At 39.1% G+C, this 72,089-nt stretch overlaps 2 protein-coding genes across 2 annotated transcripts; both read left to right on the top strand.

Annotated features, from left to right (window-relative positions):
• Nucleotides 1-23,599: 23,599 nt before the first annotated feature.
• MS4A12 (membrane spanning 4-domains A12) lies at nucleotides 23,600-34,832 on the top strand. Its single transcript, XM_059400152.1, has 6 exons — nucleotides 23,600-23,863; nucleotides 27,341-27,478; nucleotides 28,082-28,138; nucleotides 29,667-29,783; nucleotides 34,433-34,543; nucleotides 34,731-34,832. Exons 1-6 carry the CDS (start codon nucleotides 23,600-23,602, stop codon nucleotides 34,830-34,832), a joined length of 789 nt encoding a protein of 262 aa, XP_059256135.1.
• Nucleotides 34,833-43,974: 9,142 nt separating this feature from the next.
• Nucleotides 43,975-69,109, top strand: MS4A13 (membrane spanning 4-domains A13). Its single transcript, XM_059389194.1, has 6 exons — nucleotides 43,975-44,028; nucleotides 46,379-46,519; nucleotides 50,005-50,061; nucleotides 50,964-51,083; nucleotides 55,735-55,830; nucleotides 68,927-69,109. Exons 1-6 carry the CDS (start codon nucleotides 43,975-43,977, stop codon nucleotides 69,107-69,109), a joined length of 651 nt encoding a protein of 216 aa, XP_059245177.1.
• The last annotated feature ends 2,980 nt before the right edge of the window (nucleotides 69,110-72,089 follow it).

The following is a 72,089-nucleotide window of genomic DNA, read 5'->3' as shown; positions in this document are numbered from 1 at the left end:
GTTAAGTACAAAACATGTTTACCAACAGATTTAAATATTCTTAGTTTCTTTGCAGTAAGAAGTCAAAAGCACAAACCTACATAAAGTAATTAATGACTTAGCATTTTATCCTATTTGAAAAGACCTAGAAGTCCAACAAATTTAATTCCATTTGTCATCCAAGCAAAACTTTAAACTTTCAGGTTACCAGAGACTCTGTAAAAGGTTAACAATTACCCATGAAAACTTTGAAACAATTAACCATCAGTTTAGTCATCTTTTTGCTAACAAATTGCAACAGAGATAATATGAGCATATTTGACCATCAGTAAACCTTGACAGAATAAAAGTTTCATGTCTACTGCTGATAAATTAAAAGACATGTCCGTCTTAATTAAACCAACAAACTTAACTTAGTTCAAATACTGATTCACACTCCACCTGGGCCCACCCTACTTTCAATGTTTCCCTGAGACACAGGTGGGGAAATTTGGAATGGGAGGTGTTAGGTCCAGGGGTGCTCTTTTTGCTCCTTGACAGTGAAGAGAGAAGGATCCGTAGTGCAGGAGACACCAAGGATGGTATGCAGGCCAGTTGCCCAGGCCTCACCCAAGTTGGTGCAGAAATAGGAGAAGGGGGAGATAGAAGAAACAAAGTGCTGCCAGAATGCAGAGAAAGGATTTGAAGTTTTAGAGGTCATCAGCTCCAGATCCCATGCTCTCCCTCCAACAAGGGTGGGAGGGGTTAGACAGTCCACATTGGGCCAGAGAAGACAGGGAATTTTCCCAAAACAAAGGGAGTTGCAGCAGCTGCTTGGGAATATTCCTTAAAGTCTCCGTCTCAAGTTAGACGAACCCCAGTTGGCTCCAGTTATAGCCATTAATATGAGAGGTAAGTGAGGGAGAAGCCCCCACATCTATTAGGAGAAACAGAGATAAAGTCAGAGTCCCCTTTGCTAGTGATGACCTGTATAACCTCCAGCAACCTGTGTTTACTAGGAGACAGCTTATTTAGCTCATTATCATCCAGTATGTCAGGAGGGAGTTAATGAGCTGACCCATTTGGGCAAACACATTCTGCAAGAGGCCCTTAGGTCGGGGTCCTGGTGTAGAGCAATGAAGGCCTAGGTATGAGCAATGAAGGTATCCTAGGTTCATTTGCCCTGTTTCCTGCAGAGGAGGAAACAGATCCTGACAGATCCTGACAGATCCCACTGAGGCCATGCAGTGTTCCAGGAGTTCAGTCCTTTCCTAAGTTTTGCAATCTGAATTATTTCCAGTGGGTTAAAAGGCACTCCAAAGTAGAGTCCTTGGGAACTGAAGGAGCCATGCTCCCAGAAAAGTAAAGAACGTCCATTATCAAATCCCCCCCAACTCCTGAGTGGTATCCCATGCAGAGGTTGCTATGTGCAAAAGTGACCAAAGGCGTCCCTCAACAAGACATCACTATTGATCATGATCCTGCCTCCCCATAAAGGCATACCTGCTGTAAAAGGCCCTGGAGGGGTGCCGGCTCCCCTACCCTACCCCATCACATCCTAAGCTGCCAATGGGTGCCTGGTGAATGGACTAAAATACCATGCCTTGCCATCGTCTGTCGTGAAGGTTGCATACTTCTTTGCCATTTTAACCCATGAAAATACTAGACAAACTTGGCAAGGGGGAATTACCCAATTTCGTAGCTCTAAGTAGTTAGTAGAGGACACTAACCAGAAACAATAAAGACTGAAATCCATCACGGTCTGAGCAACATTCCAACACATGTGGTCCTTACAGCCAACTTCCCTAGAAAACGATCACCAGTTAGGTTTTAATTCAATTGGGTACTGGTTTCAGCCGGCTCCCTGCAGAGGTCCTATAGCCAGAAGTGGCTAGACCAGGGATGTGGAGGGGATCACAATAGATCAATCAGGAGGAAACCTCACACAGGAGTCTTACGATTGGCAGCTGTCCTGGTGACTTAGGTGGCTGTCTCATGCCCAAGACAGGCAATTCCGTATAAGAACAGGAACAGAGAGAGGGCATCAAGTTTCTGGGTCTTATTGCAATTCTGGCCAGGGTACTAACAACCAAAAGGCAGATGTTCTCCTCCCTGTAGAGTAGCCACAGGCTAGAGGATTACAGCCTGAGAAATCAACATGCAAGTGTTCCAGTAAGACCATACTCCTTGAAAAGCCCCTGAAATGAGACTAAAAAAAGACGAGACAAAGTACTCACCAATTTTGCACTGAAGCTTAGAGTCTAAATGTAAAGACTCAGCCCCACATTGGGCGCCAAATGATGAAGTTTTAGAATAGAAGTGAGGTTGGGTGGGGTGAGGTCCAGAGCTGATGATCAAGAAGGAATTCTTGAGACATCTTTGGTGCAAAATGGTGGTTTAGTAAAGCATGAGGACAGGACCCATGGACAGAAAGAGCTGCTGGGTCAGCGTTGTGAGGGGTGGCAGGTTATATACCATGGGGGTGGGGGAAGGAAAAGGGAGGTTTCAACAGAACTTTCATATGCTAAAGAGGACCTACAAGATACCAGATACCAGAGGCCTTGCCATTGTCAAAATTGTTTTTCCCTTTTTAACAAGCTATTAAGATAGTTGGGAGATTCCTAAAGAATGTCGCATTTGTCCCACCCAGGAGGGGGGTGGGGGAAGATTGCAGGGTGTCAGCTTTTGCTTTGTCCTCAGCCAGCCTTCTGTTCCCTCATCAGAATTACACAGTATATAACCTTCTGAGATTGGCTTTTTTCACTCAACATAAAACCCCAGAGATTCGTCAGTTGTATGCACCAACAGTTTATTATTCTTTATTACTAAATAGTATTCACGGAATGAAAACTATTTACTTTGCTTACCTGATGCTATAGCTTTTTCTAGTTTTCTGTGCTTCTTCTTCTATAATAATCCAGTGATTCTCAAAATATGGTGGTTCCCTTCAACTGGAATGGTTATTAAAAAATTCTGAACCCCAGGGCGCCTGGATAGCTCAGTCGTTAAATGTCTGCCTTCGGCCCAGGTCATAATCCCAGGGTCCTGGGATCCAGTCCTGCATTGGGCTCTTTGCTTGGCAGGAAACCTGCTTCTCCCTCTCCCACTCCCCCTGCTTGTGTTTCCTCTCTTGCTGTCTTTCTGTCAAATAAATAAATAAAATCTTAAAAAAAGTAAGAAATAAATAATAAAATAAAAATTCTGAACCCCATTTCAGATCCATTCAATCTGAGTGTCTGTGGGTAAGGTCTAGGATTACATTATCCATAACTCAAACACTACAGTGCGATGTAATAATGGTTACTTTTTAGCTGCATTAAGCTAGAAACCAACGTAGCTACCATTTAAATTAGAAATGGTGATAGCTAAAGGGCATTTATAATTATGAAATCCATTCTTCAGAGGCAATTAGTTGTAGTGATTGACATTAGACACTATGCTAATTACAGCAATAAATGTCATAATTTTTCTTGAAAATCATAGCACTGGTGTTGAGGGAGCAGAAGGCAAGCTGGGGACAAAGCACGGGCTGACAAAGCTGCAAGCTCCTAGCACAACTCCCTGGTGGGATCTGTATGACATTCCTCCAGGAAACTTCTAATTACCTTAATGTTAATGCTTTGCTAGAGGAAAAAACAACCTTAGCTTGATAATAGTCAGGCCTCCAGTAACTAGAAGGGGCTTTTTAGCATAAGAAAGTCTTTTGGACACCTCACTTTTTCCTTACCTCCTCCAACTCCCAAGTATCTAATCAGCCATTCCTCACAAGCCAGAGCCCCAGCTTTCATTCCTATGCTTCAATAAAATCACCTTTTTGCACCAAAGAGATCTCAGGAATTCTTTCTCAGCAACATCCACAAACTATGTCAGTGGCATGTTAGAAATCAGTGTCCACTGGTGAAATGGAAGGTACTAATATTTCAGAAACATCCTCCACCCTTACATGAACAGGATATAAGTATCTGATAATGTGTGTAGCCTTTGCCCTTACTTATGCCATGAACCAGAAGGTTCTGATGAGAAGATACTCTCCTAGGAAACTTGGGCCTGCCAGCTCAGTTGAAGATTTCATGCAGAACAGGAGAAAGAGGAGCCCCTAAAAGACGCAGCCCCTAAGGGTGTGAAAGTACTGTCTGTCCTGTTCTCTCAGAACATGAGGCAGTATCTGGTGCTGAATTGGCCCTCAGTGAACCCCTAGTGTATTCTAAAACATGCTCTGTTCTTCAGTACTTTCCTAGTTGACTAGCATCACAAAAGCAATTAATCCATTCCTAGTAGAAATCAAGGCCTTTAGTAGACAAATACTTTCTTTAGGATCAAGAAATTTGACCCAAGGAGACATACAGAGCAAGCACTGCTATAAGACTCCCAAGTGTTCATCACTTTGTAGGATCACACAATGTCAGGGGAGAAGCACAAGTGATGAGTGAACAGAAAACAAGCTGAGGACAAAGCAGAAGCTGAACCCCTACGACCCCCTCTCCCAGATGGGACATATGTGGCATTCCCCCTTGTACTCCTGGCTGTCCTAAAGCTAAGGAAAGGAAAAACAAATAGTTAAACTTATAGAGAACACAATCCTGCAAAATAAGAGTCTCCTTCAATTTACAAATGTCTTAGTAATCTACAAGAACAAAGCATTTCTATCAATAACCTAGCTTCCAGAAGGAAATGTAGGTACAATTAAATGTCCTTATACTCTGCAGCCCATTGACAGATACTTGAAGGGGCAGAGTGTAAAGTTCCTCCAGGAAGTTCCCAACTATCTTAATGTTAATGCCAGAGGGGTAAACAACCTTAACTTGACAATGACAAGGCCTCTAGTATCCTGTAAGTCTTTGTTAGCATATGAAGGTTCTTTTAGAAACCTCCCTTTTTCATTAGTCCCCCAACCCCATAGTATATAATTAACCACCACTCCCGCCCACCGGTCTTTTCCCTGCACTTTAATAAACCACCATTTTGCACCAAAGACATCTCAAGAGTTTTCTTGATCTTTGGCTCCCGACTCCACCTCACTGAACCTCAACTATACTCCAAAACTGCATGACAAAGAGATTTTTTTCTTGCCTCCCAAGGTTCCAAGCTAACTAATTTCCTGATATTCCAGAAAGAATTAAAAGTGAAATGAAAAAAAATAATAATAATAACCACGAAGGATATCTGATGGTGAAATCTGTCACTGAAAGACCCGCGGATCCCCTTACCCAAGAATCCAACACTGCCACTGGATGCAAACAGCAAGAGGTTTATTGTCACGCAGGTACCGGCGGGTGGTCGGCAGCTCCAGCTAACCGAGCACACCAGGCTGGGGTAGTGCAGGATTTTTATGGACAAACAAGTTTCGGGAGGGGCTGAGCTGACTGATTGATAGTTTGAACAGGCATACTTGGCGTCAGTGGAGTGGATCAGGGGACCCACGTGCGAAAGCAGACAAAGCAATCTTACAGAAGCAGAACTGGCCGATTAGCCCACTCATGCGAATGAAAGCACTATCAGGATATTGAAGGCCTGGTCACTATCAAGCCAAGGCCACTTTCCCTCTAATGAGGCACTAACATAAAGACAATTGGGAGTCTCCTGGTGGAATGTTACATTCCTGCTATCAAACGTCCTTGTTAGTGAGATTTAGGTCTTAAAAGAAATTTAACTTTATTTACTTTTCCTTCTACCTCCATCTCCTTCGGTTTTTTATGGAGGGGAGGGTGACGTTAGGGCTTGAGAAACTGAGTTATGTGTCTTTGGAAATTGAGCTATTGATAAGGCTACTTCTTTGTTGTAAATCTCAAGGACATTTGTAAACCAAGAGAGACTCCTGCCTTGCAGGACTGTGATCTCTGCAAGATAACCATTTGCTCTTCTTGTAGGGCAGTCAGGGGTGCCTGTGAAATGTCACACATGTTACCAAGGGGAGTGGGTGAAGGGGGGGGTGCAAGGCGCCAGCTTTTGCTTTGTCCTCAGCCAGCCTCTTGCTCCTTAGAGTTGAGGGTTTAAGCAATTTTTCATTTCTTAGCAAAGCCTTAGAAGCATTATTATACAGAAGCCAGAAACAGCCGGGTTAAACACAGATTTTCGCTATTCGTTATCCTGTTATGCTGCTTGCTGACTCCCTTATCTATGGTCAGCTGGCCACAGTTTCTCAGTTAGCATAAGCTGGTTATAAAAAGAATGTTAAAACTTATAGGCTATAGTATAATTCTGACCTGGGGTCCTTCATCACCATTATGTCAAATTACTTCATACTGCACTTGTCCCTTGAGGCCACGCTTGGGCTCAGAAACCACCCTAACCCAGCTTCTAAGCCTTATAATAAGCTGCAGCCCTGGAAGCCCCATGCCTCCATTCAAGAACACACTCTGCCTCTGACTAACTGCCCTCATCCTGGTTGGCTCCTAAGGACCTGAGACTCAGACAAACACAGGGTATAATCTGAGTATTTCTATGCCAAAAGGGCTGCAAGGTGTTTTTCAATAAAAAGATGAAAGGGCAAAAGGAAATGTCAGAAAGTTAGAAAAACAAAGAGATCACAAACAGTGATGGCAGGTAATCTAATTTAACAACAGCTAGCAAGGAAATGGTGGATGATTTTGATATTAACATATCTGCAAAAAGCCACAACCAGTCACCTTCTGATCCTATCTATATCCCACCAGGGGCACCTGGATGGCATAGTGGGTTGAGCATCCAACCCTTGGCTACAATTTTGAAAAGACACAAAGTTATGTACAATGTAATATTAATTGTCTATGAATCAAAGCTTTCAAGTTTGTGACTGTTTTTTATTTTCCTATGTTTAGACTAAATTTATTATAATTTTATGCCAACTGACTCTAACAAAAGAACTGTGCTTGAATTGAATTGTTCCTTTTTCTGTTTTTTCCTAGTAAATCATTTTTTTCATATTTTCCAAAATTGTTAGCTCTCAATGGATTGAAAGAAAAAAATTTTAATGGTTTTTTTTTCAGAGCTAGTTTGTGAAGCACTGAGGTAGAGGGCTGTGTCCCTGGCCAGTGGTCCTGTTACTCCACCCCACCCGCGGAACCCAGGGGAGCCTCATACCCACACAAAATCAACTTCAGTCCACGCCTCTCTGGATCTTATCTAAAACTGGACTGTTGATTCCTTTCTTAGGAATCCAGCTTCACAATTTCCCCAGACTTGATATTTTCTAAAGTAATAGAAAAGCTAACTAGAGAAGTGTTTTCATTGTACTTAAATTATAGTAACAGGTCTCTGGGTATACAGTTGAGTTCTCGAGGAGGATAGACATCCCAGGGCCCCAGCCCCTTCCTGCCTCCTGCTCTCCATTACTCCTGTTGAGGCGGAATAAAAGACCAAATGACCATCCTGTTTGGTTAAGAAAAGAAAAAAAACAAGGCCCCAGGGATGATTTAGCACTCTCTTGAGACGCCTCTGCATAGATTATACTTCCACATAAAGGGGGCCAATCAGCCCTGAGAGACCTTGAAAACATCCCATTACTATCCCCCATCATCCATAACCATAAAAACTCACCCCTAGCCCTGTCCAGTGCTCAGCCTTTGGGAACCATACCGCTGAGCCCACCAGCAATAATAAAGCTGAGTTCTCCCAAATTTCCATGTGCACTTGAGTTTCCTCAGTTGCTTCAGATTTTCTGCAACATTAAGTCCCCGACCAGGAAACCCAACTGCACTGGCCCATCGTGCCACTGGTGTGGGACTAGAGACGGGTCTCGGAGGACAATGGCGTACTACCCTAGGGTTTAGGCGTGCCCTGCTGATTTTGGTGGACCCAAAGCTGGGTTCTCCTGGACAGCCATCGCTTACCTCTGCCCTGCTGGACCAACAATAGGAACCCGGGGCCCCCTAGCCCTGTTGAGGACAGCCTCAACAAGGTAGAACCCTCAAAAAGGACCAGTGCACACATTGCAATGAAATGAGGCACTGGAAGAACGAATGCCCAAATTAAAGGCCAAAACCATGCAAATCCTCCACCCGACCTGAAACCTAGGCAGACCGGGATCCAGACTTTACTGGACTAGCCAACGAAGACTCTGACTGATGGGGACTGGGCTCATTAACATTAGGCCCCCAAGAGCCCATGGTTGATGTAAATGTGGGGGGCCAGAAAATCACTTTCATGGTGAACATCAGGGCAGAACACTCGGTAGTAACTACACCAGTGGCACCCCTTACAGAACGAACTGTAACCATCATGGTGCCACAGGGGATCGAGCCACAAGCCAATCCTTTTGCCAATCCCGAACTTGTAAGCTAGGCAGACACATTGTGTCCCATGAATTTCTATATGTTCCAGACTGCCCACTCCCTTTACTGGGATGAGATCAGCTTTCAAAATTAGGAGCACAAATCTCCTTTGAATCTTCTGGACAGGACACCAGGAGTCTAAACCCCGCCGGACCTTGACTCATCTTGTCCCTCAATACACCCCAAGACAAAAAATGGAGACTGTTCGAACAAGAATACCTAGAGACAAACCCCAAGACCTACCAGACTGCAGTCCCCAATGTATGGGCAGATGATAACCTTCCCAAGACTTGCCATCTGGCGAGATCCACTCATTATAGAACTAAAGGCTGGAACATAGCCGCAACAGCAAAGGCAGTATCCAATCTCACAGAAAGCCCAAAATAGGCATATAGGCCCACCTAGAGCGACTAAAAGAAGCAGGCATTCTAGTCAAATGCCAGTCTCCCTGGAACACTCCCTTGCTCCCAGTCAAAAAGCCCGACGGTGACTACCAATCCATCTAGGATTTGTGTGCCATACACCAGGTTGCTCAGACTCTACAACCCAGTGGTGCCAAACCACTATACCCTCGTAAGTCAGATCCCGCCGGACATTGCCTGGTTTACCTGCCTCAAACTAAAGGATCGAGGCTTTTTCTGTATTCGCCTAGCCCCCTTAAGTCAACCTCTCTTTGCCTTTGAATGGACTGATGTCAGCTTGGGATGCCAGATGCAACTCACCTGGACCAGACATCCACAGGGGTTTAAAAACTCACCAACAATATTTAGTGAAGCCCTGGCCTCTGACTTGGCTGACTTCCCCAGGGAATGAACTAGCTGCACAGTACTCCAATATGTTGACGACCTTCTCATCGCCAGCCCAACTAAGGAAACCTGCCACCGAGCAACACTCAACATCCTACATCACTTATCAAAAAGAGGATATCAAGCATCCTGGGAGAAGGCTCAATTATGTAGACAAGAGGTCAAATACTTAGGATGCATGATAACTCAAGAAGACGGGCCCTCAGCACTGAACAAAAGGCTGTGATAACTAACCTTCCACGGCCCACCACCAAACGAGCTTTGTGTGAGTTCCTGGGGGCTGCAGGATTCTGTAGAATCTGGATACCAGGGTTCTCAGTCATAGCCAGGCCCCTGTATGATTCACTAATGGGACCAGATAATCAGTCTCTACAATGGGAAGATAGACAAGAAAAGGCTTTCAAGGAACTCAAGGACTTACTTGGAAGGGCCCCAGCCCTAGGCCTACCTGATACTGGGAAACCCTCCTGCCTGAGCGTTCATGAAAAGAACAAAATTGCCTTAAGACTTCTAACCTAACCAATAGGCCTTTGTGAAAAGCCCACTGCATATCTTTCAAAGAAATTAGACCCTGTTGCCTCCATAAGGCCCCTTGCCTACGGGCCTTGGCAGCCGCCACACTTCTCATCAAGGAGGCTGACAAGCTCACTTTAGGACAACAGCTCACAGTAAAATTTCCCCACTCAGTGATCACTCTTCTGAGCAGTCAGAGTCAGAAATGGGTATCAAATGCCAGGCTCACTCAATATCAAGGGCTACTTCTAGAAAACCCTCACATAAACCTACAGACTGTGCAGGCCCTCAACCCAGCCACTTACCTCCCAACAGCAGAAGGGGAACCAGAACATAACTGTCTGGAAATCATAACTGAAGTCTACACCACCCAGCTGGACCTGCAGGACTCACCTCTGACAAACGCTGACCTTACCCTGTACACTGATGGTAGCAGCTTCCTAAGCAATGGCCTAAGAAAAGTGAGTTACATCATTACCATGGCTACAGAAGTCCTAGAAGCTAAAGCACTCCCTGCGGGATGGTCAGCTCAGAGAGCTGAACTCTGGGCCCTCATCCAAGCACTCTTACTAAGGACAAAAATGTCAACATATATACTGACTCAAGATATGCCTCCGTCACTCTTCATATACAAGGGCAATCTACAAAGAGGACTCCTCGCATCCGATGGAAAAACCATCAAGAACAAAAATGAGATCCTTCAGTTGTCAGAAGCCATATGGGTGCCCCGGAGCTTAGTCATCATCCACTGTTGGGACACCAAAAAGGAGATGCCATGCCAGCTATAGGGAACCACTTATCTGACCAGGCAGCCAAGGAAGCTGCCCAAGATGGACAACCTGCTATTATAGCATCTGTTACCCCCTTCTTACGAAAACCTACTTGTACAGCAGCTGAAGATGACTGGGCCAAAACCGAGGGAGCCATTCACCATCCCCAAGGGTGGTGAATCCTCCCAGATGGGCGCTTATTCATTCCAGCAAACTTCACCCCCTATGCTGTCACTGAACAACATTCAACTTCACATTTGGGAAAAACAGGGCTTGAAAAACTGCTGGCAGAACATTTCTACATCACCAGACTTGCAACCTTATGCAAGTTGGTCACAGATCGGTGTGCCACTTGTGCTAGACCCAACCCAAAACTGGACTTTCCCGGCCCCCTGGAGTACAGCACACAACGACAGCTCCCTTCGAAGACCTGAAAGTGGACTTCAGAAAGATGACTCCTTACTGAGGTATAAAATATCTGCCAGTTCTGGTCTGCACCTTCTCAGGATAGGTGGAGGCATATCCAACCCATACTGAGAAGGCCAGAGAAGTCACCACAGTACTCCTCTGGCAGATCGTGCCTTGGTGCAGGATCTGCTTATCCTACATAGTGACAATGGCCCAGCCTTTATCTTTGAAGTTCTATGAGAGCTAACTTCAGCCCTCAACATCTGGAAACTCCACACAGCCTACCAGCCTCAGAGCTCAGGGAAAGCAGAGCATATGAACCATACCCTCAAGGAAACCCTATCCAAATTACATGCTGAGACCTCCTTAGGGTGGACAGATCTACTTTCCTTAGCAGTACTCTGCTCCTGCTATACCCCTCAGGGCCATTTGAAATATTCTATGGCAGGCCACCCCTGCCTATTGTCTTCTTTTCCAGGCACTCTTAACATCTTAGGAGACATGTGCCTCCAAGACCAACTGTTATCCCTAGGAAAAATCATCGCAGAATTACACACCCACATATTAGAGAGGGCCCCTATATCCCTAGGACTCCATGTCCATTCCTTCCACCCTGGAGATGAGGCCTGGGTAAAAGACAGGAACCCCCTCACCAAATCTGGACTGGCCCACATACAGTAATTCTCGTAACTCCCACTGTCCTCAAGGTTACCAATATCACACCATGGATCCACCATTCATGAGTGAAAATGGCAAACCCAGACCAAGCTACCTGGATCCCACATCTGTCGCCATCAAACCCTCTGAAGATCACTCTAAAGAAGGGCCCCTAAACTCTAAAGTACATCCTTTCCTTTCTCAACCCAGCTGGAGCCTCATGTTATGGCTACTAAGTTTCCTCTGCCTCCGCCAACCAGGGACCCCCACTAACCCAACAACATACAACTGAAAATTAACCCAGACTTTGGAAGGCCAGGACAAAGTCCTTCATAACCAAACCACTGGCGAGTGTACCACCTTCCAGATATCTCTATGTCAATTCCATACAAGGAACTAGTGCTTGAAGGGAGGCCATGTAAAGAACAGGGACACCAGATATACCTTTGCCCAGACCAGGGGTTAGAAAAATGCGGGAAAATCTTTTGTGACCAATGGGGTGGTGAGACCATAGCCCCATGGGTGACATCAGGCAAGCTTCGAGTCTCCCCGGTTTACATGTCCCAGGCCAACCAAACACTCACAATTACCCTCACAGAACTGTGGAGGCTCCTAGTGGGACTGGCCATGACGCCAGGGACTGCATCTGTATGTTCCCAGGAAGGACTCTGGAACAACTTTTCACTCTCTGCTGGGACAGACACCCTCCACCGCCCAGGTTCTCTTCTATAAAGCCCACTACTCCGGGGCCAACCAATCAAAACTATACTTGCCAGCTCTTAAAACACCTCCTACCACTTATGGCTCAACTTGACCCATTCCCCTACTGGTTCCATCTGCTGGGTCTGTCTCCCCTTGGCTTGATCAGCTTTCTTCAGCATCCCCATCCCTCCTAACCGGCCGTTGCCCAATAATACAAGCCCTGTGAGTTTTGGCCCTGTACAAAACTTAGCCCCGCTGCTTTCAGCTAATAATCTAACATGCTTTCTTCCTCCCTGGCTGCACCAAGGCCCCAAACCTGGGCTGCCAGAATTTCACAGCTCCTCTACTTTACTGCAAACCCCCCCGCTGCCAGGTATCTTCCTGTCCTGTGAAAACAACCTTCTCTTCATGTGCCACAATGAAAGTAACGCAGTAACGCCCCTTCTGGTTGCATACTTGTGTTTCTGTCCCCCTCTGCCTCACTATACTTAGAGTTTCAGTTCCAGCCCTGGGTCTCTCTTCACCACCAAAGCTGACGGGCTGTAGTCTTATCATTCCTCCTGCGGGCCAAAGTCTTTGCAGGCATACCTACTGGCGCATCGGGCCTCAGGACTTCCCTTAACTTTTACTTCAAGCTTTCACAGGAACTCAATGATGACACAGAACGCATCGCAGATTCATCCCTCCAGACACAACTCTCCAGTCTGGAGGCAATACCCCTCCAGAATCGGCGAGCCCTAGATCTCCTCACTGCTGAAAAGGGAGGAACCTGTCCCTTCGTACAGGAGGACTGCTGCTACTACGTCAACCAGTCCGAGATTGTCACTTCCAAGGTTCGCGAGCTCCAGCTGGAATGCATCCAGTGTCGTGGAGAACTCATGTCTTGGGGTTTCAATCCACAATCATGGACATCATGGCTATTACCCCTAGTAGGCCCTACTCCTCCTAGTTACCCTCAGTCCTTGTCTCCTCTACAGCCTTGTCCGTTTCATCGGAAATACTGTCTCTCAACACATGACAGCCCGTATCCTCGCCCTCTGAGGATATAGTCCCTTAAATCTAGATGTTGATGATCTCTAGGGTACCCCTGCAGATCATCAAGGGGGGCACATGAGGCGGATAGAGACCCCCGGGTCCCAGCCCCTTCCTGTCCCCTGTTCTCCATTGCTCCTGCTGAGGCAGAAGAAAGACCAAATGACCATTCTGTTTGGTTAAGAAAAGGAAAGACAAGTCCACTGGGATAATTTAGCACTCTCCTGAGACACCTCCATATAGATCATACTTCCACATGAAGGGGGCCAGTCTACCCTGAGGGACAGTGAAAACATCCCGTTACCATCCCCCATCACTCGTAACCATAAAAACTCACCCCTAACCTTGTTGGGTGCTCAGCCTTTGGGAAACGATCCCGCTGAGCTCGCCGGCAAAAATAAAGCTATGTTCTCCCAGATTTCTGTGTGCTGCCTGCGGTTTCCTTGGTCGTTTCAGATTTTTCCACAACAAAAGAACAATGTAGAAGTCTTATGAAGTAAGATTTACTGCATGGAGGTGGGTCTGGAAGACCAAAAGAGAAGGGAGGGCATTCTAGGTTTTAAAAATACACCATTTATCTCAGTCATTAAGTGTCAGTCTTCAGCTCAGGTCATAATCCCAGGGTCCTGGGATCAAATCTCACATTGGGCTCCCTGCTTGGCGGGAAGCATGCATTTCCCTCTCCTACTCCCTCTGCTTGTGTTCCCTCTCTTGCTGCGTCACTCTCTGTCAAACAAACAAAAAAAAATCTTAAAAGAAAAAAAAAAACACAGAAACAAACAAAAAACCCCACCTTTGATTTTTACCATTCTTCTTCCACTGTCTGGATAACACGAATCATGGTATACATGAGACACTGGCCAGTCAGTTACTATGACTCTGCAGTCTTTCTAAAACAATGTTGATTTCTTGTCCCTTCACTCACCTCCAGCCTTTGAGCAATGTTATTTTCTGAAACTGTCACTTTTCTAGCTCATAGCATCAATAAATCTTCAGCAGGTGTTTTTCCATTTTAGAGAAATACATAAAAATATAAAATCACAAGAGAAAGAAAACCTTTAATAATATATATAGGAGGGAAAACATGGAAGAGGAATCTATTCATTCTACTAACTCGTTCAACATATATTCATTGAATCTAATCCTGGTTGAGACACTGTATAATACTTAGGGCTAGGGATGGGACATTGACCCCCACCCCAGTATCTCTGCCCTTAAGGCATTCAGTCAATCTGAGACAGGCTTGAAGATAAGTTATCGAAATGTAATAAGACATTTCCCCAAAATGTAGTAGCATGCCACTATTATGAATTCCAATACTTGGGTGTTTATTGACATGAAAAGCTGTTTATAAAACATTAAGCTACAAAAGCAGGTTATAAAACTTAGCTATGAGATGATCCTACTTTGGTGATTTCACAAAATTATAAATGTCTCTCTGTAAAATATATATTTACAAACAAAAGAGAACAAAAACAAAAAAAAGATGTAAAAACAAAACAAAATCTAAATGAAAATATCATTATGTGTGAGTGGTGGGAGTATGGATGCTTTTTTCTTTCTCTTTTTTTTTTTATTATCTACATTTTCCAATCTTATTCCTCTAACTTAAAAGGCACTGAAATGCGGTATGATGTTACACCGAGTATCAGAAAGTACAAAGGGGTTGGAGAAAATACCTACTTAAGTGTTTGGGTGTGTCAGAAAATGCTTCCCAGGAGAAAGGGGATGAAACCAAAGGCAGAGCAAGCATATTACAAAGTTTACAACTGGGACTATATATCCACTTTGGGCAGAAGAGCATCAAGGGTAGAAGGACTTTGGAATTAAATAAAGATAGGAGACAGGCTGGATTGACACAAGGAAGTAAAAAGTACCTATAATACCCAGATAAACATTTCCAACTGGCACAGAACTTGGAGAAGAGAAAGCAGACAGGTGCCAAAGGAACAGAGTAAGTCTATTGACTTATTTGTCTACCTTTTTCACCCAGAATAATGGGCATAACCAGCAGGGCTGGTCTGTGTGGGTTCTCTGCAGCATCTCATTCTCTAGGTTGGAGGGATGAAGCCAAATATTGACTCTTAAATTAGGCCAAGTAGATAGATGAAGGGAAAAGAAATCAGGAGAGGGATGAAACAGGAAAAGAAACAAGGGATAAATGAAAACCAGACAGAAATTTTTAAAAAAGAGTGTCAGTTGCTCTAACACAGGTAAAAGATACTTCAAAAAACAAAATTAGAAAATCAGGGGCACCTGCGTGGCTCAGTCGGTCAAGCGTCTGCCTTCAGCTCAGGTCAGGGTCCTAGAGTCCTGAGAGCTAGCCCCACATCAGGCTCCCTGCTCAGTGGGGAGCCTGCTTCTCCCGTTCCCTCCACTGCCCCCTCTGCTTTTGCTCTCTCGCTATCAAATAAATAAATAAAATCTTTTAAAAAAATATGTTCATGCCAAGAGAGGTAACACGTAGAAGGTTCGAATGTATGCCATTCTATAAATATTAATCAAGAAGGGGAAGGAATGTCCCAGTGTGAGTGATAATGTAGCTACCACAGGACCAGAAACACTGTAGCATTGCGTTGGTAGCATATTTTAATTAAGGTGCTTTGTTATGGGGGGAAAAAACAAAAATAGGTGGGGAATAGCACTAATTTTCACTAAGTCGGTATTTTTATTCATGTATGTACTTGGGTGACACAGTAGAAATGATTTGGTATTATGCTACCCTGTCTGCTACAACCTCTTCTCAAAAACTGCAGTCATATTCACCCTATACTGTTAAAAGCGACATTCATTTGGAAGGAATAAAGAAACTGGAATAAAGTAAATTATTCCAATTTTTATTTGTCCTTCTGTCCTTTATCAGTACTGTCCTTCTGATCTCATCAGACTTATTTTCTGATGTGTTTCTTGGGTTTAAAAATAATTACAGTTGCTCTAATGTTTAGATGAAAAGACAACTGATAGTAAGTATTTTACCAACAGTCAAGAAAAAAATTCCATGATAGGTGCAATCAATGAAAACAGTCTATTCATTGGTTTCCCTTTTCTTCCATCATTTTCAGGACTACCCTCATTTCAACAGAATAATTTCTTAGTTATTCCCCCAAGCATTTTTCCTTCCCTCTGTGCCAAACTATGTAACCAGTAGAGCTGTTTACACATTAAGTCATTTTGGTATAAAGTCAAAGGATCGAGACTGGCTCAGCTCTTTAATTCTTGTTATAAAACCCGAACCCAACCCTGTAAAAATCTGAGACTAGCATGATCGTTATAAATTATTAATAATCTGGATTCTATATGGAACTTATAGGACAGGGCTTAGTCCAGAAAGTAAATAGCAGATATTAAATTTTAAAATGTTGATAATTAAATGAGAAGCCACAGGTTTCATATTAAATTTCTCGATGAAACAAATAAAACAGGAAACGAAGGAGGTAATGAGATCACATACACGCAGAAACTGTTTAATTGCTTTAATACTTAAAAAAAAAAAAAAACTCAAGAAAAATCTTGGTCTGGTTAATTTCTGTATCCTAAACTCTCATTTCCTATCTCCTTGGTGTTGGCATTGACCTTTTGAGTCTAATCTCCATTATAAACTTTTCATATGCCGATGATATCTACTTCTGAAACCTAGCTTTAGGCTCTGATAACAGAAGGATAGCTACCTTTTATGAAGACCTTACCATAGGCTGGGCAGTTTCAACAGCTTAATAGGAATTAGGATTATCTGATCTTCATACTGGCCACTTTGAGTTTTCTTCTACTTTTTTTTTTTAATTTAATTTAGTTAACATACACTTATTTTTAGTTTCTGGGGTAGAATTTAGTGATTTTTCAGTTGCATATAACACCCAGTGCTCCTTACGTCAAGTGCCATCCTTAATGCCCATCACCTAGTTAGCCCATCCCCCACACACCTCCCCTCCAGCAAACCTGTTTCCTATAGTTAAGACTCTCTCATCGTTTGCCTCCCTCTCGGTTTTGGTCTTATATTTTCTCCCCTTCCCCTACGTTCCTCTGTTTTGTTCCTTAAATTGCACATATGAATGAAATCCTATTGTATTTTTTTTCTCTGACTGATTTATTTTGCTTAGCATAGTACCCTCTATTTCTATCCACATCATTGCAAAAGGCCAAGATTTCATCCCTTTTGATGGCTGAGTAATATTCCATTATATACATATATCACAATTTTATACATTAATCTCTCGATAGACAGACATCTTGGCTCTTTCCATTTTTTAGCTATTTTGGACATTGCTGCTATAAACATCAGAGTACATGTGGCCCTTCAAATCGCTATGTTTGTATCCCTTGGATAAATACCTAGTAGTACAATTGCTGGGTCAAAACAATTTTACTATTTTTTACTTTTTTTTTTTACTTTTTGAGGAACCTCCATACTATTTCCAAAGTGGCTGCACCAGTTTGCATTCCCACCAACAGTGTAAGAGGGTTCCCTTTCTTCTCTATCCTCACCAACATTTGTTGTTTCCTGACTTGTTCATTTTAGCCATTCTGGACAGTGCGAGGTGGTAACTCATTGTGCTTTTGAATTGTATTTTCCTGACGCCAAATCATGTTGAACATTTTTTCATGTGTCTATTAGCCATTTGTATGTCTTTTAAAGAACCATCAGTTCATGCCTTCTGCCCATTTCTTGATTGGATTGTTTTTTTGGATGCTGAATTGGGTAAGTTCTTTACAGATTTCGGATACTATCCCTTTATCTGATAAGTCATTTGCAAATATCTTCTCCCACTGAGGTTGACTTCTAGTTCTATTGATTGTTCACTTTGCTGTGCAAAAGCTTTTTATCCTGATTAGGTCCCAATACTTTGTTTTTGCTTTCATATTCCTTGCCTTTGGAGACTGTTTAGTAAGAAGCTGCTGTGGCCAAGGTCAAAGAAGTTGCAGCCTGTGTTCTCCTCTAGGATTCTGATCAATTACTGTCTCATATTTAAGTCTTTCACCCATTTTGAGTTTATTTCTGTGTATGGTGTAAGAAAGTGGTCCAGTACAAATGTACAAATGTAAAAAATATATATATTTTAAAGGAAGCAAACCTGGTCATATTTACCAGATGCCGACATTTTGGAGCATTCTTTCATCAGTAGACTTGGTACATGCAGAGGGAGAAGCCTGCTCAGGTGGCTCACAAACTAAGCTGCCCTTGTAAAGATGCCCCTGCCAGGAGGCGGGGTTTAGTGTAGGGGACTCCAGCCTCCACTGGAGATGCTGTGTTTCTCTCTGAAGTCAGACTGTGCTGGGGGGTGGGGCATAGTGGAGGAAGAAGAATATGGTGTCACCCAGCCCTCTTGTCCCAGGGAGCAGAACTACCGGTCACTGCTTTTCAGGAGGCCCTCTCATAAAAGTGACCAATCTCCTGTGGCCTGGACTTTCATCAGTTCCCTGCCCTTAACCTATCTGTTTCTGGGCCATCAGCACACCTGGTACCACAGAGCTCTTACATTTTATCTCTGGCTGGTGGCTTGGATGCAAAACTCCCAAGTTTTAAAAGGCCTGGCAAGGCCTGGCCTCCCAACTTCAGAGGAGAGCCTCGCAGCATGGCCAGCACTGTCCTGTCCCTGAAAAGCAGTTGCACAGTGCATGCATGGAGGCCAGAGTTTACTGTAACACTCAGTGAAAACCTGGAACCAGGTTATCAGCCATCTATGTGCAACTCGGTCCCCTATTCCATCCTGTCCCAGAAAAGCAATCAGAAAGAGGCTTGAATCTACTGTGGCAGACACTGGAAATCAGCAGCCGGTTTGTCTGTGATCTGCCCATGTCTCTGCTCTCTGCTCAGCTCTGCCACAGAAAAGCAGCCACTCGGCATGCACACAGAGGTTTAAGCCTATTGTGGGTTCATGGTGAAAATTTAAGAGGTTTTCTGCCTTCCACACACACATCTGACCCTACTATTGAGCACTGCTCTTGGCTTCCGGCTGGACTTCTGTCCTTGGAGAGGCAAAATACGTTTTTTTTTTTTTTTTCAGCGTAACAGAATTCATTGTTTTTGCACTACACCCCGTGCTCCATGCAATACGTGCCCTCTCCAATACCCACCACCTGGATCCCCCAACCTCCCAAACCCCGCCCCTTCAAAACCCTCAGGTTGTTTTTCAGAGTCCATAGTCTCTCATGGTTCACCTTCCCTTCCAATTTCCCTCAACTCCCTTCTCCTCTCCATCTCCCCTGGTCCTCCATGTTATTTGTTATGCTCCACAAATAAGTGAAACCATATGATAATCGACTCTCTCTGCTTGACTTATTTCACTCAGCATAAGCAATTCCAGTCCCGTCCATGTTGCTACAAATGTTGGGTATTCATCCTTTCTGATGGAGGCATCATACTCCATAGTGTGTATGGACCACATCTTCCTTATCCATTCGTCCATTGAAGGGTATCTTGGTTCTTTCCATAGTTTGGCGACCGTGGCCATTGCTGCTATAAACACTGGGGTACAGATGGCCCTTCTTTTCACTACATCTGTATCTTTGGGGTAAATACCCAGTGCAATTGCAGATTCATAGGGAAGCTCTATTTTTAATTTCTTAAGGAATCTCCACACTGTTCTCCAAAGTGGCTGCACCAACTTGCAATCCCACCAACAGTGTCAGAGCATTCCCCTTTCTCCACATCCTCTCCAACACACGGTGTTTCCTGTCTTGCTAATTTTGGCCATTCTAAGTGGTATAAGGTGGTATCTCAATGTGGTTTTAATTTGAATCTCCCTGATGGCTAGTGATGATGAACATTTTTTCATGTGTCTGATAGCCATTTGTATGTCTTCATTGGAGAAGTGTCTATTCATATCTTCTGCCCATTTTTTGACATGATTATCTGTTTTGTTGTGTGCTGAGTTTGAGAAGTTCTTTATAGATCCTGGATATCAACCTTTTGTCTGTACTGTCATTTGCAAATATCTTCTCCCATTCCGTGGGTTGCCTCTTTGTTTTGTTGACTGTTTCCTTTGCTGTGCAGAAGCTTTTGATCTTGATGAAGTCCCAAAAGTTCACTTTCACCTTTGTTTCCTTTGCCTTTGGAGACATATCTTGAAAGAAGTTGCTGTGACTGATATCGAAGAGGTTGCTGCCTATGTTCTCCTCTAGGATTCTGATGGATTCCTGTCTCATGTTGAGGTCTTTTATCCATTTCGAGTTTATCTTTGTGTATGATGTAAGAGAATGGTGGAGTTTCATTCTTCTACATATAGCTGTCCAATTTTCCCAGCACTATTTATTGAAGGACTGTCTTTTTTCCACTGTATATTTTTTCCTGCTTTGTCAAAGATTATTTGACCATAGAGTTGACGGTCCATATCTGAGCTCTCTACTCTGTTCCACTTGTCTATGTGTCTGTTTTTATGCCAGTACCATGCTGTTTTGGTGATTACAGCTTTGTACTAAAGCTTGAAATCAGGTAATGTGATGCTGCCAGCTTTATTTTTGTTTTTCAACATTTCCTTAGCAATTCAGGGTCTCTTCTGATTCCATACAAATTTTAGGATTATTTGCTCCAGCTCTTTGAAAAATACCAGTGAAATTTTGATCGGAATGGCATTAAAAGCATAGATTGCTCTAGGCAGTACAGACATTTTAACAATGTTTATTCTTCCGATCCAAGAGCATGGAATGGTCTTGTATCTTTTTGTGTCTTCTTCAATTTCTTTCATGAGTGTTCATCAAATGTACTCCAGGAAGGGGAGCGATCTTTCCCGGGGCGACCCAGGCCATCTCCTCATTGCAGCTTATCCTGAGGTCCCTATCCTGCAGTCCCTATCTCTCACGTTCTCCCTCTCCCTGACTTTGCTCCACAAAAAGTGTTCCCTTCCCATCACGGCCATGAGGCTTTCCTCTCCAATTCACAGCTCTCAACCTCACACCCACTGTGTTCTCTCCCTCTGCGGAGATTATTTCCTTAATCCTCAGATCATCTTCCTAGTTGTTCACAATAGCTGGATGTTGGTTTAGCTGTGATCAAAAGGCAAGGCAAACACAGGGTAACCCTACTACTCCACATTCTTAACTACCTCCACACCAGTTACTATGACATCCTTAGTCTCATTTTATAGCTGAGACATAGGGACTAACATGGATTTAGATAAGAAAATTGATCAAGGCCCCAGGGTTATTAAAGTAGCGGATTGGGGATTAGGGAGATGGCAGATTGGTAACATTTGAGCACTAAGTGGCCACAGACACCACATGCATGGGTTATGAAACCTCCTATTCTCAAATGCTATTAGAGAGTCATACGGAGTTACTCCAAGAATCACAGCTATGGAACTATTTGTTTAAAATAAACTTTTGTGAATTAAAATTTGTTTCCACTATGAAAAAGTAATCTCTTTGTAATCAGAGATTTCCAAAATGTGCTTCCCACCTTTCCATTGAGTCCTCAACCTTTTTCAGTTGTATCTAGCATCACAGCAGCTTAGAATTAAGGTTTGTGGGTACAGGTTCTGATGCAATTCTCTCACTGTTAACACGGGGAGGATATTAGTACCTGCCTCACTGGAGGTTTTAAAGACTAAGAGAGAGAATATACCTGACCCACTAAGCAATAATGTAGCCAACCACACAGTTACAACAGGTACAATTCTAAGAACTTTACATGGACTAACTCCTTAGTACGCAAAGTAAACGTATAAAGAAGGTACTCAGGATCCTCATTTCACAGACAAGAAAAAGAGTTTAATGAACTTGCCAAACATACAGAGCTGATATCAGAGCCAGGATTCTAATCCCAAATTCATGCTCTAAAGCATGACACTGTACAGCCCCTACTATGCCCATAGTGAGGGTTTAATAAAATGTTAGTTCTCTAGACAGCTCACTCAAGGCTCACAAGAAGAGGCCTTACTAACTTAATTATTGAATCATCAGAAAGTGAGACTGGTTTCTAGTCTTCCCCACAGCATGAGAAGACAGCAGGTTTGCTGCTGGGTGGTTTTAAGGACAGAGTCAGTTCACCAAGGCTGGCCTGGAACACCAGTTCTGCAAGCGTCCAGAGTGAGCAGCGTGGGTGGCGGGGGGAGAGGGGTACTTCACAGCCAAGAGCTCAATTTTCTAGTCCAGGCTCTGCCACATGTTTTCTATGTGACCTTGATCACAGCATTTAACTTGTATTGCTTCAATTTCTCTTCTACAAACCAAGGGTAAAAGACAGTATGACTGGAATGGCTCTGAAATTTCAGGATTCTAGGACACAGTCTGAACAAGTGTCCCTGTTAAAATGCCAGTGGTGCAACATGCCAGTGGACTACTCATACTTCATACAGTGATGAAGGCATTCAGAACTCCTTCTTAATATTTATGGTGTACAAGAAAATTGTTCGGGGAGGATGTTTCAGAAAAGAAAACATCCTTTTTCCTTTTCCTTCCTGAAGACAAACATTTTTAGGTGTCATAATTTTTTTCAAGGATAAATAGTGATTGATGTCCATATTAGTTGTCCTAATTGAATTCCAAAAAAAAAAAAAAAAAATTCCTCTTGGCCAAAATGGACCTGAGATACTCTGTGCTTCTGAAAGACAAAAATGAATCATGAATCTCAAGAGAATTCTTCCTAAAGAAAAAGACAATTTAATTGGTCATATGTGAAATACCTACTTGGAAAAGTAGTTACAAATAATTTTACTGTAGGCTCCCTTTCTTACCATCCATTTATGTATTTGGTGCCATTAGTTTTCCATTTACTGCTGCAAAAAATTACCACAAATTTAGCAGCTTAAAACAACACAAATTCATTGTCAGACAGTTCCGTAGGCCACCAGTTTCACTAAGCTAAGACCACACTGTTGGTAGAGATGCATTCTTTTCCAGAGGCTCTAGGAAGAAGTTTGTTTTTGGTTTTTTCTCTGGCTTCTAGAGGCCACCTTAGTACTCCGCTCCCAGACCCTTCCTCCATCTTCAAAGCTAGCAGCACAGCATCTCTCTGACCCTGCTTCCATCACCACATCTCTTTGACTCTCTTTTACATCCCTCTTCCACTTTAAAGGACTTTGTGATTACGCTAGACCCACCCAAATAACCCAGGAAATCTTCCTGTTTTAAGGTTAGCTGACTGTCATACCTATATCATTTGCAACTTTAAATCCCCTTTGTCATGAAACCAAATGCACTCATGGCTTCCTCAATTAGAATGTGGACATTTCCGGGGGAAGGAAGATGCATTATTCTGCCTACTACCATCTCTTCCCTCCCTCTGTTGTCCTTCAGATGCAATAAACTCAGGGAAGAATATACATAAATACTTTACCAAATCAAAATAAAGTCACTCCTGTCTTCCCCTCCTTCACTTCCTTTGAACCCAGGGTATACAGATTCCAAAGTCTAAAGAGGTTCATGTTTACGTTGGTCGTCATTGCCTATTATTTGCTCACTTGCTCTATAGTATTTATATAGTATTTGACATTTGACAAGATTTTCTTTAACTTTTTTTGTGGGTAAGTTAATCAGTTTGTTATGTTTTTGTAGTACTTAGGACACAGTGATGTCATCCCAGGCAACAACCCAGCCCCGAATGTATGAAACCGTACTCAATCCTTACCCGCCAAACAGCATCATGGCTCCTGGCTTTCAACAACCTGTGGGTTTCATACACCTGGGAAACCAAGCTCAGAGTGGCCAGCCTCCCTTCCTCGGGTCTCCAGGAATCATCACCAACAGTCATCAAGGTCAAGGAAATACACAGGTGCTAAACCCAGCCTTAGGAACAGCAATCACAAACTTTAGAGAAGAAGCAAAGATATTAGGGGTAAGTCTACTTACAGTGAGAATTCCAATTTTGCATTTTCAAGGTTATATTGTACCTATAAGTAATAGGTGGAGAAAAGTTTATGATCTCATGACCTACATCCAATCATTAAAAAGTTCTGAACGTTAAAGGAAACTGTGTCCCTTTAAGGCAGAAATAATTCATCTGCATATAGACTTTACCCTGAATTCAATTTATTTTAGATTCAAGCAAGACTCTAACAGGTGACAAAGTACTCTTCCCAGCAGGATAATTCAGTAACACTGACATTATGGAAACACCGCTACTTCTAGCTTGATCTCACTTCTGCAAAGGACACTTTGGGCACCCTCGATCCTGTCTCAGATTAGTTGCAAGCCTGGTATTTGTGTATACAGGTGGATTCACATTAAAATGAACATTGATAGCTACCTTCAAAACCGAAGCAACTATAAATGGGCAGTCTGGGGGAACTGGGTTGGAAAGAATTCACGGCCATTCCATTTGCTGTGCCTTTCACCCAGGGCCTGTGCAGACGTTATGACTTAACTGCCATGCTACTTCTACAAAGGGCACTTCAAACACTAATAATCTTGTTTATGTAAGTATTGTATCTACTTGTAGATGAAGATTCCACCTGCACAGAGAGAACTGTTATAGTTTTTACTGTGCTTTCCAGATACGCCATTCATGCCACTAACAATTCCACTCCACAGTACTGTCTCTCCTGTGTGCAGTTCTAACTTCTCTGCTAGAGCATTCAGTAGGTTATACTGAGTGCCCCTTATGTACCAGAAACTCGTCCAGTCATCTTAGTACTACTTAGTAAGTACTTAGTACTTAGTACTTACTTACTACTATTTCAGGTTTTACCACTTTAGAAAAGTAAAAATAAACATTGCACTCTCTAGCAGACAGATCTAGGCTTGGAGGGTGGCTTTGATTCTCCTCCTGGCAGAGAAAGAAAATCCCCTGCTCCCACTGAGCAAAGGGACAAACTGGGACCCCACAAAGCCAACCCCACACAGGTGCCCTCATCTAGATCAGAATCGCAGGCTCAGACTATAAACATAAAACAGAACTAAAGTACACGATGTGTTAGAAGGTGATAAATGATGTGGACAGAATAAAGTGTAAAAGAGCTGGTTAGTACCAAGCAGTGAAGGGTATGGGGAGCAATTTCAAGTTGATCAGAGGAGGCTTTCCTTAGAAGATGACATTTGAGCAAAGACATGAAGGGAAGAGCAAGCGACACAGATACCAGGACAAGAGCTTCCAGGCAAAGTTGGGAGGATCATTAGAGGAAGATGTGGGTGCTGTGTTTGATGAACAGGGAGGAGGCCAGTAAAGTAGAACAGTATGATGGCGGGAGGCTGTAGCCTCGAGGAGAGCAGAGAAAGGGTGGAGGCCAGACCTTGTGAGTCTGGAAGACAGAAGTCCTGGCTTGTACTCTAACACTGGAGCATTCTGCCTGGCAACGAAGAGGTACTCAAGAACAGCACTTTAAAGTGACAGATGCTGTTTTACTTTTAAAAGTTCCAGCTGGCAGAATACTTCTCCCTAAAGATTATACACTTACGCTATTAGTAGCTCCCAGTCACCACAACAATGCAGGGACTTTAGGTGGTAGGATGGGGAGCATCTGCCTTAATTGATTCAGAACTCAAAGTTGTTCAGTGGCCAAAAGTCCAAATTACTGTCTGGCCTGCAGGCAAGTCTGGTAAGTAAATGGTATAGCCAGTGTTATACTAAGAGAAAAGTAAGCCAGTACTAATCCAGTATCTGACTGCCATCAAGATGAAGGCAAGGATGAGAATAAGAAGTCTTTGGCCAGATGACTCAATTGCTGCTCTAAGGAAGAGTTTGTAACAACCGATTATAATGCCTAATTCAGGAGTTCTTTAACTGAGATCCATGACTGGCTTTAGCCTGTGACACCTCTGAAGTCCTGTGCAACAGTATTGTGTGTGTATGTATGGATGTGTAACAAGATTTTGTGTGTCTGTATGAATGTGTGACAAGAGTTTTTCAAGAAGATTCATAGTTTTTATTATTCTCAAAGAAATTCATTAGTCAAAGAAAATACTAATTTCTTAGCATTATTTAGGAAGCTGTGATTTTTTCCAACTGTTTTAACTTAATAACTGTATTCAGTATCAAGTTATTAAAGAAATAAACACAGCAATGTTTGTATTTGCAGTCTTCTTGGACAGATAAGATGTAAGCTTGGGAAGAAACCAATGGTAAACCTACAGTTAGCTTCTGGCCCAAACTAGAAACACTTATTTTACACAAAGATGTTTATTCAGGATGAAATAAGGTGCCCTAAGAGGTACAAAATAGATCTCATCTTTGAGAATATGTCTTGGCCAATAAGAAAATATTTACATGCCTGCAATTAAAAAAAAGAACAATAAAAATTCTTACAAAACCAAGTAATAAGATGTCTAATTTACATAAGATAAAACAGAAATTTAGAAAGAGAAAAGATAGCTGAAATTGACTAATATACTCAAGACAACTTCATGGAAGAGCTGGAGCTGAGCCCGAGGGAAAGCTGTATTTAATAGTTAAAAGGCATGTGTTCTGGAATCAATTTGTGGCCCCTCAGTAACCATATGGACACTGCTATGCTCCGAATGACCTCCCAAAACTCCTATGTTGAAATCCTAACCCTAACAATGATAGTGTTAGGACATGGGCCTTGAGGAGGTACTTACTAGTAGAAGGTGGAGCTCTCAGGAACGGGCATATGAAAAAGGCTCCTGGGAGATCGTGAACCCTTCTCCACTATGTGAGGACACAGTGAGGAGGCACCATTAGGAGCCAGGGGGAGGGCCCTCACTAAAAGGCAACCACGCTGGTACTTTGAACTTAGAACCTCCCAGCCTCTGGAACTGTAGCAAAACATTTCTATTGTTTATAAGCTACCCAGAGGGTAGCGCAGTACTTTCTTGTAGCAGCCTGAGAAGACAGAAACAGGCATCTTTGTGTCTCTATCCAGCTGCTGGGAAGATTACATGAAAAAATAAATGTAAAGTGTTGAGACTACTCTCAAGCATGTAGTTAATGCCCCGTAAACCCCTTGTGACTTCCTTCATGATATCATCCTCATAACTGGAATCTCCCAAGCAGAGAACAGGTCCATCTGAAATAGCCATCAAAGTCACAATTAAAGCATTTCTTCAGAGAGTCTTTTAGAGGCTCTTCGGAGACACCAATGCATGCTTAATCAGTAGCACCTTCTGAAGAGCTCTCCTTGGCCACCCTTACAAGCCACCCAAACACCTCAAACGAGGCCCACGAGGAAGGCCCTGTGCCAGTATATGCCAAATTCTTCATGGCTCACCTCCTGCTGTAAAGGTATGTATGCCTAAAGGACATTCGTGGATCTTGACAGAGGGTACAATAAATAAGCAGCAGCAGCAATGTCAGGAATGTCTCATTAGTGACTGTAAATGAAGAAACAACTTTAAAATGTCTGTTTTCTTTTTTCAGGCAATCCAGATCATGATTGGATTGATGCACATTGGTTTCGGAACTATCTTGGGCTTCATGTACTCCGTTTATGGATCAGTTTTGGGATTTGCTTCCCTTGCTCTTATTAGTGGATATCCGTTCTGGGGTGGCATCTCTGTGAGTAAGCTGCTACAACACTTATCCATCTCAGTTTATTGAGGACAGCTACTCCTAGCCTATGCATAGCTCATTTTCTCATCAGCCTCACATCTGATCATCTGAAAAATTGAGAAATAACAGCTCTGGTTGGGTATAAATAAGGGAGAGCTTCTGTTCTCCATTTTAACCTGCAGCTTAAACTCATACCCTCAAGTTTACCCTGATCCAGTAACCAAGAAGCCAAATTTTTACTTCCTGTTTACATTTAAGATGGAAATGTATGCATTGGGTAGAGAGAGGCAAAAGGAGGTGATGGGGAGCATGATTAAAACTATGCAACTGATAATGACAAGAGACTGAGCTACGAGTTCACAGACCGTCAGCACAAGGTAAGCTCACAAAAGAATAAGCTCCTTACATGTAAGAAACTAAGGGGAGAAAAAAAGGGAGAAGTCAAATTGAAACAATTTCTGAAGATTTCTCCAGAAAAATGGAGAAGTATGAGAGGAATTTTTGATAGGTAAACTAGATGAATATAAATAGACCAGTCTTTCCTACAAAGAGAGAAGCTCCAGGACTGAAGAACCCATCTTTCATAAATAAATGTGTCTGTTTCTACAGTTCATTACTACGGGTACTCTCTCTATACTGGCATCCAAGAAGCTTTCTCCTACTCTGGTAAGTCAGAATGTTTCTACTTATTAAACTCTTCTGAAGATTCATTTAATTGATTTGGAGAGGAAAATTGAGAAAGTGGATTCAACAAATGCAAAGGGAAGCACTTTTTCCCAAAACTACTTCTACTGATTGCCTCCATGGTATGTGTGCCTCAGCATGGTCCACAAAATTTGCCCCTCAGAAATGCCCCTTCTGATTCTTCAATCACAAAAGTGAGAAGTGGTATAGATAAGGTTGTTGAGCTTTACCCTAAAGGCTACCTGGCTCAGTTGGGTCGCACTGAATTAGGGGAAGCCCAAAGCAGAATATAGGAGCCAGGAAATACCCACCTGCCGCTTCACTATCAAAGACTCTATTATTCATTTGCCATTTCTCAGTTCTGCCTTGGTTTGTATTTTTATTTTTTATTTGCACATATTGCCTATTTTTACTCAGATTTGACTTTTGTTTTATGTTAAATCATCACTAACAGCACCAACTGGATACACAAAAAGAGTTTATAAAAATAATCACTGAGACAGGTCTCTCAATTTTCTTGGTCACAGCTCTCCAACTTTTGCAATTTCCTGGTCTACTTCTGAAACAGGAGAAAGAAAATGATTTGCCAAGAAATGGTGACAACTAGAGCAGAGGTGGCTTCAAGATTATATTTACTCCAGCACAAGAGGAAAGAATGGAAAAATGGGAACACAGAATCACGCTGTTCGTGTTCTCCTAGATACCAGAGACTAGACTAGAGGCTAGAACAGACACTAAACTAGACACTAAACATTAGGCTAGAGATTAAAGACCAGGCTAAACTAAACTAAATCAACCTAATCCCAATTAACCACTTCTGTTGTAATAAAAAAAAAAAAGTAGATCATCCTTTCTCTGGACGATTTACGGATCTTTCTGATGTTGTCCCAGCACAGAACATGTCAAAATCTTCTTGTAGAAACAAGAAAGTTTTGTACTCTACCCTACACTTCTACCCACAAAAGCCCAATGAGTTCCTCATTCTAAATCTGGATTTTTTAATCTAGTCCCTAGAAAGACTTCAGGGTTTTCATCAATTTCTAATTTCATCAGCAAAGATGTTTTTGCATACATACTTTTCCATCTATAAAACTGGATGCTACATAGTATTACATCATATGGTCATTGTAAGAGCTTCTTGAGATACTGTATTTAAATGATTTAAACACAGTGCCTGTCACAGAAAAATGCTCATTAATGGTTTATTTGTTGTTTTATTACTTTAAAGGGGAAAAAATTGTTATTGTGTGTGAGGCTTTTAGGCAACCCCAACAGATTAGCTTCTACTTTGTATTATTTACATTTTTCTACCGATTTCAGAAGTACACTACATTTAGGCTGCATACAGAGTAGTTTTCATGAAAACTCAGAAAGGCAAAGGAAAGAAAAGTCATCTTAATTTCAAAAATTTTTTCAAGATTTCAAAGATTAAGAACCATTACATTAACTGTTTCTTACTTATTCAATTTTTTTCTCCTATATGATTTATTTTTCCTGTCATCTCCATTAGATCAAAAGCAGCTTAGGAATGAACATTGTCAGTACTTTCTTTGCCTTCATTGGAGTGATTCTGCTGCTGGTGGATGTGAGCATCAATGGCCTACCCAACCAAGACTACTGGGCAGTTGTAAGTATCCCATGATCTACCATGTGCCTCCCCTACATTCTCGCACAGAGGGTCCATTTTTTTCACCTCTGATGACTGTATAGTAGCCCTAGTGGAAAATCCTTTTTTCTATTCCAGCCCTATTTCTGATCATGTGATCTCTAGGACTGCAGAAAAAGTGGGAGGGCTATCTCTACAGACAAAGTCGGGCAGAAAGGACATCCTTTATTGGTCTCACTGTTAATCACGTGAACAATGGGACAACACCTAAGGACACTTAAAGATACCCAGATAGAATTTTCCAAAAATTTTAAACTCTATGTAAATAAGATAGTCAAGTTATTGCATAGTTTTATTTTAGAGTAAGTATGGGATGAGGGGCAACTGGCTACAACAAGGACATTTCACTTTCATTAGAGAAACTCAAAGAATGAAACAACTTCAAAATGAAACACGTGCCTCTGAATGTTCTCAAGACAGAACTGTTCATTCATAATCACATTAGACAAAGCATAGACTCTGACAATTACCCCAAGAGTGGAGAAAGTGTACAGAAGCACTTATAAGAGGGCAAGAATATGAGGCAACTTCTTGGTAAGTAAGAAGGAAAGAGCAAGAACACAAAATTTATCCTCTATAATACCAAACCAAGAAACAAAAATTACTCAAAAACTACATTTTAAATTAGCATCCAAGTAAAAAACCAAAAGAGTCTGCTGTGTCTCGAGGTAGTAGAAGAAAGTACATCACCTAATCCTGTCTTCTATTCCCCAGAAACAAACCTAAGAAAAGCAGGACACCAAAAAATACGGACAAGTCTCACTAAGGTTCTCCAATCTAGAGCTAAGAAGACTTAAGTGGAAAGCAGCCAGTTCTAAGAAAGTATAAAGCAGGGGCATCTGGGTGGCTTAGTTAAGTGACTGACTTTGGCTCAGTTCATGATCTCAGGATCCTAGGACTGAGCTCTGCATCCAGCTCACCACCCGAACAGGAGTCTGCCTGTCCCTCTTCCTCTCCCCTCCCTCTGCTCATGCACTCACTTACTCTCTAATAAATAAAATCTTAAAAAAAAAAAAAAAAAAAGAAAGTATAAAGCAAAATTTGAATGACAAAAGCCCTTGTGTAGCACCCCAGGACCTCAAGAAAAGCAGAGCACCAGAATTAACATCTTTCAGTACCCCTTGATAACGTGGAGAAATTAGCAGAAATCCATAGGAACAGAATATACCTCTGGTCTTGTAGCAGGTATTAGTATAGACATTTCTCAAAAGAAAGAGAAGGCGAAGTCTACATTCAATAGCAAGAATTGTGCTCAGTGCCAGCTAAATCATCTCTTTCACTGCTACAGCTGCATGGTTAGCATTCAGTAAAATGAACATAAAACAGTATCTGTCTCTGAAATTGAAACTGGAAATAAGAAAGACAAAATCAATGTAGTTAAGTAGAAACACAATCAAGGAAAACTTACCTATACTATATCCAAACAAAAGTAAAGCCTATATACAGTTGTTCACTTTAAGAACGAGAAAATTGAGAAAAAAAAAATGGTAGGGAAACTATCCAAATACCTTAGAGTGACTAAAGGAACAAATGAAAGGATAAAGGGAAGGAAAAAGGAAAGAAGACTTAAGATTCCCATTGGTCAGCAGAAGCACTCAGATGCCTATTGCTTATTCTGAGAAAAAGATACAATTCAGTTGATTGGAATAAAAGACATGTCAGATAATAAAATGGATGCAAACACATGTGCCTTCCTTCTTCCTCACAAGATGTGCCCTGGTTTGAATGTGAGTCACATAAATCAGGAATACACTGAGTTTCCTCATTATCATGGTTAGATTCCTTACTTGTCTGGAAAGCCACACCCTCAAATTTTAGCTCAAATTCCTGTGCTATGATACAGTGACTCTCATCTGTGATTACCACATGTCCCAGACATAGCACTGGGTTTCAGGAACTGATATTCAATTCAATTCTAGGTACACATTTTTCAATTTAACACAGAGACAATAAAAGGAAATACCAAGTAGCAGGACAAACCATGTTATACCATAGCACATCAGTGGTATAGATTTTTAAAAATGGAAGAAAAAAAATGGAAGAAATATTATCCAATTATCTATATCTATATCCAATTATCTATAGAAGACTCCCTATGAGTCTTTATCACAATGATAAAGAACAAAGGGTTCTTTAAGATTTTAGGGATAAAAATCCAATACCTATGAGCTGGAAAAAAAATCAGTATGATTCAGTCCCCATCACAGCAACATTCAATGGGGGAAAATAATGAAGCAATGTCACAAAGTTTTGATGAACAGAAACTGTGACTCAAGAATAACACATCCAATAAAATTCTTTTTTTTTTTTTAACAAACACTAACATTTATTGAGTGTTTATTACCTTCTAGAAATGGTTAACATTAGAGAAATTGAGCAAGGTAATTACCAAATATATTTTCTAACTTATTTTGGAATTAAATAAAATTATTAATGTCTACTGTATTACCAACATTCTTTTTCATCCTCTAGCAGATTAAAAGTAATGTATTCATTGTTTTGTACCACACCCAGTGCTCCATGCAATCTGTGCCCTCTCCAATTCCCCCAACCTCCCCTCCCTCTTCAAAACCCTCAGATTGTTTTTCAGAGTCCATAGTCTCTCATGGTTCACCTCCCCTTCCAATTTCCCCCAACTCCCTTCTCCTCTCCACCTCCCCTTGTCCTCCATGCTATTTGTTATGCTCCACAAATAAGTGAAACCATATGATAATTGACTCTCTCTGCTTGACTTATTTCACTCAGCATAAGCAATTCCAGTCCCATCCATGTTGATACAAAAGTTGGGTATTCATCCTTTCTGATGGAGGCATCATACTCCATGGTGTATATGGACCACATCTTCCTTATCCATTCGTCCATTGAAGGGCATCTTGATTCTTTCCACAGTTTGGCGACCGTGGCCATTGCTGCTATAAACACTGGGGTACAGATGGCCCTTCTTTTCACTACATCTGTATCTCTGGGGTAAATACCCAGTAGTGCAATTGCAGATTCATAGGGAAGCTCTATTTTTAATTTCTTGAGGAATCTCCACACTGTTCTCCAAAGTGGCTGCACCAACTTGCATTCCCACCAACAGTGGAAGAGGGTTCCCCTTTCTCCACATCCCCTCCAACACATGTTGTTTCCTGTCTTGCTAATTTTGGCTATTCTAACTGGTGTAAGGTGATATCTCAATGTGGTTTTAATTTGAATCTCCCTGATGGCTAGTGATGATGAACATTTTTTCATGTGTCTGATAGCCATTTGTATGTCTTCATTGGAGAAGTGTCTATTCATATATTCTGCCCATTTTTTTAATATAATTGTCTGTTTTGTGTGTGTTGAGTTTGAGGAGTTCTTTATAGATCCTGAATATCAACCTTTAAAATTCTTGTACAAGCATATAAGCAAAAACAAGATACTCTCAGTAAACAATGATAACACACTGGTGCTTAAAAAAAAAGAGAATATTACACCACATAGGGGTTAAATTAAATCAAGATTCAGAAAGGCAGGGAGAAACTACGTAAAGAGATAAGAGGACATGAGACCATTTAAATATTCATCTAAGACTGTAAGACTGAAAAACTGAAGAAATAACAGCTATAGAAGTGAATATAAAGCTTTTGATGTTCACCCAGCACCCTCCACCAAAAAAACATGAAAAACCACAAAAATACCAAAAACTGGGATGTAAAGAGAGGGAAGAAAAGAGAGATGTCAAATGAGAGTTCCACTTGCCTCATTTTTCATAGCAATCACTTCATACTGCCTAAAATGGAAACTCGGTTTAAAAGTACTTCAGCTTCTTCATGGATTCCTAAACTTTTAACTCTGGCAGACTTAATTTACCTATTTCTATTCTTTCAAAGATCAAGTAATACTTTTACTCCAAAATAGCAAGTACAAAACCATTCCATTCTTCAAGAACAATGTTTCTATCTCTTTCTTTCTCTCATCGCCTCTTTCGTGATGCTTTCTCTCTTGCCGTCACTCCATGCAGCCATTTCTCTATCTGCCTTTCAGCCTCTACATAGAGACCGGGAATAATAGACAACAAATTTCAATTTTGCTTATTTCTAGGCAGTGACATTAGGGATGAGTTTTTTTAAGATTTTATATATTTGACAGAGATCACAAGTAGGCAAAGAGGCACGCAGAGAGAAAGAGAGAGAGAGAGAGAAAGGAGGAAGTAGGCTCCCTGCTGAGCAGAGAGCCCAATGCCAGGCTCCATCCCAGGACCCTGGGATCATAACCTGAGCCGAAGTCAAAGGCTTTAACCCACTGAGTCACCCAGGCACCCCTAGGGAAGACTGTTTTCTACATAGCTTGATTTTTTTAAATAAGGAGGTAACATTTTTATAAAAACAAGAAAGCCATCACAAAGGAAAAAAGGGTACTTCCTTTATAATGTTTTTAAATAGTCTGGTGGAGAAAAAGAAATTCTTCTGGCATTTTCTGGCAGAAAATTCAAAATTAATTCACATTCCCCTAAAATAAGCATTTGATGATAATAAAAAAACAATCATGAAGTTGAGCAGGAGAATGGCACATTTGATGAGTCAAAAACTTTGTGAAGCTTGTGTGATTAGTCAAGATTTTGGTATGTTTTTCCCTGATTGCAGCTTTCTGGGAAAGGAATTGCAGCCATGCTGATTATCTTCTCTGTCTTGGAATTCTGCACAAATTGCACTACAGCCTATTTTGCCAAACGAGCAATCACCAAAACCAACAGGGTGAGCTGGGCCTTTTCTCTGTAAAATACTCTGAGTGTGTGCTGGGGAAATACAGACAAGTGTCAGCCAAGTCCCATTGCGGGTTAACAAGAGCGCACTTTGTCCTTGAGTCATGGGGTGGGGATGGGGTGGGGCACGGGACGGAATAGGATTGTAGTAATAATGCTGCTTGTTTTGTTCATTCCAGCCTGTCCTGGTTATTCCCAACGTGTATACAGTCAGTCCTTTGGAACGAGGGGTTTTCTCAGCTCCTCCCAGAAATGATGGCCACCTCACTCGTGCCACTTAACACAACAAGGAGAGGCGCCTGGGTGGTGCAATCAGTTGAGCATCACTCTTGGTTTCCACTTAGGTTGTGATCCTGGGACCGAGCCTCATGTCAGGCTTCACACTCAGTGCAGAGTCAACTTCAGATTCTCTCTCCCTCTCCTTCTACCCTTCCCATTCTTGTGCACACCTGCTCCCCCTCCCCCTAAAATAAATTTTAAAAAATCATATAAAAGAATTTGGCTAAAAACAAAAAGAAGCAGCAAGCTATCTCATGAAGTTAAACTGCTCTGCAGGAACTTAAGAAGCTGGTCTCTGCTGTCCACGATGATTGCTCATCTTTCAAGACTGTGTTTGAGATTTTTCTTAGTTTGTCATTAATGATAGATAACTGCATGTATTTCCCTGCCACTGTTTCTTCCTACATACCACTACCACACTGGGGAGATGGATGACCAGAAGACTGAAAATGGCTCACAGTACTTTGTACATTGATTTCATCAAATCCTGCCTCCTGGATAGCTACAAAGCTTTCTATTTACAGAGTATTTTTCATGTTCATTAAACTCATTCGCAAGGGGACAAGATCAGACCAAGGATGGTACACTGGGGGAGTTTTATCCAGATTATGGCTGTTTTGTTTCTGAAATGGGAAAAAAAAATGGGCATGTTTAAAAGCCAATGGGAACAATACAGATGCACTAGAAAGCTACTGAATATAGGAGAGAAAAGGGATGATTGCAGTCTAAGTATCAAGAAATCAAAAGTGTACATGGAAGGCATGGCCTAAGTCATGAGGAAGGGTGGTTTATCTGCATGAAAGAAAGGAGGATGTCATTGTTGCCTATATCAGTAGGTTTGCAGAGATGGTACGGAGTATGTAGGAGGCTCCATTATAATGGCTCATGTCATCCCCATCAAAGCAGAAGTGAGGTCATGCCCAAGGTGGGGGTCATGTGTAGAATGAGAATATTGAACAGAAAGGGTGATTTTGGATAAGCAATGGAAATAGAGAATAAACTGATCAGAGAAACAGATGAGGACTGCCAGGCTGTACCAAGGGCACATTTAAAGAAGTGGTCACACATTTATAGCACAAACAAACTGATTGCTTCGTCAAGACTTGATCGCTCAGATGTGAATCCAGATACAGGGCCAATTTGGTTTTGTCCAGGATTAGGGTTTTGCAAGAGGGGATGATAAAATACCAAAGGGGCAAAAAAGTGTGGGGTATCTTCAGAAGTATTACTGCAATGATGGACTATGAATCTAAACTGGATTAAGAAGAGAAGGGGAAAAAGTACAGATAGATTGGTCAAATATTTTTATCTGCCTTTCTCCATAGAGCTGTTGGAAAGATCAAATAAGACAACATTATGTGAAAACAGTTTGGAAATAGCAAAGTATCACCCATTTTTGAAGCTTGAGAGTTATTTTTAAAAGCCAAATGGAACAAAACAGATAGGGAAAGAAAAGGTAGAGAAATCAAAATCAAGGAAGAGGCAGATGAGAAGAATGGAATTCCTGTACCTGGGAAAGCAGATGTATTATGTCAGGGGAACATTACATAGTTCCAAATTTCCTCCTCTGCCTGGGTCCCAACTGTTTAGCAGTTTGGGTGATCAGGAATGCTGTGTCCTTCACCATGAAGCTTGGCAGCTAAGTGAAAATAAAGACATATGCTCTATGGTCGGAGGGTCTAGGAACTAAATAGTGCTCCCAAAATGGCTGTAGGAGTGGCATACTACAAATCCACATAAATGACTTAAAAAGTAAGACTTGCTTTACAGAAGAGAAGCATTTCTAGCAAAGTTGATTTTTAAAATAAATTTCCATCAAACACATTCTATTTTTCATTTTACTTTAGTAGTAGTACTAATGGTAACAGCAAATATTTAGCCCACTCTATATGCTAGGCACATCCCTAGACACTTACACAAATTAATATACTTAGTGCTCACAAGATCTCTGTGAAACAGGTACTATAATCAGCATCCTTTCCAGATGAGAAAACTAAAGCAGAGAGATTAAATCTTGTCATTAGGATGAGCAGTTAGCAAAGATTGAAGGATGAATTTGAACCCAGGCAGTCCGGCTCCCAAGTTCAGGCAGTGCTCCTAACCATTACTCCCACTCTTCTTATTGTCTGGGATAGAAGCAGAGATTTGTAGCTCCAAAACAAGAAAACAAACAAACCTGTTTCTCAACAGTAAACCTGTGGTAAATGTGGAAGGAACTACCTAACTCTCTGGTGGGTGAAAAGGGGTTTAGTAATATAATACGATTACTTTCAGCACTTGCCACCTGAAAGTTACCCTGTGACTTTTAATCTCACCTGAGAGTCCCTTAACTCAATATCTAGAGTGTCAATTGATTTGGCCCCCAACTCCTCTTTTGGCTAGAGAGTTAAAAGATGCTAATAGATTTGGGTTTCAACCACCCAAGATTGTATTTTAAGTTGAGGCTTCTTACACTGTAAAAAACAAGACTGCAAACCTTTACAATTTTAACTATGCTGTAAGCATAATATTCTTATGTAGTAGATTCATTTCAAACAATGTAATCATGTTTTTATGCAACTGGGTAAAGTATTCATTCATTGACTAATCAAAATTGATTTAGTGCCTACTCTACAGGGCACTATTCTGTGTGCTTGAGAAAAACAAAAATTCTATTCCTTGGATACTTATGTCATCTAAGTGTTAGACTTCCTGTGAAAAATAAAATCAGACTTTAATTTTAAGTTAAATCTTCTAAGCTTTCTAAAAATGAACCTGTGACCTAAGACCTAAGAAAGTGACTAGAGTAGAAATACTATACTCCAGCACAGAAGTCATATGCTTATTATTAATACTAATACTAAGTTACTTAAAATACTGATCCTAAATTATTGAAGGCTTTATGGATTTTCATTCTGGATTATCTAAAAACTTACTAATTTATGCATTCATTTGCTCAAAAAAATATATTACTACTTCATGACCAAACACTGTGCTAAGCCATTACCTAAAACTAAGATTTTACATATTTTTTAATTAGAGTAATATAAAACAGGATAGATCAGGCTTTATCTTAATGCCAGTATACATATGCTTTTTTCACATCAAAGTAATAAATGTTGGATTTGAGTACCAATTCCTCACTCAAGAAATATAACTGAAACCATACAAGGAAAACCCAAGCGCATCCTGTATTTAGTGTCTTCCCTCTTCAGAAAAACACGGGTTATTATTAGATTTCCAGGGCTCCAGACCATCAACCAACTCTAAATTCTAAGAGTTAGGTCAAGATCTCATGAAATGCATGGGTTCAGAGTTATCATTCAAGAATGTACAAACACATCATAGATACATACATATCATTGAATCACGCCTGGCCTACACTTTTCTGAAAGCTTTTTCCAGAGTATATTTTGCATTTGTTAAATCCCTTTAAAAATCTGTCACAACTGTCCCCTTGTCCCATGAAGCAGATGCTGGCCAAACTCATCTTAAATTTGGGTGACTGGGAGGGAGGTGCCAAGAGTAGCCAGGCCTCTATTTGTAGAAGTGATCTGAATCAGGGGGAAAGATCCTACAGGAAGCTTTGAGTTCAAGTATCCAAAGCTCAAACTGAAAGAGCAGAACATGGAGTCTAGTTCCCTGTCTGGTCAAACCAGGCTTGATCCCCATGGAGAAAGGAGCGTTCTCATTTGCACATGGACATGATGAGGCTCCTGCTCTGTGAGGAGGAGTGAAGAAAATTCAAGGCTGCTGAACCCCCAGGGCCTTGGAGCTTGGGAAGCATTGGGGGACAGCACCTAGGTCAAAACAGCCTTCTTGAAAAAGGCAGCTACATGGCCTGGGAAGACAAAGATGCAGATGGAAAGTGGCTGCTGTGCTACAGAACAATGTGAAAATTCCAGGGACTCCCAGAAATACTCTGGAAGTGGGGATTTGCAAAGAACTAAGGGGTACTTGAGCAGATCAGGGGCAAGCCAGACAAATGTGGCCACATTGCCAGTGTGTCTGAATTCTCACAGGATGGAGAGGACGTAGACATCAGCATTTTCTTAAAACTGGCTAATTTTTGCCGTTCTCCCTTCATTTTTCAAGTAAAACAAACAAAGCCTTCCTCTCTCCAGACTTCCTTCTTCTGGACAAGGCAATTTATATTTTCGCAATGTTCACTCTTCTCCCCAAACCCATCTCTACTCCACTCCTCAGTTCCCTGACTTCACTCAAAAACTGAATATCCCTTGCCCCACAATGATCATGACTATGGGTACCTGGCTCAGGAGGGTGTTTGCTTCTCCCTCTCCCTTTGCCTCTCCCCACCAGCAGGTAATTATTTACAAGTAATAAATGCTGGGTTTGAGTACAAAGACTTCACTCAAGAAATATAAATATTTCTCAAATAAGTAAAATCTTTAAAAATAATAATAAATAATAATAAAATAAAAATGGACATATCCCTTTATTCAGTTCAACCAGCTGGCTCACCTGTCCTCAATAGGTTCCACCAATCTCTTTCTCCACTCATGGACCCTACCCAGGTTAAACCTCACTCGCAGTTTGAGTTTGTTTTCAAAATACCTGCCACTCACCTAAGAACTTAGCAACATTTATAATCTGGTACAGACTTTTTGGCCAAATGTTGCTTCATGTAGTCAGAGAATGCTAACTGCAATGTCTAGTTCTGTTGGTCTCAGCCTATTGATAGTGATGCTATTGACCTGAGTGCCTTAAGGCCTTCACCTGAGCCCTACAACTCATGGTGGCCCCCACGGATGTGCCTCCTATGGAACAAGTGATGTGGCTGGACTGACCCTTGTGGTTCTTACTGTAATTGTAAGTTGCACCTCAGCAACAACCATGGGGAAACGTTGAAGTACAGGACATACTACTCACAAGTCAGTCCTGTAGCAAGGGAGAGGGACAGAGAGAAAGTACAAACCCGGGGTTCCGCCTTTATTAGGGTTGAAGGTAGTGTACCTACAGTTTCTTGGGTTTGCTCTTTATGGGTGAATTTAAGACATAAGAGCAGGAATTAAGGCACAGGAAGGGAAAAGCAGGGTCCTTCAAGTGATTAGTTATCTATGTTAATCACAGAGAACTTTCTAAAACGGAAACTTCGGAGGTGGAGTGGCCCATTTTTTCCCTAGTTGTTTTGTTAGTAGCTGTGTAATACAGATGGCAATTCGTCTATTTGAGAGAACTGTCTTTGAAATGGATGTACTGGCAATCAAAAGGTTAATGACTGCAAAATTGGGTGAAGAGCGTGCTCCTGAGCCTGGCATCCTGGCACCAGAAACATCGTGCCTGAGCTGAGAAGATGAAACAACTTGAGGAATTCTTGAAGGCATACGCATCAGAGCCCCCGACTCTGGAGCATCCTGTTGCATAAGTATTTTCAGGAGCATCAAGGCCTTACACTGTAAGAAGAGAAAACAAAAGTCCAAGAGTAGTACGATGGAGTGCACACAGTCAGAACTAGTGCTGAGAACCATGCCCAGACCTCGTAATTTCACCAATTCTGCGACGGTCATACAGCACAGCTCTTCCTGAAGGAGGCCAAAGAAAGCAAAGGGGTACAGGTTCTGGAGCTAGACTGCTGGAATCAGAACCCCAACTTGCACGTTTATAAGCCGTGTGACTATGAACAAGATCCCTAACCTCCCCAGGGGTCCGTATTTTCACCAGTTCAAGTAGTAACAATGGCGCAGTTTAAGTAAGATAAGCCAACGTGGGAAAGCAGCTACACAAGGAGGCCTTTAGACCAGAGTGGCTCTAAGGCCTTGAGAGCCTACATGAGCAAACTGAAACCAAAGCCAGAATCAACGTACTCCAGCCCGAGAAAATTAAACTTAAGAACAACCAACCCCAGCGCTCAAGAAAGACAGCTGTCTAACCTATAATTCCCTTGCTTTGCTTCCACATCTTCTAGAAAGAAACCTTTCCCCTAGCGCCTGCTCATGAGCTGCCCCCGACCATTCTCAGTCTGAATCCATGTTTGCTCAGACCCCTCATCGGCCCCTTGTGTATCTGCCCGCTGCTACCGCTACTTCTTTACACATCTTTTCACACACGTCGTTTTAAGGACTCTGCACATCAAACAGAAAACTGATACCAGGTCTAACCTGAAACGTTGACTCACCTCAGCAGGTGGATGAAAAAGTCGTCCTGATGTCTTGTCTCTTCATTTTCTTCGTTGGCGCCTTACGTTTAAAAAACAAAAAGGACAGAGGGTAGTCATGGACTCAGCTACCTTTTTCAATATTTACACCTCCTAAAAGGCATCTGCACTACAATTTCCCTCTGAGGACAGAGAAGGTGAAGGACCGACTTTTCATCAGTGACCCTGGCGGAGGCACCAGAAGGGCCGACATCACCAACCGATACTTGAAGAAGCCATTTCTCCAGACACCAATCGGTAGTTCTCACACGAGTCTGACCACGTGGTCCGCAAAGCCCTAGTGAGTCTGCGCACACGCAGCCCCCCCCCGCCCCGCCCCGCCACGTAGCAGGCGTGGGCTGCGCAGGCGCACGAAGACAGTGCCTCAGCTGCTGCCGTTGGAGGCCCGCGTGGTCTGAGGAGCCTGAGGGCCTGCTGGGGCCTGGGCTCCTTGAACCTTCAGTGATGCTTGCCAGGCAAGGTCTGGTGACCTGGCCCTGAGGACACTACCCCGGAGATCTGCCTCTTGATCCGGGCCTGGGCACTGGCAGAAAGACCTGGACGGGGTGCTGGAGGAGGTCTCCTGGGCGAGAGGACCATCCAGCGCGGGGACTCCGCCCCCCTGAGCCTGGACCTGGACCTGAAAGGGCGTAACTCGATCCTTAGGACCTTGAACAAGTACAATGAAGGGTAATGATGTCGCTTTGCTTACGGTATTTCTCAAATGTTAAAAGCCGAAAAGGGTGGCAGAGACAGAATTCGGGGCCCCCTACCTTCCCTCGCCTGCCCCATGCATCCTTGTGCGGACGCTGGGCATCAGCCGCCCGCTGTGCGTCCAGTCCAGTCCACTTCACCACGTGTGCGTCCGTGAGTCGCAGCCCAGGACTAGCCCTGGACGTGCGGAAATGAATTCCTTGGGTCCCAGGAAGTGACCCTGCCTTGGGGGCCAGACCTGCTCATTCAGAGTTAGGTAGACAACACTGTGATGGAGCGTAGGGGAGCAAGGAGAGGAGTACTAATAGACTCTGGGGCAGAGGACGCTTCCCCAAGAAGGGTGCTGTCGGAGCTATTAGGGCAGAAACCCCGGGAAGGGCCTGGGATGAGGCTGAGAAAGTGGGCAGGGAACAGCTCATGAAGGGCTTTATGGGCCCTGCTGAAGAGTTTGAACCTTATTCTGAAGACAGGAGTCGCATCCCTGCTAAAGATGGAGCAGTGGCTTCTAGACGTGAGCTCTCGGTGACTGTTTCCGAATTTCTCTGTCTTAAGGCAAGAGTAAAGAATGAGGATAGGGTCGGGAATGAGGACTAAGGACTTGTTCTGCAGCTGCTTTTTGATTCGTGATGAAAGCACCAGAGAATAGAAACAAATTATTAATTTTTATTTTTTTATTTTTTAATTTTTTTTTTTTTTTACAAAAATGAGATTCTTCAGTGGGTTCTAGAGTAACTGACCGTAGAATGTTTTTCTAAAAAATTCTAACCGTCATTTATTCCAGAAATGAATAAATTTATTTACAGGAATTAAGTGTAGAATTTCTTATTTTCTTCCAACATTTAAGCTAAAGATTTTTAAACACACACACAATCTGTTTTTTCATGGTACGTCAATGAATACTTCAGCTGGGGTGGCTTTCATGGGGGCCTGAAGGAGAGAGACTATAGGATGCTAAATATTCTGCTCCTGGTGCTTCCACTATCAGCTGTGAGAATTTTTATACATAAAGAAAAGGACTAATTATTTTGTATTATTTTCCTTTTTTTCTCAAAAGTGACACTAGCAATCTAGATAGGACTTCCTAGTTACTTTATATATAAATTCTGTAATTCTGTGCCTTTTATTTGAGCATGACGGAATGATTAATCTTGGTTACCTTTAGACCGGTACACTTTCTTCAGTATTTCTCAAAGGTGCTGTTTAATATATAAAACCTATTATTTATACTTAAGTTATTGTACTTAACATATTGTTTTCTCTACTGCCAATAGCTCTTATAGTCTTAACCTAGCTTTTTTCTGTCTCTGTACTTTATAGAATTAAGAGACAGAGAGAAAATGAATTTTAGAAACCAAAGACTCATTAAAATAATCAAATCATGAGATTTGAAGGGTACAGGGAATGAGAGTTCATTTACTCAAACCTGCCTCTCAAAAAGGCCAAGATTCAGGGTTTAAGATCATCCATTACATTATCACCTAAGTGACATGATTCATGTTATTGACTGAGGTATGACACGTTAGAAGATGTAGAACAATGTAATGTCAGATCCACAAAGGATACAGTTATTAGCCAGGTTTTCTGAACACCAGGGAGAAATGCAGAAAAAAGGGAGGGCGAGAGGGGAAGAAACAATAATGAAAGAACTCCTAGAAGAAGCCTTCAGTGGGAAAAAAAAGAAACAATAACAACAAAAGAACTTCTAGGAGAATCTTGAGGATTGTGGAAGCAACTTTGGTAAGTTGTCTGACGGTAGAAAAAGTTCTTTCATATAAAGAACTAGATAGCAAGTGTGTGACAGAAAAAAAAAATCATGAGCCCATGATGAATTTAAGTATAAGAATTTGGTTTTGAAATGTGAACATGGCATTATGAATTGCATTGAAGGCATTATGAATTGCAAATAAGTTGTTAAAAGCGTTACCGAAAATTCCCTAACATCGTTTCCTAAGTGTTCTTTATATTTTATCATCCAGGGCCACTGCTTACTACTCAGAGAAAATAACTGTAATATGCCTATACTTTTTAGTTGTAAGGAGAGGCTTTTCACTTATGGAGGCCATTATTCAGAACAGGTAGATGCCAGCTGATGCCTCTACAAACTTAGGCACAAAAAGAAGAAAACAGTTGCTTCAGAGTTTGGGAGGTGGTTGTAAAACAGTGGGAAAAGAATCAAACTTAAGTATTTTCTTCTGAGCAATGTGTGTATATGTGTTTTGTATTGTTTTGTAGAAGTTTGTTAATAAAAATTTCACCAAAGATTAGAAGCATAATCATCTAGAGGAAATGCTGGTAGTATGGCTCGATGTGTATGTTCAAAACTCTCTGCAGCAGATAGTCTTACTCTAGGGGTAAGTAAGACTTCAATTTGACTAAATTCAAGAATATGTACTACTTCAGTTTACTAAGGATTATTCGTGAATCTGGGAAGGTGCATATTTGGTTAAGTCAAAGGGTAAAAATGGGTTTAAGAAATTGTTTTTGAATATAGTTGACACACAATGGTACATCAGTTTCAGGTATACAACATTGTGACTCAGCCTCGCTGTACATTATGCTCTGCTCACCACAAGCAGAGGTAGCTACCATTTGTCACCATACGATGCTGTAACAAGATCATTGACTGTATTCCCTCTGCTGTACCTTTTATTTCTGTGACTTGTTCATTCCATAACTGAAACCTCCCTGTATCTCCCACTTCCCCTCACCCCCCCCCAAAATTTTTTTAATACTGATTGTCTCCTACAAATTTTGACTGATCTCATGTCTCTTCATACACAAATATGTGCTTATATATAAGCATATTGACTAAGCCAACATACATAGGGTGCTAGAGAAATCCCAAAAAGGAATAAAAGAAAAAGAAGTGTTGTTTTTTTTTTAAACTGGAAGAAAAATCTCTTGTTGATCTCTTTCTATTACTGTATTGATTTCTATGCGATAGAATGATTATTAATTTGTCTCTTCAATTATAAACAGAGAGCTTAGCTATCTCTTAGTAATACCAAGGAATTATGAAGATCATGCTCTTTCCCATCTGAAAGAGAAAGAACTTTTCTACTGGATGTGAACTTTTCCTTCGAACTTGGTCGCTGTGTAGATTGTCTCCCACCTGACTGTTCAGCTGAGGTTCTTAATGTCTTGGGAGTCACAGACCCTTTCTGACATAGGAAGGAAGCTCTGAATCTTCTCCCCAGCTTCATATACATATTGTAATCCTTTGCACTCATATTTTTGTGTGTGGGGAAGAGGCCTATGACCTCCTGAAATGCCATTTTTTGGCTCTAGGTTAAGAACAATTTTTAAATAAGAAAATCCATCTTGTTCTTCTCCACACACTAGCAGCCTTGCTTTCTAATATGGTTACTAGGATATTTCATAGTATTATATAGGACAGCCCCAATTATAAAGGGAGACACTACTTTTCAACTTCACTTAAGAGTTGGGAAAGTCAAGTGAAATTAATGTCCTTCATTCTGATGTGCTTATTCAAGAGATATTTCCTGGGCTCCCGCTTGTAGAGGTTGGTACAATAGTGAGATAACTAAATTCAGTCTCTCGAGGGCTTATCTATCTAGTAAAGATATTCTGCCAATCAAATCCAAAGAATCTCTGAAGAAAATGCCATTTTTTCAAATGGCAGTGCAGAGGAAATCTGAAATCTAAATGTATAAAAATGGGTAAGATTGTTACTGAAAAAGTAACAATGGTCTTTCTATAAAGAGAATTCTCTAAAATGTATCTTTAATATTATCTGATTGCATTTATGTGTTTTTAGACTATTTCCTTTGTAAGGAGCTGGAACTATTAAAGCATTAAATAGCTTCCTGTTAAAGTTTATATTCAAGTAAAAATAATATTACATCCAAGATTTTTACATTTATTTGTTTTAATTAAGTAGGCTCCACAACCATCATGAGGCTTGAACTCATGACCCTGAGATCAGGCATCACATGCTTCACTGACTGATCCAGCTAGGTGCCCAATCCTCTGAAATTTTTAAAGCGTAATTAAAAATGTGATTCAGTATGTGAAATATCAGTTCACATATAAATTTTTTTTGGATTATAGTTATCTTCTTAAAAACTAAAGTTGAGTAATAATTCTCCCCTCCACCAACCTTTCCCCTATCCAATAGGAAGACCTGGTACAAGCAAGTCTACACGATATTCTTTGTATCTCTGTGTTGGATTGTACCTCACCCCAGCATGCTTGTGATAAAGATACATACCAAGTATGCCTTGGAGGCAAAGGTAAACCTTTAAAAGATGCAAAAAGTGGTTCAACCTTAAAATTACTAATGTACAAGAACATATTGGATAAATGGCTTCCTGCATCCAAATAGCGTAGTAACCATATTTTGCCCCAAATACCTTCAGTGTTCTCTTCTCATGCCATTGCTCTATAGGTAGAAAGGATAGCAGTAGTAAGAGATTGTCAACCTTTCTGTGGGAGAATTGACTAGAATTATTATTGAACAGTATGATGCTCCAAGAATCGCTGATTCCTATTTGGTAAACCTCAGTACTTCCTGGTTAGGGCTTGCTTTGGGGGCTAACCAGTCCAGAAAATACATGGTAAGTGCATTCCTATTTAACTTTTATCTTTCATAAAGTATTGAATATTTCTTACAGTTAACATTTATTGGAGCTGTGTTATAAATTACATGGTTTTGGTACTAATATCATTTTCTTCTCACAGGCTGTCCAGATTATGATTGGCATATTTCATGTTTTCATGTGGTATTTCCTATTGATTTTGTATATGGGACAAATTAGAGGAGTCTTTGGGACATATGAACCTATAACTTACAAAGCAGGATGTTCTTTATGGGGAGTTATTGTGAGTAGAATATATTTATGATTTAATCATTCAGTAAATACTATTCATGCCAGTAGTGGAAGATAGGGAACAGTTTTTAAACAGAGATTTCAGGAGAATTATGTAAGTAAATCTCATGTTGGTAATTTATTCAAAATCAAATTCCTTTTTCAGCACATGTTTCCTTAGTACCTTTAACTTACCAGGGCTATTAAAAGAGATGTGGAAACAGGAAGGAATAAACAATGACAACCATAGGTTGGATTGACTTTATATATGTGAAAGACAAAGAATCTTAACCATAATATCCATTAGCATAGTTAATTTTCATATTTAGGGTCTTTACCTTCTTCACACAACGAGTCTATACTCACACATTCTCTAAACTTGTCATTACCTGCATTCTTCTGTGGTTTCTAGATAACCATAAGGCAGTAGGAATAGTTGAAGAGTATGGCATCCTCAAAGCTGAGCAAACAAATAGGGAAAGATAAACTATATTAAATTCTGTTATTTTGCCAAAAAAGGCTGAGAATTGACCGTTGGAGTTAGCAATGTGGAACCCAGCCATAAACTTGACAAGTAGTTTCAGTAGAATGGTGAGGCAAAACCTGACTGGAGTTGGTTTAAGAACTAATGGAAGGAGAAGAACTATAGAGACAGCAAATAAAAGTCCTTGAAGGACTCTGGTGTAATGTGGCATTGAGAAATGAGGTAGTAGCGGGAGGAAGTTTGGGTCAAGACAAGGTTTCTTATTTGTTTCAGTAAGTTGGAAGTATCATGTCTTTTATGATGGGATTGAACCAGAAGAGCAAAAATCAATATGAAATAAATGGAGAAAAGGAGAGATTAATAGAATCCTGCACTGGAGTAGGCAAGAGATGATGTTTTTAAATACACAAATACTTGGGTTCATGGACAGTTCATGTCTAGCAGTGGATCTCAACTAGAGGTGATTTTACCCCTTAGAGGACATTTGGTGATGTCTGGAGACATTTTTGGTTTTCACAGCAGGGGTGGGCATCTAGTAGGCAGAAGCCAAGAAAATGCATAAATATCCCACAAATTACAAGCTAACCCTTATAAGAAAAAATTATCCATCTTTAATGTAAATAGCACCAAGGTGGGTAACAGGATGGAAAGGTAGAGGAGCAAAGAGAAAGGACAAATTTTGATAGGTAGGTAGATGGGATATTGGGAGCTTGTGGAACTTCCCTTCCTATGACTTCAAATATCTCCGTGAATTAGGAAGCCAGATTATGGGCTGAGAATGAAAATTGGATAATAAACTGGTTGTTTGAAGGGAGGGTTTAAAATGGTCATCTAGAAAAAGAGAGCGTATGCATTGTAGAAATGTAGTCTGACTTCCACTAAGATAAAGAGCTCATTTAAGCTTTAGGAACAGGGTGTGTGTAGTGAGATGTGGGTCAAATGGTTGTGTGTCTTTCTCAGGTCCCGTTTGGCTGCATGGGTTCAGGCATTCAGTGAGAAGGAAACCTGCATTTAATCAGAATTTGGGTTTAACCGTGCATCTGTGATCAAACAAGAATGGTGCAAAGGAGTTGAAAGTGTATATAAGTGAGTGTAATAGTTAACCATGGAATTTAAACTGGTGAAGGAAAGAATATAATGGAAGTGAGGGGCTTGATCATAGATGCAGATGGGTTCAAAGGATTGTTAAAGTTGGGATACTACAGAACCTGATGTAGAAAGATAGAAACTAGTAGTCCTAGTGAGATACTTGGAATTGAGATTTGGAAGATGTCATACTTATTGGCAGAAACAAACACAAGAGAATGAATATGGGAGTGAGCGACTGAGATAAGATGGGGTCGGAGGATTAGAGAAGAGAAATTCAAAGAACTGTAATACCAAGGTGTTAGAAGGATCACACACACACACACACACACACACACACACACACACACACACACCAAGGTCTAAGAAGTGTTAGTAAGATAGGAATTAAAATCACCAAGACTAGAGTGACCAAATCAACTTCAACCAGGCTAGATAGTGGGTGATAGAATCTGATGACATTTGCTTCAAACCTGGGGGAGAGACAAGCATTGGAAGTAATAAGGAGCAAGGAGACCACTTACACAGAAACAGTGGTATAAGGGCTGTAAGAGAAAATGGCCGCCACTTGAGAGAGCTGCAGAGAAAGTAGTGACCTCTAGGAGTTCCTCTTTGTACATTGGCTCACAAGGGTCAAAGCATTGCTTTAGAAAACAATAGTGAATTTGCAGACAAAATCCAGATAAATGATTCATGTCCCTCAGTGTTTAATTGTACATGTTATAAAAATAACATGTGTAGCTCTTAGAATAAATTATCTAGAATTTCAGCTAAATTAAATCCAATGGAAAACTCTCATAAACTTTGAAAGGCATTTTGTGAAGCACATGGTTTGCTAATCTAGCTACAAAGCACTCTAGTTTGTAATTCAACTGATATTAGCTCTTCCTCTCACTGTGTACCTCCTTAGAAATCTCAGCTTTTATTACAGAATGAAGTGCTGTGTGTGTAAATTTAAGTTATCCTAGAGGAGTTAGTAAGCTTTAAGATTTGATCTCCCTCAAACCATAAGTGACTCTTAATCTCACAAAACAAACTGAGGGTTGCTGGGGGGAGGGGGTTTGGGAGAAGGGAGTGGGATTATGGACCTTGGGGAGGGTATGTGCTTTGGTGAGTGCTGTGAAGTGTGTAAACCTGGTGATTCACAGACCTGTACCCCTGGGGATAAAAATATATGTTTATAAAAAATAAAAAATTATTAAAAAAAAAAAAAAAGATTTGGTCTCCCTATAAATGGTATAGCATGAATGCTGTTTTTCCACAGATTGTTCTTTGATTTAGATCTTTGTGAATTCACTAAAACAGATAGGACAAAAGGAATGTTCCAAAGGAATTATGTAGCTCACCTCCAAACAATATGGCATAACTTTATACTTCTGGGAAATAAAGTACCCTGGTATGAAATAATGGAAACTCTTTAAAAAAAAAAAAAAAGAGAGACCAAAACATGAGTTACAGTTGTTACTTAGTAATGGCCACAGTCTTAACTGTGTACAAACACAGTTTGGAATAGACTCATGAAACCACTTTTCACATTTAGATATGCATACAGTAATTGCAATCAGTGGCTTCATTTTATTAGGAAGGATAGCATTTGAAATGATAATCAGATGAGTTCAGAAAGCAGGCACAGATATAAGCAAACTTGGCTCCTGATTTGGGACTCTTTGAGTCATCTTTGGTACACACCACAACCTGAATTCTGCCCACTGTCTCCTATGTTTCTATGATTAGTGACCCGGCTATTAGCTTTCAGTTCATGACTATATGATGGAAACTTGTCCCGACCCCTTCTACTGAAACTTCTTTATATCTTGTTACTCTTAGTATTCTAAAAATAACAGATGTGGAAGAGAGAGTTGTTAAAAATACATCTTAAGTTGATGAGCATTATCAATGAATATTTATAAATATGTTTTTATATCCAGTTTATCATTACAGGAGTCTCCATAATAAGAGCAGTAAGGCATCAGACTCAAGGCGTGGTAAGTGGAGATGCTTCGGGTATCCTAGAAATCACTTGTCACAAAACTAAGCAGATTTTAGTGAGTATCTGAGCAATGAAGGAATTTACCTTACTTGTAAAATAAAGAATTAAGTGAAAAGCTAAGAACTCATAACTTAATGTGGACAAACTTTCTAAATTAGAATCATTGTGTAAATGTTCTAAATTTAATATAGGGTTTTTTGGTTTGGTATTCTACCTTATTTTAATATTGTATAAACTTTACTAGTAGACAGAATTTAATAGAACCTAATAATGCCTTTATATATAGATATAATATTACTATAAAACTTCATTTTCCTAAACTATTAGGTTTGAGAACAGTATTATATCTTATATTAAAATAGAGGATCTGTCCAGAAGATCCATCCATGGTATAGGTAAAATACTGGTAAGAAAAATATCTTAGACTCCTAGAGTTAAGAAATCAGTGAGTCTGATCTCATAATTATACAGATAAAAACATATCCAAAATTATTGATTGATTCCCCTAGAGAATGAAAATCCTAGATTAAAAATCACTGCATCTTCTTTGGCTTATTTCTATAGGTAGTCATTTTCCATCTTTATTTTTGTTTCTTTTTCTATTTTATGGTGAATCTCCTTTTGTTCAAATCCTATCTTAACAATCTTTCTTCCTCATGACTCAGAAGATTGTAAAATACAACATCTTTTAGCCCAAATTGAAAATTGATACTTATTGATGTGATATTTCACTGTTCCTTCCAGATTAGTTGGGTTTCATATAAACGCGGAAAATATTTTATCCAAGTGGCAAGCATTCCAGACCTCTAAAGCTCCAGAAACTAGATTAGAGTTCTGACGAAATGATTTTTTTTCGGCAATACAAACTAACAAATTTACCATGTATCTTCTTTTCAGATTACATTTGCTTTTATCATGAACATCTTCTGCATAATTGTTGCAGTTATTGCATCAATTCTAACAGCAATTGAGTTGTCTTCTTTTAATTCCGTGTCATATAGGAATTATGGACAAGCAGTAAGTGACCAATTCTTTAGGAACATCTTAATTTCGAACAATTCTCTTCCAAGGTTTTAAAGCCTTTGGAAGTAAAATAAGGCTTTTATTAGTCTTTAAGAAATCTTTTGTTTTAAGTAGTAAGCTCTTGATTGAAAGTTTCAATTCCAAAGTAATTCTAACATGATTTTTTGGTAAATATTAATAGAATGTTTGAATTCCTGACTGCCCAATTAAAATAAAGCAAGTAGATAATGTGAAGGCTTCAGTGATAAGTGTGTATGCATTAGGCATAGGGTCACTGATGATTCTCTTAATGAAATAAAAGCATATCCTTAAAGTGATCTTAAAACCATTCCCAAAATCAACAAAATAATTCTGCAACTAATGCATATATTGTAGACACCTGGTAATTTCTGGTTTAACACAGAGCTTTTCATATACAGCCAATTTTTTTGAGATTTATTTATTTATTTATTTATTTTAGAAAGAGAGAGAGCACACAAGTGGGGGGAGAGGGAGAGAGAGGGTCCTCAAGCAGACTCTCTACTAAGTGTGGAGCCCGATGTGTGGCTCCATCCCGAGACCAAACCCTAAGATCGTCACCAGAGCCAAAATCAAGAGTCGGATGTTCAACCAGCTGAGCCACCCAGGCATCCTCATACAAAGATTGTTTTTGTGTCTCACATGAATTTTGCTTTATGTAGTCAAATGCTAAATGTGTGTGAATCTGTCTTGTTTCCATTTAACTAAATATCCAATCCCATACTTTGTAGCAGAGAAATAACTGTATTTCAATTTTATTGGCTTTAAATTCAGAATTACAGAATATTAGTGCTGCAAAAGACTTTGAAATGAGAATATATTAGAGTAGAGCTCCTCTTTATTATTGAACAATAAAACAAAAAATAGCAACTTGAAAGTTCCAATTCAAAAATAATTCTAATGAGAAGACTCATTGTAGATGAGGCATAATCTTCCTGCTTCCCCTATATCAACTTTCCTCTCTCTATACCTGCACTGTATTATAAAGGGACCATCAGTGGAGGGAATCCAAGCATGAAAAACAAAAACCTAGAAAACAATGAAAGGATGAGAGAAGATACAATAGCACCCCCAAATGAACTGTGTGTAATGATTGATTTAAATGAGTATGCATCAGATTTTCCCTATACATTGTAAGAAATTCTCCATTTTCCCTAGAAATTCATTCTGGGAATCTTCAGTTTTAATTCTGGTGGCAGAGATAAGGAGGAATAATTAGGTTATTAAGTGGAGGATTATATCAAATTATTTAGTTGCCCACTCTTATTCACAAGCTTATAATTATCAGTTTAAGATAATAATGACATAATTTCCAGGACTCACCTTTTGTAAACACCATTACAAACCATTGTAGACTGTATTTATCTGAACTCAGTATTAATGATCAATTTCACAGTCTCCCAAATGCACAAGTTTTATTTTTGTTTGCAGTGATCAATTACTTGAATGAACTTATATATTAGACCGACATCTCTAATCCACAGTCTTCTCTTAGAGGCATTACAGAATACTATTCCTGCATTTACTAAGGCACCAACCTTTTACAAGATTTGCCACATGACAGCTTTTCCAATAAAAACAAGCTGTTTGGCTAAACCCATAAACTCATCAAGTTATCAGTGTTCCCAGGTAGGTTCAGCTATCCCAAAAAGTGCATGTCTCTGAAGCATACTTCTCTTATAGCAAAATAGTTGATAATCTAAATCCAGAACCAGACTGATTTTATCTAAACACTGTCTTCAGTACTCACTGTCAGTGAGTGACCTTGTGGACAAGTTTCTTAACTTCCCTGTTCCTTTGTTTCTTTCTCTTTTTTTTTTAAGTTCTATTTATTTATTCATGAGAGACAGAGAGACACACAGAGAGAGGCAGAGGCAAAGGTAGAAGCAGGCTCGCCAAGGAGCAGGGAGCCCGATGCAGGGCTTGATCCCAGGACCCTGGGATCATGACCTGAGCAGAAGGCAGACGTTTAACCATCTGAGCCACCCAGGCGCCCTTGTTCCTTAGTCTCTTTCTGTGTCAATAGAGAAAGTGTTAACACATACCTATTAAACTGTTTGTCTGCCAGACTCCAGTCCTGTTATTCTTTTATTTTTTATTTTTTTAATTGCTGCTTCATTTTCTTTTTTAAAATTTTTTATTGTTATCTTAGTCACCATACAGTACATCTTTAGTTTTTGATGTAGTGTTCCACAGTTCATTGTTTGCATATAGCGCCAGCTTGATGCTTCCACTTTGATATGCTTCTGTTGTCACCATCTCAAATTCAACAGATATAAAACAGAAAATATTTGTCTCTCAAAAGTACTGTGCTGCACAACTCCCTTATTTCAGCCTCTAAAGCTGAAAACCTTGAAGTAATCCTTCACCCTTCTCTCTCCACTATCTTCCCAAATATCAATTACTGTTTAGTATTTACTTTAATTTTTATTAACTAGGGCTCTCCTAGTTGTAAGTGATAGAAAATACAACCCAAATCGACTTAAGCAAGAAAAGGGGCACTTACTGACTTCTGCTGCACTCAAAGGCTTAATTCAGTCATTCTCTCCGTTGTTTGCCTGTTTGAACTTCTCTGGCAGATATCTTGCTATTTACAGGGGCAGAATTTAAGAATAACACTAACATATACAAGTTAAGGAATGTGGACAAAATGACTTTTTACAGTCTTGGCAACAAAGAAGTCACCAGTACTTCCCAGCTAAAATGCTACTATTATTGTGTTTCTGCCAACAAAATTAAATCATAATTCTGATAAGGTAACTTGATATTTCAAACCCTCTATAGTATTTTCTTTATCTTCCTGTTACTATCATACACTCCTTATACCTGAGTTATACTGAGTTACCTGAGTTCAACTCGCTTTATCATTTTCTTAAAACATGTTCATTCTTCCATGCATTTTCCCCCTCACATTATCAAACCATAGGTCATGTGATACGTATTTTAGCTTTATTATTTTTCTACTTTATGTCTCCATTAATTATTTTATCACACTTTTAATGTATGCTATTACATTTTTTCTAGAACATGTCACAAAAAAACTAGTAAATGAGAATTTAAAGCTGCCTAGAATGTTGCTTCCCTCCTTTGTTTCTTGGTCTTACTCTTATTTTTAATGTCTTGCCTTTTATGAAGACTTCCTGGATACAAATGGCTTAGGACAAATTTCCTGCCCCTAAAATTCCTGAGCAAGTTTTTATCCATTCTGACATATTTGACCTTATTATATGTTATTTTATATTATCTTTCTGTCTTTTCTACTTGAATATAAACTTTAAGAAGGCAAGAATTTTCTGTCATCTCATTCTTACCATATACTCCCTACCACCTAATAGTTTCTTGCATAAAAGATATTAAATAAACCCAACAAAAACAGAAGGAGGAAGAGAAAGAATTGAAGGAGAGAGATTGTAATGTTATTATTTCCAGGTCTGAATGTCATTCTTGTCTTTCTACAGCCAGCACAAAAAACTACATTTATTTTCAGGATTGGAACCAATATCATTCATCCTGATATGTAGTTGAAAATATCTTTCTGATTGCAGTAGAAGGGATCTGCTTTATTATCCCAGCAAAATCATAGTCACTCTTTATTTTCAAGGGAGATGTTGTTGTTTGAGGATTTATTCATCCTTCCACATCACGCTACAGCAATTTCTATGTAAGATTTTTATCACCACACATACAAATTTAAGTAAGTTTGTAATTAATAACCGTTGTTTTAATACATGAGAATTGCTTGATAAAATCTCTTAGTAGCCATCTTATCACTGGAGACAGAGAGTCAAATCTTACTGACCTAAGAGCTTGGATAGATGTCGGGGATGGCCAGCAATCCCTCTGCAGACAATTGAAAGATTACTCCAGACTTTGCCATGAAAAAGATGAGGAAAGGGGGTCAGCGCTCAGAGACAAAGACCCTTTGTGCTTCTTTGCTCCCAGCTTTATTGGTCCTTCAGGATAATCACAAATCTTTGTCACTGTTTCTCATACACGTAATGTGTGACAAGCGGTTTTACTGGAACTAGGAGGATCTGTTTATGGGAAAGATAGGATATGCTAACCTGTGTGTTCTTCGAGTCCTACTAAACATAGCCTAGAGGATAGTGAATACATCTTTTAGGTCACAGGAAGGTTTTTTGGGCTAAGCTTCCAGAAAGGCAACTCCCACAGCATTCCAGTGGCAGAGTGGTCACACAGGCCTCGGCATTCCAAAGTCCTACACCCCTCACCCCTCTCCAAAACCTTCCCTTGCTCCCAGCGGCCACTTGTTTACATTTTAGTAAGCCAGGTATTAGGGATGATTTCATGCTCTACATTAACCCCAACAGATAGAGACTCTGTCATGAAGAGAATAACGAGAATGAGGAGTTATAAGAAGTGAGACAAGAATGCTGAGTGACGAAGACCACCAGTGGAAGCTGAAGATAATGAGCAGGGGGAATTAAGTGTAGGAAAAGTGGAGTGGAAGGCAAAGTAGTAGAGATGACTAGGGAAGCCGAATGGTCTAAGCAGCTTATTTATTTTTCCTATTTTCCTTGACACTCATAGTAGGAGCTGTTCTGCGAACATATTTACACTTATTAAAGATAGTAATGCAAGATTTCTCCCTATTCTCTGGTTTCAGAAACTTGGAAGGGAAGTTTCACGGATTTTACTGATATCTTACCCCTTGGAATTTTCTATTGCATTAACTTACTCAATCTTTGGCTGTATTGATTTGGTAAGTGTTTATCTATTCTGGCAAGTCAAGAGTTGCTGATTTCTAGCACATACACTCTATAAGGAGATGATACAATATGTTAAAACTCATGAAATGGGAATATGTCACAATATTTCCTTTATTTCTCTTATTTTTATTGTTTATAAAGTTACAAAAATAATACATGAAACTATAAAGTAAAATTATAGAATAAAAATTATTGTCCCTCTTACTGTAGTCCTCATCATACCCACACATCCAAATCTAAACAAAAAGACACAAACACACACACAGACACACTATACACAGTTTTCTTGTATACTAATTATGTAATCATATTCGTGTTATCACATGATTTTTCCCAACTATCATAAACATCTTTTCATTATAAAACAAAACAATCATATTTTTCCTTAGTATTTATTTTGACTTTTTTTCTTGCTGCATCTTTGGCTTTTTTTCATTTTGGTTTTTTTTTTATTATAAAAAATAATCTTTACATGTAAAACTAGTATTTCTGTAGATAGTTGATTCCTAGAAGTGTAATGACAAGTTTGATAACATACCACAAAAGTTTATGAGAATGATTATTTTATACAAGCTTTAAATAAAACTAGATATCAGGGTGCCTGGGTAGCTCAACTGGTTAAGGCAACTCTTGATTTCCAATCAGGTCATGATCTCAGGGTCATGAGATGGAAGCCTGCATAGGGCTCTGCACTACATGTGGAGCCTGCTTAGGATTCTGTCTCTCTTTCTCTGCTGCTCTCCACCTCGCTCTTGCATGCTATGCTCTCTCTTTCTCACTCAAGAAAAAGAAAAAAGAAACTAGATATCTACACATTCATTCTTTCACAAATATTTATGGAGGGCCTGCTATTTCCTAGGCGTTGTAATAGGCACTAAGGATGCAATCATTAACAAGACAACATCCCTGCCATCAGGAAGTTTTCTTTTCAGTGGAGAAGAATGACAATTAACAAGTAAATATATATCTGTATTTATGTGTGTATAAATTATAATCAATGATGTTTACATGTAAGACTAGTAAATATTTGGATTGGATTAAAGTTCACCCTAATGATTTTATTATGATTTCATTACTGTTTTATAAAGACTCGATCTCCAAATAGAGTCAAATTATGAGGCACTGGGAGTTAGGACTTCAACATATGAACTTTAGGGGGACACGGTGAAGCCCTTTACATAGTGTTTAAGCACAACCTCTGACTAGTCATTGGTACCTACTTATGCTGACCAGGGGAAAACCCCATTAAATGCATCTTAAAAACAAAAACATCAGGGCGCCTGGGTGGCTCAGTGGGTTGAAGCCTCTGCCTTCAGCTCTGGTCATGGTCCCAGGGTCCTGGGATCGAGCCCCCCCATCGGGCTCTCTGCTCAGCAGGGAGCCTGCTTCCCCCTATCTCTCTGCCTGCCTCTCTGCCTACCTGTGATCTCTGTAAAATAAATAAATAAAACCTTTAAAACAAAAACAAAACCCATGAATTTAAAAAAATGAAAAACATAAGTAAACATATCAAAGGCCAAACACTGCAAGGGACACAGGCTCCACAAAATTAGTACAGGCAAGTCACAAAAGGCAGTTATAACAACCACTCTGGGGGAAAGATAAGAGAATCAGAATCCAAAGTCTCTACAATATCTTATCTAAAATATCCATTTTCAACAACAACAAAAATAATGACATGCAAAGAACAGGAAATGGTGACATATACACTTAAAAAAACAGTAGCTACATGGTGATGCAACATGGGGGCTTAAGTGGGTATGAGAAGAATCAATGAAACAAGATGGGATTGGGAGGGAGACAAACCATAAGTGACTCTTAATCTCACAAAACAAACTGAGGGTTGCTGGGGGGAGGGGGTTTGGGAGAAGGGGGTGGGATTATGGACATTGGGGAGGGTATGTGCTTTGGTGAGTGCTGTGAAGTGTGTAAACCTGGTGATTCACAGACCTGTACCCCTGGGGATAAAAATATATGTTTATAAAAAATAAAAAATTATATAAAATGAAAAAAAAACAGTAGCTACAGTTTTGGGGGGGAAGAGAATGACAAATGTTGGGCTTCACAAAGACTTCAAAGAACTAAAGAAAAAAGTGTTAAAAAATTAACATGTTAATTAACATTAAAAATAATGATTCCTCAAACAAGAGTATGAATGTCTATTACCTTGATTCTGGTGATGGTATCATAGTGTTCATATATGTTTAAATTTGTTTAATTGCACCCATTTAATTCATACAGTTTTTTGTATAACAGTTATACCTCAATAAAGCTATTAATTTTCACTAAGTATTAATATAAATAAAAGAGATACTAATTATTAAAAAGAACCAAATAGAAATCCACTTTAGGAATACAGTTACTGAAACGAAAAACCCACCAGAGGGGCTGAGTAGCAGATTTGTGCTGACAGAAGACAAAATTAGTAAACATGATAGAATGATACAGATCATCCAATCTGAAGATCATGAAATAAAAAGAAGAAAAATTAATAACACCTCAGAGATCTTTGGGACACCACCCAATACACTAACATATGCATAATGAGAATCCCAGAAAATGAGGGAACAGGAAAAATACTTGAAGAAATAATGGCCAAAATTTTCCTAAATTTGATGAAAAATATTCCTCATAAGAAAGAAACTCAATAACGTCCAATTAGAATAAGCACAAAGATACTCACTCCTAGACACCTGAGAACCAAACTGAACTAAAAAAGAGGGAAAATCTTAAAGGCAGGAAGAGAAGAATGATTTCTTATACAATAGAACCACAGTAGGATTAAAATAGATGACTTCTCATCAACAACAACAGAGACCTGAAGGCAATGACATGGCACACCAAAGTGTTGGAGGAAAGCAGTCAAGCATGAATTCTGGATCTTTTAACCATTCACACATGGAGGGCAAATAAAGACATACACAGATGAGCAGACAGAATGCATGGCTAAGAGAACTGCCTTACAAGAAGCACTAAAGGAAGTTCTTTAGTCTGAAAAGAAGTGGTATCCGATAGTACTCAAAAATACATGAAGAAATAAAGAACATCATTAAAGGTAATTATTGCAGATGACTATAAAAAATATATAAATACACCTTTTGTGCTTCTCTTAGCTGATTGAAAAGACAATTGCATAAATTGCATTGGGTCCATCCAGATAATCCAAAATTAACTCCTTATTCTAAAGTCATGTTATTACCAAACTTAATTCCATCTGTCACAACTACGCAACTCTACCTTATAGCTTGAAAGCAGCCATAGACAATATATAAATGAGTAGATATGGCTTTGTTTCAGTTGAACTTTACAAAACAGTTAGTGGACTCAATTGGGTCCATATTCCAGAGTTTGCCAACCCCTATTCTATAGATATATATTGTTCCCTTTTTCCTCTGAAATTTTAAGAAATTTTATAAAAATTTATAAAATTAAAAATTACAGCACTGTATTGTTGAGTACATAACATCTAGGTGTACTGTATATGACAGCAGTATCACAAAGGAAGGTGGAAGGATGAAGCTACATGAGAATGAAGTTTCTATATTTTACTGGAATTAAAGTAGCAGGTACCTGAAGCAGTCTGTGATAAATTAAGATGCAAATTCTAATTCCTAGACTAAGAACTAAAAACTAAGAACACTCAAAATGTATAATAAGATAACAAAGAAATTAAGATAATATCTAGAAAGTAGTAATAGGCAAAGGAGGAACATAAAAGACACAAGACCTATAGGAATTTAAAAGCAAGGTATTAGGCATAAATCCAGCCATTTCAATAACATTAAAATAAAACCACACTGAGATATTCATTTCCTAACAGAATGATTAAGTTTCAAAATACAATTCTAACTGATAATAATGCTGATGGATAAAAGAAATCTTTCACTCCTACTTGGAATTTAAATTATTACAACAACTTCAAAAACTTTTGGGGCATTTTTATGGAAAGTTAAGATGTGCATACCTTATAAGTAATTTTAGTTTTTAGCATATACACAACAGAAATATGTATGCATATGTATTAAGATACACTTCCAGGAAAATGCCAATAGTATTCATAATAGTCCCAAAATGGAAACGCTGCAAATGGGTGAATGGTGAGTATATTGAAGTATATAACTCTGTTAAATTCTGCATAGTAATTAAAATGAACTATACCTGTACTTACAATAAGGATGATTCTCACATGCATAATGTTAAGTATAGACAGGCCCAAAGAATGCATAATTTATGATTCCATTCAGATGAAGTTTGAAACCAGGCAAAACTAATACTCAACTACAATGTTTACAGAGGGATGCAAGCTAGTGAAACTGGAAAGAAAAGAAAAGATTAATTACCTAAAAGTAAAAGAAAAAAAAGTTACTTTTGGAAGGAAGAAATGGGTAATAACTGGGAAATATCATGACAGGGTAACTTTTGGAATGCTGGCATCTGTTCATGTTCAAGAAGAATTTTTTGTTGTTGTTATAGTTTGGAAGTATGCCAAAAAGTCACAAGTGTCTGGGGCCCCTGTGCGGCTCAGTTGGTTGAGCATCCAGCTGTTGATTTCAGGTCAGGTTGATTTCAGGGTTGTGAGTTCAAGCCCCATGCTGGGCTCCACACTGGGTGTGAAGTCTACTTAAAAAAAAAAGTTTCAAATGTCTAGTAGGAATTAAGGGAGTAGTTTGAAGTACAATTGGGACACAAAGAGGACACATGGCACTTTAACATTTTATTCTATAAACATCAGTACCATTTTTTTTTAATTAAGTAATTGTTACATGTATGATCTTAGGAAGAATGATAAGATTTATAAGAAGTTAATTTTTTTTTCAGAATCATCATGATGAAGATACTCTCACAGCTGTTACAGAGGAAGCTGAGAGCACTTTTTAAAAACCTTAGAAATGTGAGATTTCTCCTGGTGCTCATACCTGACGTGGGCCCTAATGATATCTCTGCATAACAAGGCTGCTACAAAGCCCACAGATTTTGTGCAAAAGAAAATACAAACAAGTTGGATTTTTCTTCTTGGTATTCGAGAAATTTCTCTGCACATATTTTTGTAGGCTCCAAGTAGAAAGCTTTTCCCTACTTAGATATATTATTACAAGGAGAAATTTATTTTCTAGGTACTCTGTACCTGTCAACTCTGTGTAACTCTAAAGCTATCAACTCTCCCTAATAGAGCTTTTGCTCTATAAAAAAGATTTGTGATTGTCTCTAGAGGACAAGCAAAATGTCTCAAGTACAGGCAGTAAAGACTTGGAGCACAATACTGTGTAATTCTCAGGAAAACTTTAAATAATTTATGCCCCTACAAGTGAAGAGTACATTTCAGAATGAGTTCTTCTACCTGAACTAGCTTCTACCTGAACAAAATACAAATCAAAAGTCATCCAACCCATAATCCTTTCATTGTTCTTCTTTGACTACTCCTCTCCTCATTAAAGTTCCTTTCTGCCCTGAAAGTCTCTACTGTCTTCCTTCCCTTTCATTTCCCTTGCTTATTACTTCTTACCATTGCCTCGACCATCTGTTCAATTGTTTTTCAAAGCAAACGAGTGGCTTTTCCATAATAAGGAGAATTTCCCAAAAACCTGTTCTGAATTCAGATTCCACCTCTCGTCTAATAGGAAACAGTGCCAGAGAGCCTTGCTCAGCAGTATTAATCATGCCACTGAGTTCATCCAGATCTTTTAAATGTGCTGCTGTGTTGTTTTGTTTTGTTTTGTTTTAATTTTCTGCCTTGTCTCTCAATTGGTTTCATCAGTTGTTATCTAATACTACAAAAAATTTCATGGGCCTAAGAATTTCAGTGGTTAACTTACGTCTATCAGTTCAACACATATTGAGTGTCTTCCGTTGTGCCAATGACTATATTAAAGTCAGGAGTATCAAAGATTAATGAGCATCCTCACCACAAAGAGTTTTTGTTTTAGGGAAGAAACAGGTAACAAATACAGACTATGCAGTGTGATATATATATTAACATAAGTATGAAGAAAATTGAAGTGGCACAGAAGAGATAACAATCCTTTTGTTAGAAAATAAGAGGGAGAGGGAATAAAGCTTTGTGATGGATACAGCCTCTCAGCAGGGGATTAATTCTAGTTTACAAAGCAGACTGGAAGGTGGGAAAACAATTCAAATAAAATTAGCTCATGCAAAACCCAAAATGTGGGAAAAGGCCATAGTATATTCCAGTAGCTAAAATAAATATATTCATTAAAACACAATGACAGGAAGGAATAGGTCAAGTGAAAATTGGAGAGGTAAGAAGCCAGATGCTAAATCAAATTATCAAATATTGATGGACTGATGACTGTATTGAACTGAACCATATCCTGCAGGTAATGGGAAGCCCTTGAGGAATTTTTAAGTAGGAAATGATAGGCTTGGATTTACTTTGAGGAAAAATTATTAATTAGGTGGAAATGCATTAGAAAGGATAAATTTGATAAGAACAGCTAGAGTGTAGGAGAGAGTAATGGATCACTGTTGCAATGAGTCAGACAAGCAATGAAAAAGAGGGTAAGTTTTAGCTGTGATGACTGAGCAGACATAACTATAAAAGGAAAAAAATAATCTTAACTCCCCAGTTCCTGGATGAGTGATACCTACAGTGATACAAAATGTAGAAGACATGGGAGGATTGAATGAACTGTGATAAGTTCTGTTTTGGATAAATTGAATTTGAGATCATTAGGAGACATTAAAGTAGAGCTATCTATTAGGCAGTTGAAATACTTACCTGAGGTTGAATAAAATACCTGGGGTTGAATAAAAATTAGCTATATGTTGATTGATTTTGGTGGTAAAGATGTAGAAATGAGCTTCCACTTTCAACAATTAAGAACTAGGTTCTTGGAAAGAACACAACAAAAGCAAGCCAGAATTTTAAAAACACCATCTGTTGGAGGGTATCTGAGATCTAGGATTTAAGGGAGCTAGGATTTAAGGAGTCAAGATTCCAGAGTTGAAGACAAGATACAGTCCAGGCTTTCAACATAGCTTTTCTCCAAGATGTATTTCCTGAATCACAAACAGGAGCCCTGGGTATTATACACAGTGAATCATGGAACATTGCATCAAAAACTAATGATGTATATGGTCTGGTGACTAACGTAATGTAACAAAAAATATTTAAAAAGAGCTTCCAGTGTTCTTCTGGGTTGTAAAGACAATTAATTGGAGTTCAGGCTCACTGAAGTGTGAGAAGCTCATAAACACCAAAATTTTCTGTTGTGTTCTCTCCAAGGGCTATATCCTAATGGTAAAGGTGAGAAAAAGTGGGCCTTCCCTCTCATAGACTGATGCTTGGACCCAAATCAGCTCGGTTACAGATTGTAATAAAGTGAGCTTCTCCATATGTGATATTCTGCCAAAGTGAAAATTTCAAGAGGAAGATAGTGTTGTCCTGAGCATCAAGACAGTTTTTCATACATAATGTCAGATTTCATCAAAACAAGAGTTTAAAGAAAAAAATTAACAGAAATCCAAGAGAAACCACAGGCCCACAATGATCTAAGTAACAGAATTATAAAACCTTAAATGACAAGATTTTAGCAGAGAAATGGAAATCACAAAGATGAATCAAATGGAAATGAGAAATCACATAAAATAAGATCCAAATACATGAATGTAACAGCTACTAGATATAACTGATGAGGAAATCAGTGAGCTAAAAGATAAAATGGAGGGGAAAATCAGTCTTGAGCATTAAGAAAATGACAGAAAATGTAATGTGGAAGGAAAAGAATAAGATACAGATGGCCTTGAAAAGTTCTAATACCACATATTTGAAATTTCATGAGAGGAGAGATTAAAAACAAGTAATACTCGAGATTATGTCCTGGAAATTTAACCAAGTTGATTAAAAAAATAAATAATAGATTCAAGAAAGGTTATAATCCTAAACAAAGCAAATACATCACACATCATAGTGAAACTGCATGAAACTAGCCAGAGAGAACAGTCTTAAAAGTTGATGAGGAGAAAAGACAATTTACTTTCAAGGAACAGTTATAAAAGAGAATGGCAGTTGATTTGTTAACAAAAACAATAAATGCCAAAAGTCATTAACACTGATCTGAAAAGTTCAGGAAGTGTTCTGAAGACAAAAGGGAAAGGATCCCACATGGAAACTTGAAGAAGGAAAAAAAATGGAACAGGATAAATAACTGCGTAAAGATAAATGAATGTGCCCCTATAAATAATAACCTCTAGGCATACTAAAACATTTAGAAAAGAACTGAAACAGCACAAGACAGGTGATAAATAAAGCTAAAGTGTTGTAGGGTCCTTACCTTAACTGATTTATAACAGCCCTTAATAAGTTGAGGTACAGTGCATGCTATAACCTCTAATCACTAAAAGAATAATAAAAGAGTGTATAACAACCTAATAATTTAGAAAACTGATTTAATATGAGAAATCCAAAAGAAAGCAAGAAAGAAAAAAAAATAGAGCAGAGTAGACAAACTAGTATTAGGGTAAATATTAAAGCAAGAAAAAGTCTTGAGGTGAGGAAATCTCATCAAAAGTGTCAATCCACCAGGAAGCTATAATTCTAGATTTGTAGTAAAAAGTGACATATCATTAAGATATATAAAGCAAAGGTGGAAAAGTACTAAAATATTGAATAGACCACCCGTTATACTGGGAAAATGTTAGCAACTTTTCTTAATAATTGATGGAACAAGCAGACAAAAACATCAGAGTACATGTTAAATAAAACATAAACCACCCACCCAGCATATTTACTTTTACTATTTTTAATTTTATTAAATTATTAAATCTAAATTTATTAATAAATGTTAAATTATTTTTATTTTATTATATCTATCTATGCAGTACTAAGTCCTAATCTTAGGAAACTTGAAAAAGTACCCAAAGCAAGCAGAAAGAAATAAAAAATAAGATAGAAAAAGAAAAAATAAGAAATCAAACTGAAAACAGAAAAATAAAGTGAAACAAAAAGCTAGTTGTTGAAAAAATTGACAAAATTGACGAAACTTTAGCAAGACTGTCAAAGAAACACATTGCTAACAATATATGAAACAAGATTTCACTATCGATCCTGCAGACATCAAAAGGAATCCTACAGACAACTCTATGTGCATAAATTCAATAACTTACATGAAATGAACCAGTCCCTTGAAGAGTACAAGTAATCACCACTCACTAACGTATATCAAATAGATCATTTGACTAGCCCTATAACTACTTTAAAAATTGAATTGATAATTTAAAACTAGCCACAAAAGAAATTGCCAAGTCTACATTGTTTCACTGGAGAATTCTACCGCATATTTTAAGGAAAATTTACACCAATTCTACACAATCTCTTCCTGAAAATAGAAGTGGAGGAAACACTTTACATCTTTCTAGAAAGCCAGTATCACTCTGATGGCTAGACATTACAAAGGCAGTACAAAAATACAAACAAACAAACCTACAGCCCATATCCCCCTTGAATACAAATTCAAAAACTCTTAATAAAGGGTTAACAAATGTAACAGCTTGAATGGATCTCAAGAGCGCTATTCTAGTGAGGGGGAAAAAAGCCAATTTTTTGGTTAATGACTGCCACGGGTTAGAGACTGTGAGGAGATAGGGGATGGTTGTGACTATAAAGGGGTAGCATCAGGAGGAATCTTCATGGTAATGAAGTAGGTCTGTATCTTGATTGTGGTAGAGACTACATGGCTCTATATATATAATAAAATCGACCTAGAACTCTATACACACATAGTACCAATATCACATTTTCAGTTTGGATATTGCATTGTAACTATGTAAGACAAAAACTGCTGGGCATACTGAGTGAAAGCTACATGGGACCTCTCTGTACTGTATTTGTGAATCTATAATTCTGTGAAGCTTCATGAATCTGTAATTACTACAAAGTAAAAAGTTTAAAAAGGGCTGAAGGGGGACTTCTCAAGAGATGGTAGTATTTACATCAGTGGATATTCGTTTTGGATAATTCATCTACCTGTATAATTGATATGTACAGCTTTTGGTACATTTAATTCAACCTAATTATTTCTTTTAATATGAGAATGGATAAAACCAGCCAGAGTGAAATTACTGAGTGAATAGTAAAGAGTACTGAGGGAAGAACCATGGAGAAACCTAATTTTAAGATTGATGACAAGAAAAAAAGATATAACAAAGTCTAGGCAGTGGTCATAGAAATTAAAGAAAATTAGAGAATTGTGGTATCATGAAAGCTAAAGGAGAGGTGAGTTCCATATATTAGGTTATAAAAAGAAGTCTTCACAAATTTAACCAAAGTCAAAATATATCAAGTCTTTTCCAACTTTTCCAGTGACAGTGATATGAAACTATAAATCAACAATATAAGAAAAACTGAAAAATTCACCAAAATGTGAATTTAATATTTAATTTAATATTACACACTTCTGAACAATCAATGGGTCAAATAATAAATCTAAAAATTATTTAATTTGGGGGGCACCTGAGTGGCTCAGTGGGTTAAGCCTCTGCCTTCGGCTCAGGTCATGATCTCAGAGTCCTAAGATGGAGGCCCACATGGGCTTTCTGCTCAGCAGAGAGTCTGCTTCCCCATCTCTCTCTGCCTTCCTCTGCCTACTTGTGATCTCTCTCTCTGTGTCAAATAAATAAAATCGTTTTTTAATTATTAAATCTTTTTAATTAAAAATATCTTGAGACAACAGAAATGGAAAAACAACATATCAAAACTTATTTGATGCAATTAAAGCAGTTCTAAAAGGGACATTTATAGCCTATAAATAAATTATGAAACAATGCCTACATGAAGAAACAAGAACAATTTCAAATAAACAACGTAACCTAACTTTATACTTCAAGAAACTAAGAAAGGAAGAATAAGCTAAGATCAAAGTTAGTAGAAGGAAAGATATAATAAGGAAATAAATGAAATGGAGACTAGAAAGACAACAGAGAAGATCAATAGAATCAAGAGTTGGATTTTTGAAAAGTTAAAATTGATAAACCCTTAGCTATACCAAGGAAAAAAGATAATAAAATTATAAGAGAAATAAGAGACATTACAAATGATACCAAACAAATATGATCATGAGACTACTATGTACAATCATGCCAACAAATTAGATAACTTCAAAGAAATTGATAAATTCCTAGAAACTACAACTTACTAAGACTGAATCATGAAGTAATAGAAAATTTGAACGGAACAATAACAAGCAAGGCTATTGAATTAGTAAACTCCCAAACAACAAAAGCCCAGGACAAGAAGACTTCACTGAATGCTACCAAATATTTAAATAATTAACTCCAGTTTTTCTCAACCTCTTCAAAAAAACATTGAAGAGAAGGAACACTTTCAATCTTATTTTACAAGGCTGGCATTACACTGATACCAAAGCTAGACAACTGCATTACAAAGAAAGGAATTACAGGGAATATGCCTATTAAACATAGATGCAAAAAATCTTCAACAAAATATTAGCAAACTGAATTCAGGAGTACATTAAAAGGATCATACATCATGCTCAAGTGGGATAATCCCCAGGATACAAGGATGGTTCACCATACCTGAATAAATAAACGTGATATAACACATTAACATAATGAAGGACAAAAATCATATAATCATTTCAGTAGTTGAGGTAAAAGCATTTGACCAAATTTAATAGCGTTTATGAGAAAAAAAAAAAAACTCTCAAAAATTAGGAATAGAAAGAATGTACCCAAATGTGATAAAGGTTGTATATGACAAACCCACAGTTAACATCATACTCAATGTTGAAAAGCTGAAATCTTTTCCTCTAAGATCAAAAATGTTACAAGGATGCTCGCTCTTGCCATCTCCATTCAACATAGTACTGCAAGTCCTAGCCTGAGCAATTAGGCAAGAAAAAGAAATAAAAGTCATCCAAATCAGAAAAGAAGTAAAATCATCTCTATTTGCATATGACATGGTATCATAAACCCTTAAGTTTCCGCAAAATCTCTAATAAATGAACTCAGTAAAGTTGAAGGATACAAAAGCAACATAAAAATCATTGCATTTTTACACAGCAACAATGAACTAACCAAAAGAGAAATTTAAAAAATCCCATTTACAATAGCATCAAAAACAATAAAAGACTTAGGAAGAAATTTAACCAAGGTGGTGAAAGATTTTTTCATTGAATACTTGAACACAGGGATAAAATAAATTGAAGAAGGCACAAATAAATGAAAAGATACCCCCATGTTCCTGGAAGGAAGAATTAATAATGTTTAAATATCCATACCACCTAAAGGGATCTACAGATTCAATACAAGTCACCAAAATTCCAATGGCATTTTTCTAAGAAAGAGAAAAAGAACAATCCTAAAATTTGTAAGGAACCACAAAAGACCACAAATAGCCAAAACAATCTTGAGGAAAAAATAACAAAGTGGAGGCATCACACTTCCTGATTTTAAATTATATTACAAAATTATACATATATTCCCCCCACTTTTCAAAAGTCTGTGTTGTGTCACCTCACTTTTACAAAAAGAAAGAAGAAAAAATATCTACATTAATGACTGTTTTTCCTAACTGAAAGAAATCCAGAGAAGATTTTTGCTTTAACAAAGACAAAAAGTGAAAATAATGTTTAGTGTTTGTTTTACAGTGAGCCATTATAGAGGCATTGTGCATCCTGAGTAGCAAACACAGCTCTGCCAAGCTCCATCCCTAGAGAACTACACTCAGCATCTCAGCATCAAGCTGCCATAACTTTGAATTGTGTCTTTGAGCATCTATGTTTTATCTCAATTTATCCTGTGCAACCATTAGCAAGATGTATCCTAAGGTATCAGAAAAGCCTAACACATTATTTTTGAGGAACATTCAAAATTTTTTCCACATAAGTGAATAGTAATTACTTCTTTGTGCCATTTCAGCTTAGGGATTAAAATAGTCTGATGCTTGCACAAAGATGGACAGATTGATGGAATAGAATAGGATGACCAGAAATAAATCTTCACATATTCGGCCAATTTATTTTTGAAAAAGGTGTGAAGACCATCCAATGGGGAAAGGACAATTTTTTCAACAAGATGGTGCTGGAATCCCTTTTACGAAGATGGTGCTAAAAGCTGAGAAGGAAGCCCCTACCCCCTCCCAAAGCCAAAGCCAAAGGAAAGCCTTTGATGGCCAAGAAAGTGGTGCTGAAAGCCATCCACAGTCACAACAAAAAGATCCGCACATCACCTACGATCCCACGACCCAAGACTCTGCGTCTCCCAAGGCAGCCCCAATACCCTGGAAAGAGCACTTGAAACGTGCTCAATCACTATGCCATCATCAAGTTCCCCCTCACTACTGAGTCAGCCATGAAGAAAATAGAAGGCAACAACATGCTTTTGTTCATTGTGGATGTCCAGGCCAACAAGCACCAGATCAAACAGGCTGTGAAGAAGCTCTACAACACTGATGTGGCCAAGGTCAACACCTTGATCAGGCCTGATGGGGAGAAGAAGGCCTATGTTCAACTGGCCCCTGACTATGATGCTTTGATGTTGCCAGCAAAATTGGGATCATCTAAACTGAGTCTAGCTGGCTAAATCTAAATACAATTTTTTTCATCATACAAAAACAAACAAACAAATGGTGCTGGGAGAGCTGGATATTCACATGCAAAAGAATGAAACTGGACCCTTACCTTATATACATACACAAAAATCAACTCAAGATAGACCAAAAACTTAAGCTAAGAGCTAAAACTGAAAAATTCTTAGGAAAAAAACATTGGGGAAAAGTTTCATGACATTGGATTTTTCAACATTTCATGGGAATGACACTAAAAGCATGGGCAACAGAAGAAAGAGTAGATAAATTGAACATCAAAATTAAGAGCTTTTATGCATCCAAAAAACACTATCAAAAAAGTGAAAAAACAACCTACAGAATGGGAGAAAATATTTGCTAATCATATATATGACAAATGATTAATATCCAGAATGTATAAAAACTCCAACTCAACAACAAAACATTCAAAAATTGGCAAAGGATTTGAATAAACATTTCTCCAAAGAGGTACAATTAATCCTTAATCATTAGGAAAATGCAAAGCCAAACTGCAATGAGAATCACTTCACACTCACTAGGATGGCTGTTATTAAATAAATAAATAAAATACAAATGTGATGAGTATGCAGAAATTTGAAACCCTTGTGGTTTGCTGGTGGGAATGTAAAATGTGTAGTCTCTGAAAAGCAGTGGAATTATAAACATAGCTTTACCATACATTCCAGCAATTCCACTTCTATGTGTGTGTCCCAAGGCACTGAATACAGGGGCTCGAGCAGATTCTTGTAAACCAACATCCACGGCAACATTATTCACAATAGGCAAAAGGTGGGAAAACCTAAATATTCATCAATACATGAATGGTTAAACAAAAGGTGATTTGTACAGTCAATAAAATAGCATTTATTTTTACAAAGGAATGAAATTCTGATCCATGCTACAGCATGAATGAACCTTGCAAACATTATACACAGTAAATAAATCAGATACAGAAGGATAATTAATGTATGATTCCAATTACATGAGGTACCTAGCATAGTCAAAATCGTAGAGACCAGAAAGCTGAATAAAAGTTACCAGGTATTAGAAGGAGAGAAAAGGGGAAGTTATATTTTAATGGATACAGCATTTATGATGAAAAGGTTAGGCTTATGGGTAGTGGTATTGTGAATGTATTTAATGCCATTGAATAGTACCCTTCAAATAGTTTCACTGATAAATTTCACGTTATATATATTTTACTACAATTTTAAAAAACATAATACAATTAGCTTTTAGATTTTAACATAAGTGAATATCCTCATGATCTTGAGGCAAGTGGAGTTTATTTAAATAGGTACAGAAAGCACTGACCATGAGAAAAATATTGATAAAATTGATAAAATGATATACATTTAAATTAGGAACATCTGCTCAACAAAGTACACTATTTAAAAAATGGAAAGGCAAGCCGCAGACTAAGAAGAGAAGGTATTTCAATTTATACAGTGTCCTAAAAGGTAGCTTTAAGCTTAAATAACTTCAGAAGTGCAAACTTAACAAAACAAAGCATTTTATTATTTTAAACTTATTTCACATTTAGGCTCAGGAATTTTAATACATTTTAATGTTAATTTTTTAAAATTTCAGTCCCTCCGATTGAAAACAGCAAATGTCAACCTATGGAATCAATTGGTGAATCTGGAAAACTAGTCCTGCATAGTATAAGGAGGCCTCCAAGAACCTTTCCGTTGGTCCTTTCTGTTGAGTCTAGAGACACCATCCAGATACCTTCTTCCTTCCTGGTGAGTTCCCCTGTCATGCCCATTTGTGAAAGCACATCTAATCTGGGACCATCTCAGTCCACCAGGGAGGTTCTAATAACTGTGATTCAAAGAGAATGTGTCACCATCTCAGTTCCATTCTCAGATACCTGTTGGCCACTATACAAATTCTCTCACTTTATCTGCTCAACAGCCAATTTAATAAGTACCTATAAAGGGCATCTTTTGTCAAGTCCTCTCCATGCCCCCCCTCAAATTTCTGCTGTGTTTTTCCCTGTATTCATTAGATGCCAGTTTCCTGATATCTGTAGAAATACATATGGGTTCAGAGAAAAATCCAAAAAGATAACACTCCGAAATAACATTTTTTTTATCTACTTACACAGAGAAATGACTAACAGCTCACTCTGCTGAAAATTATTTTCAGGTCTAATACACCAAACACTCTATGGCATATTTTTAAGTTTTAAACCTCACATAATATATAATACCTATTAATAACAAATTTTAACTGGGGTGCCTGAGTGGCTCAGTCAGTTAAGTGTCTTGACTCTTGATTTCCGCTCAGGTCATGATCCCAGGGTTGTGGGATCAAGCTCCAAGTCAGGATCTGTGCTCAGCAGAGTCTGCTTGTCCCTCTTCCCTCTGCTCCTCCCCCTGCTTGCACTCTTCCTCTATCTCTAACTCTAAATATATAACATCTTTAAAAAAATTATAAATTATAACTGACTAAAGATACTGATATGAATAATGCATAAAATCATCATGCTATTATGGGCTTTTTCCTATTTTATAAGCTCCCTATAATTTTACATTATTGTATACTTAAAGTATTTACATACATTTTAAAAGATTTATTTATTTAATTGAAAGAGAGATCGCTTCTCGGCCTTTTGGCCAAGATCAAGTGAAAGAGAGAGAGGGAGAAGGAGCAGAGGGAGAGTCTCTAAGCAGGCTCCCTGCTGAG

The sequence above is a fragment of the Mustela nigripes genome, chromosome 1 (assembly GCF_022355385.1).
Source record: "Mustela nigripes isolate SB6536 chromosome 1, MUSNIG.SB6536, whole genome shotgun sequence".
In the NCBI taxonomy this organism is placed as follows: domain Eukaryota; kingdom Metazoa; phylum Chordata; class Mammalia; order Carnivora; family Mustelidae; genus Mustela; species Mustela nigripes.
The sequence above is the reverse complement of the archived record's forward strand: the minus strand, read 5'-3'. Positions and strand labels throughout refer to the sequence as shown.

Excerpts from the sequence above, each read along its gene's own strand:
- MS4A12 (XM_059400152.1), top strand. The coding sequence starts at position 23,600 with ATGTCATCCCAGGCAACAACCCAGCCCCGAATGTATGAAACCGTACTC. Across the intron at positions 28,139-29,666 it reads AGAAGCTTTCTCCTACTCTG|ATCAAAAGCAGCTTAGGAAT; the intron begins GTAAGTCAGAAT and ends CATCTCCATTAG. Across the intron at positions 29,784-34,432 it reads ACCAAGACTACTGGGCAGTT|CTTTCTGGGAAAGGAATTGC; the intron begins GTAAGTATCCCA and ends CCCTGATTGCAG.
- MS4A13 (XM_059389194.1), top strand. The coding sequence starts at position 43,975 with ATGGCTCGATGTGTATGTTCAAAACTCTCTGCAGCAGATAGTCTTACT. Across the intron at positions 44,029-46,378 it reads CAGATAGTCTTACTCTAGGG|GCTGTCCAGATTATGATTGG; the intron begins GTAAGTAAGACT and ends TTCTTCTCACAG. Across the intron at positions 50,062-50,963 it reads GGCATCAGACTCAAGGCGTG|ATTACATTTGCTTTTATCAT; the intron begins GTAAGTGGAGAT and ends TCTTCTTTTCAG.